This window comes from Magallana gigas, chromosome 4 (assembly GCF_963853765.1).
Source record: "Magallana gigas chromosome 4, xbMagGiga1.1, whole genome shotgun sequence".
NCBI classification, from domain to species: Eukaryota; Metazoa; Mollusca; class Bivalvia; order Ostreida; family Ostreidae; genus Magallana; species Magallana gigas.
Window position 1 is genome coordinate 6,449,741 of NC_088856.1, and position 63,210 is coordinate 6,512,950.

The 63,210-nt window shown below is 33.9% G+C and overlaps 7 protein-coding genes across 11 annotated transcripts; 3 read left to right on the forward strand and 4 right to left on the reverse strand.

The window, feature by feature from the left end:
* The first annotated feature begins 7,143 nt into the window (after positions 1 to 7,143).
* LOC105317626 (proline rich transmembrane protein 1B) lies at positions 7,144 to 15,461 on the forward strand. 2 transcript variants are annotated; one of them, XM_011414325.4, is made up of 5 exons: positions 7,144 to 7,294; positions 12,010 to 12,063; positions 13,136 to 13,323; positions 14,119 to 14,253; positions 14,676 to 15,461. In XM_011414325.4, exons 1-5 carry the CDS (start codon positions 7,264 to 7,266, stop codon positions 14,859 to 14,861), a joined length of 594 nt encoding a protein of 197 aa, XP_011412627.4. In that variant the 5' UTR covers positions 7,144 to 7,263; the 3' UTR covers positions 14,862 to 15,461. The 2 variants fall into 2 exon arrangements, with proteins under 2 accessions (XP_011412627.4, XP_065937138.1); XM_066081066.1 differs by lacking the exon at positions 7,144 to 7,294 and adding an exon at positions 10,100 to 10,259.
* Positions 15,462 to 18,342: 2,881 nt separating this feature from the next.
* LOC105317624 (galactose-3-O-sulfotransferase 2) lies at positions 18,343 to 22,171 on the forward strand. Of its 2 annotated transcripts, XM_066081067.1 has the most exons (3): positions 18,343 to 18,478; positions 18,865 to 19,018; positions 20,725 to 22,171. In XM_066081067.1, exons 2-3 carry the CDS (start codon positions 18,996 to 18,998, stop codon positions 21,794 to 21,796), a joined length of 1,095 nt encoding a protein of 364 aa, XP_065937139.1. In that variant the 5' UTR covers positions 18,343 to 18,478; positions 18,865 to 18,995; the 3' UTR covers positions 21,797 to 22,171. The 2 variants fall into 2 exon arrangements, with proteins under 2 accessions (XP_065937139.1, XP_011412623.3); XM_011414321.4 differs by lacking the exon at positions 18,343 to 18,478 and having other exon boundaries at positions 18,760 to 19,018.
* Positions 21,808 to 30,910, reverse strand: LOC105317625 (uncharacterized). Its single transcript, XM_011414324.4, has 4 exons — positions 30,713 to 30,910; positions 29,912 to 30,041; positions 25,468 to 25,616; positions 21,808 to 22,219 (listed from the first exon to the last, which is right to left on the reverse strand). Exons 2-4 carry the CDS (start codon positions 30,007 to 30,009, stop codon positions 21,990 to 21,992), a joined length of 477 nt encoding a protein of 158 aa, XP_011412626.3. The 5' UTR covers positions 30,010 to 30,041; positions 30,713 to 30,910; the 3' UTR covers positions 21,808 to 21,989.
* A 3,419-nt stretch (positions 30,911 to 34,329) lies between these two features.
* On the forward strand, positions 34,330 to 43,789 carry LOC105317623 (traB domain-containing protein). 3 transcript variants are annotated; one of them, XM_011414319.4, is made up of 9 exons: positions 34,330 to 34,487; positions 34,858 to 34,965; positions 35,696 to 35,907; positions 40,897 to 41,037; positions 41,301 to 41,411; positions 41,910 to 42,049; positions 42,548 to 42,720; positions 43,087 to 43,189; positions 43,468 to 43,789. In XM_011414319.4, exons 1-9 carry the CDS (start codon positions 34,373 to 34,375, stop codon positions 43,586 to 43,588), a joined length of 1,224 nt encoding a protein of 407 aa, XP_011412621.3. In that variant the 5' UTR covers positions 34,330 to 34,372; the 3' UTR covers positions 43,589 to 43,789. The 3 variants fall into 3 exon arrangements, with proteins under 3 accessions (XP_011412621.3, XP_019918513.3, XP_011412622.3); XM_020062954.3 differs by having other exon boundaries at positions 34,410 to 34,499; XM_011414320.4 differs by lacking the exon at positions 34,330 to 34,487 and adding an exon at positions 34,563 to 34,717.
* A 1,373-nt stretch (positions 43,790 to 45,162) lies between these two features.
* On the reverse strand, positions 45,163 to 46,802 carry LOC136274397 (uncharacterized). The gene has a single exon (XM_066081068.1). It carries the CDS (start codon positions 46,800 to 46,802, stop codon positions 45,573 to 45,575), a length of 1,230 nt encoding a protein of 409 aa, XP_065937140.1. The 3' UTR covers positions 45,163 to 45,572.
* A 1,058-nt stretch (positions 46,803 to 47,860) lies between these two features.
* LOC136274398 (uncharacterized) lies at positions 47,861 to 51,214 on the reverse strand. The gene has a single exon (XM_066081069.1). The coding sequence runs from the start codon at positions 48,728 to 48,730 to the stop codon at positions 47,861 to 47,863; it is 870 nt and encodes a 289-aa protein (XP_065937141.1). The 5' UTR covers positions 48,731 to 51,214.
* Positions 51,215 to 51,488: 274 nt separating this feature from the next.
* On the reverse strand, positions 51,489 to 54,646 carry LOC136274399 (uncharacterized). Its single transcript, XM_066081070.1, has one exon. The coding sequence runs from the start codon at positions 54,379 to 54,381 to the stop codon at positions 52,249 to 52,251; it is 2,133 nt and encodes a 710-aa protein (XP_065937142.1). The 5' UTR covers positions 54,382 to 54,646; the 3' UTR covers positions 51,489 to 52,248.
* Positions 54,647 to 63,210: the final 8,564 nt, after the last annotated feature.

A 63,210-nucleotide genomic window follows, 5' to 3' on the forward strand; every position in this document is an offset into this window, starting at 1 on the left:
TAATTTTTTCTACCCTAGATTTTTGAATGAATTTTTTTACAAGAATTTCTACTGATATAATTATTATTTTAAGATTAAAAAAAAAGACATTTACCACACCGTTTGTTTAAGGGGTCATCTCAAAGTTTGTTAATTTTTAACATAGGTCCCTATGGGATTTTGCTTGAAATGTACCAACATTGCACATTTTTTAAACGTCTGCCCTAGGGATTTCTTTTTTTGTTCTACATATTAAAGTTATTGCTAAAAGGCATCAAATTGTCAAATAAAAAAAACCTTTTACCTCCTGGTTTGTTCCAGGGGTCTTATCAAAGTTATTTTTTGTACGCCCAATTTCAAAGTTTGTCAGATAATGGCTATTTTTTATTTGACAAAGACGGAAATTGTGATCTTTATTGTGTTATTAAAACATTACGACATATTTAAGTAATAAATAAATATATAACCTCACATATTAATTGGGTAATTAATATAAAATACATTGTTAATGTCTTGAAATAAATGAATTAAGCGATATTTAGGCGGGTTAAGAAAACGTGACAGAGGGTTAGGCTTGCTGAACCCCCTTCACGTTTCGACCCGAGCCCAAATATAGCTTATACTTCGAGACATTTATGTTTATTCCACAATATAATATCAATTTTACACATCAAACGAGATATTTTCAACAAATTTCGCTGAATATCTGCAGTTGAAACTATCACGCCATGGCGTCAACAAAGCAAAAAGATGACGTCACAATACAAATGAAACGCTGCGCGAAAGCGTGCGTACTCGTTCTGTACTCGGCCTCGTTAAATTAAGCATAAAAAAGGCCTCGTTGTTGCTTTATGATTAATATCAAATTATTGGTGAGAAAAGAGTTATTATAAAAAGACTTAATAGCCCTTTTGGCCCCTAATTTGAGGGGTCAGCCCCTTTTTCTTGATATCAAATAAAAGGTCTCGCTAATTTAAACATATTTTGTTCTATAAATGTACACGAATGGTTAACCGTTATCGAGATATCTAAACAACTGTATTTTAGGGGCCGACCCTTTAACTCTTTACCGGGGCCACTAACAACAAAACTTATGGTATCATATTGTTCAGAACATTATTTTGAACAACTTCTGTTCTACATTGCTTTTAAAAATATGTCTCCTTTTTCAGATATTAATGATCAAATTTTTTAATTCCGGCCCCTTGAAACCCCTAATTACGTAACATATGACTTAGGTATGATACTGTATAGATAAACAGCTGTACAATGAGCATTTTTGCTTCTATAAATAATAACAAAATATTTTTCAGTAAAGAGTTATTATAAAAAGACTTTAGAGCCCCCTTGGCCCCTAATATGAGGGGCCAGCCCCTTTTTTGATATCAAATTAAAGGTCTTGCAAATATAAACATATTTTGTTCAACAAGTGTTCACGAATTGTTAACCTTTCTCAAGATATCTGTATAAATGTGTTTTAGGGGCCGACCCTTAAACTCCTTACCGGGGCCACCAACAACAACATTTTAGTTTCCGTATTGTTGAGAACATTATTTTAAACAACTTTTGTTCTACAGTGTTATTCAAAATATTTCTCTTTTTTCTGATATTAATGATCAATTTTTCAACTTCTGGCCCCTTGAAACCCCTAATTACGTAACATATGACTAAGGTATTGTACTGAATAGATAAACAGCTGTACAGTGAACATTTTTGCTTCTATAATTAATAACAAAATATTGTTCAGTAAAGAGTTATTGTAAGAAGACTTTAGAGCCATCTTGGCCCCTAATTTGAGGGGCCAGCCCCTTTTTCTTGATATCAAATTAAAGTTCTTGCAAAATTAAACAACTTTTGCATTACATGTGTTAACAAAATATTTATACATCAAAAGATATTACAGAAAATGTGCGAAAATTTCATGAAAAAATTTGGTGCTAATTTTCAGGTTCAGGCGAGCTTCGAGGCCTTGAGCAATTTTCATAATTGGAAGCAGGGGGGTACATCTACAGACATTCATCTACAATCCCTGAAAATTTCAAGCTTCTATCTCGATTAGTTATGGAGGAGATGCGTGGACAAAATGACCCTTAAAAAATTATAAAATCGTCAATATCTGAAACCGGAAGTGACGTCAACAAATTTTTTTACTAAAAACATTTATCCCCTCCGATGTCCTATAAGTCTGGAAAATTTCGTGCAAATCGGGCGATTAGTTTTTGAGAAATAAAGCTTTAAAGAAGGCAGAAAAAGAATGTTAAGAATAATAATAATAGAAAGAAACAGTAGAAAAACTAGAGCAAAGCTCGTTGCAAAGCAACGAGTGGGTCTTCCGGTAATGTCGAAAGTAAAGCTAGAAGTTCCTGTTAAAAGCAGGGTTCTTAAACCAACATAAGAAACTAAGACGAAAAAAATCGAATTATTCTTGGTACGAATTAACAAAATCCTAATGATTCCAAGTACGAATTAACAAAGCTTATCGATTTCAAGAACGACTTAGCAAATACAAATCCGAATGTGTAAAAAGTAGGATTCAACAATTATCGAATAATTTTAGGTACGAGTTAATTTAAGTCTGAACATAAAACTATTTTCTTAACCAAGAATGTGGAATGAAAATGTCCGGAAAAATCAATTTTTAAACCCCTATATCTCTGTATTGCATCGTCCGATTTTAGAACGGATTTCAGTTTTAAATTATGAATAATAAGCTCTTATTTTCTTTTATGATGATTTATAACAAATCATCGCAAAAAATAAGTTATTATGAAAAGTCTTCGTAGCCCCTTTGGCCCCTTATTTGTAGGTTACTCCTTTTTTTTGATATCAAATGAAAGGTCTTGTAAATATAAACATATTTTGTTCTACATGTATTCACGAATTGTTGACCGTTCTAGAGATATCCGAACAATTGTGTTTTAGGGGCCGACCCTTAAACTCCTTACCAGGGCCACCAACATAAATGTTTTAGATACCAAATCGTTAAGAACATTATTTTAAGCATTTTTTGTTCTATAATGCTTATCAAAATATTTCTCCTTTTCTAGATATTAATGATCAAAGTTTTGGACATATGGCCCCTTGAAACCCCTAATTACGTATCATATGACATATGTATGGTACCGCATAGATAAACAGATGTACAATGAACATTTTTGGTTCTATAATTGATAACAAATTATTTTTCAGTTAAGAGTTATTATAAAAAGAATTTACAGCCCTCTTGGCCCCTTATTTGAGGGGCCAGCCCCTTTTTCTTGATATCAAACAAAAGGTCTTGTAAATATAAACGCATTTTGTTCAACAAGTGTTCAGAAATTGTTGACCGTTCTAAAGATATCTGAACAAATGTGTTTTAGGGGCCGACCCTTAAAATCCTTACTGGGACCACCAACAAAAATTTTTTAGGAAGCATATTGTTAAGAACATTATTTTAAGCATTTTTTGTTCTATAATGCTTATCAAAATATTTCTCCTTTTCTAGATATTTAAGATCAAAATTTCGGACTTTTGGCCCCTTAAAGCCCCTAATGACGTAACATATTACTTAGACATGGTACTGTTTAGATAAACAGATGTACAATGAACACTTTTGGTTCTATAATTGATAACAAATTATTTTTCAGTAAAGAGTTATTGCAAAAATACTTTAGAGCCCTTTTGGCCCCTAATTTGAGGGGCCAGCCCCTTTTTTCTAAACTCAAACGAAAGATCTAGGTAATCTAAACAACTTTTGCATTACATGTCTTAACAAAATATTTACACATTAAAAGGTAGAGCAGAAAATGTGCGAAAATTTCATTTAAAAAATTGGTGCCAATTTTCGAGCTCGGGCGAGCTTCGCCGTCTTGCGCATTTTTCAAAGTATAAAATAAATAGGATCATCTACAAACATTCATCTACTATCCCTGAAAGTTTCATATTTCTATCGCAATTAGTTTTTGAGAAGTTACGTGGACAAAATGATCCTTAAAAATTTACTAAATCCTCAAAATCTCAAACCGGAAGTGACGTCATCAGCCAAAAATTTTATAATATCAAGTATGTTTGATGCTCAATATGTCCTGTAAATTTCATGCAAATCGGTCGAGTAGTTCATGAGAAATAGCGTTCGAAAAAAGTCAGAAAAAAAATAAAAAATAAAATAATAATAAGGAAAAGAAACAATAGAATAACAAGAGGGTCTTCCGTCGGAAACGGAAGACCCTAACAAGACCCTAATAAGAAATTTGAAATTTTTTTTCAGAATGATAGTAAGGTTTTCCGCTGAGAGCGGAAAACCTTAATAATTTATTTTCATATGCTTATGTTTATTCATTTCAGTTATTTTTGTCCTATAAGTTAGATAGCCAATTTCATTCCCGAACCACTATCTATCGAGTTTAAATCGATATTTCAATTTTTGTTACTTATTAACCTGCATTCAAATTCATTTCTGTACTCCGCAAAGGACAACTTTTTGACACATACCTTCATACCAGCATAAACTTCGAAAAAAGCATTTTACTGATAAAAATGATTATTATAAATGAAAAAACCTTTGAATTTTACATAATTTAAAATACAAAAAACCCCAATGTAAATAAGTAATTGGTTTTTTTTACACTCATACCCCTAAATAAAACATTCCTTTTTTATGAGTGCAAAACAAATGATATGAAAATTCATGCCAAATTGGACCATGTATATTCAATTTCAATATCTTCCTCTCCTTGAAACATCAACAAGAGATGAATATGTAAATTGTATATTTGTAGTCAATTTCCCTATTCTCCTCTTGGATCAATTCCATTATAAGGGTATGTAGTCCCTATGCGAAAGCTTGTAAATTTGAAAGGAATATTTATAAATTAAGGTGCATTGTACTACTTTATCCTTATATTGGAGATGAGCCGATTTATCTTAGTGTGTGTCAGTATATTAAACTTTTTGAAACAGTGTATAATCACCTTGCTCCTGTTTGGCTTGGTTACGATAAAGCATGTTCATAAAAGTATTGATTTGCCTTCCTATTTGCAATCTTTAAATGCTACATGAGTACTTGTACATAAACTTGTTAAACCTTTTTTGCCACTCATAGCAACCATATTGCGCGGTTGCTAATAAATGTGATGTTTAATGGCATGCATGGAATATGGTGCGATTAGGTTAAAAAAAGAAATATACAAATTAACTCAGCAGTTTGCAGAAGTATATTTTGTAAATATCCAATTTTCTTGCACGAAAAGAATAGTATTTCAGTGCATGCACATTACCTAAATGTACTCCTAGAAAACGCCAAGAACTGTATCTAACAATCAAAATGGATGATATGAATTTCAGCAAGCTCCTTTTTATAATTGTTTTCTATCACGTACAATAAGCTCAGTGTATACATAATGTATCTACGGTGTCATTAAAGCATTTAATATTTGTTTTTGGACGTCGTCGTTCCTGTACTACACCAAGCGGTGCAGACAAATTATCATATATGTATATTCATTGTCTATTTGTATGAAATATATGTGTATAGTCCCTTTAAACAAAAGTCATTACACACGCTCTCAGTCAGGGATATGAAAAATACATGGAACAGCCATATTAACAACATGTTATTAAGTTCGCTTCCGCGACTAAAAATATAGGGCCAGAAACTGTAGAGAAAAAATCTTTTTTATTACGGAGTAGATAGAATTTGATGATAAGTTTTCAAAAGTACCTAATTATTAAATTGGTTATGTAAGATTGAAAGTTCCATTTAATCTTACAATAAAATGTACTTAAAACACGTGAAGACATTTATATTTTTGCTAATGGCGCATGAATTGAACGTCGCTTATCTCCAAAGCAAACATTGTTGATATTGCGCGATAAACTTTTATTTGTGGATGTTTGGGCATACTAGTGTAGTATGCAAGAATAGATCAATACATAAGACGCAAAGGTTCTGAAATGAGTATTTTTGTGATATATGTTTGTATAAATTATGTTTTATTTCGTTTGGTGTTTCATTGTATTCCAAATAGGAGCGATTTCTGTCATTTATTTTAGGTTTCATTCATTTTTAAAGCACCTTTCTATAATTCTTTGCGTTCAATGTAACGTATTAGAAGGGAAGGAACATACATGAATCGTGAGCCTACCCCTATATTACACGTGTATAAGGATATAATATATTACAAATAGAAAGTATGACTTTAACCAACACCAAGTTAAAAATCATTGAAAAAATTTCGCTAAGCGATATTGATATCTATCAGGTCTATTGCAGCGTTGACTTTATTTATTATGGCCGTCATGTTAAGTTAGTGTCTGAAACAAAAATATAGATTTACAACAACAGCCAACGATTCAACTCCAAATATAATGTTAACGTGAAAGAATATATATGTATTGACGCATCCATATATTTTACCTTTCATGTAACCAGTTGAATTTGCACCGGTGAATTGTTTGAAACAGGCCAAAGCAACCCTCCCATCCCCTTGAGGTGTCGATATCAATGTGCATTAAAGTATATTGTAATTGAAATATTTTCACCGGTTTAGAATTTTCTTTCACAGTATTCAACAAAAAATACGGTTTAGAAAACATTGGAAAGTTAAAAAAATTATTGTTCTCAACGGGAATCAAACTCATGACATACAGGTTTGTAGTGAACCCATTAACCCACTGCGCTACGGTGTAACATATCGATGATTGGAAATAAACTATTTAAAAAATTATACTTGATTTTATTGTTTATTTTCATATATAATACCACACAACGTGAAGGTCTCACATACCACATTACTTGTAAGTAATGTATTTTCCAATTATCAAATTAAATCTATTCATTAAACAATTTTTTCAAAAGAGCGGTCCCCATACAATTCGCCTCAGTTTAAATCAGTCAGTACCGGAATTGCATGCTTCCAGAGTTACTTTTTTGCGTACTGCGTCATCAAAAAGTGGTGTATAGAGCCACCTTAAAAATTATAACTATAGTTTTTAGCAGGTTTGATAAATCTTAAAACCTCAACCTTTCAAAATCACGACAAAGCATGTTTTTAAGAAAATGGGATATTGGGTTTTAAAAATTAATTACAAAAAACTTTAGAGACCTGAGATATCGCATTACAGGATATTTCAAACAGATACGAGATTTATATTTTGGCAAAGAACATTTAAATGAACCACAGGTAAACCTTTATGCATAAAACTTCCGGGTGTTCATGCAGTAGACTGTAACAGAACATTGCGGCGTTCAGTAAAACTAGACGCATCCGGATTTTTATATAGAAAAAACAGGAAATCCTTGATAAAATGGCCAGTGGAAATAAGTACGAAGTTGACCGTAAGTGTTTTATTATGAAAGCTTGATCATTTGCCAACTAACAGTTATTCTGTGAGATTTTTCATCCGATTTTGGATTTTTTTTTTTTTTTTTGATTTTTTTTTTTTGCGTTGTTCAAATTTTCTAGAAAAATGATAAAATGAAACTCTGAATCTGTGCAGTTTTCATGTGATATATAGGATCTCCATTGTTAATATCTTAATTCGTGTAATTCATAATGGATTATACTATAGTGACTGTAATCGGCAATGTGTTACTTAGTTATTGGCTAATAATCAATATATTTATCAATCAAACAGATAACCCGTTAACCTAAGTAAGACTTCTACATGCATCTTTACATGCAGGTTTTCTGCCCGGGGGAAAAATCGATGACAAAAATCCTATCATAGTTAATGCAATGCATCAGTAAAGACGAGTTTTAGGTCAGGGATATGAAAAATACATGGAACAGCCATATTAACAACATGTTATTAAGTTCGCTTCCGCGACTAAAAATATAGGGCCAGAAACTGTAGAGAAAAAATCTTTTTTATTACGGAGTAGATAGAATTTGATGATAAGTTTTCAAAAGTACCTAATTATTAAATTGGTTATGTAAGATTGAAAGTTCCATTTAATCTTACAATAAAATGTACTTAAAACACGTGAAGACATTTATATTTTTGCTAATGGCGCATGAATTGAACGTCGCTTATCTCCAAAGCAAACATTGTTGATATTGCGCGATAAACTTTTATTTGTGGATGTTTGGGCATACTAGTGTAGTATGCAAGAATAGATCAATACATAAGACGCAAAGGTTCTGAAATGAGTATTTTTGTGATATATGTTTGTATAAATTATGTTTTATTTCGTTTGGTGTTTCATTGTATTCCAAATAGGAGCGATTTCTGTCATTTATTTTAGGTTTCATTCATTTTTAAAGCACCTTTCTATAATTCTTTGCGTTCAATGTAACGTATTAGAAGGAATGGAACATACATGAATAGTGAGCCTACCCCTATATTACACGTGTATAAGGATATAATATATTACAAAAAGAAAGTATGATTTTAACCAACATCAAGTTAAAAATCATTGAAAAAATTTCGCTAAGCGATATTGATATCTATCAGGTCTATTGCAGCGTTGACTTTATTTATTATGGCCGTCATGTTAAGTTAGTGTCTGAAACAAAAATATAGATTTACAACAACAGCCAACGATTCAACTCCAAATATAATGTTAACGTGAAAGAATATATATGTATTGACGCATCCATATATTTTACCTTTCATGTAACCAGTTGAATTTGCACCGGTGAATTGTTTGAAACAGGCCAAAGCAACCCTCCCATCCCCTTGAGGTGTCGATATTAATGTGCATTAAAGTATATTGTAATTGAAATATTTTCACCGGTTTAGAATTTTCTTTCCCAGTATTCAACAAAAAATACGGTTTAGAAAACATTGGAAAGTTAAAAAAATTATTGTTCTCAACGGGAATCGAACTCATGACACACAGGATTGTAGTGAACCCATTAACCCACTGCGCTACGGTGTAACATATCGATGATTGGAAATAAACTATTTTAAAAATTATACTTGATTTCATTGTTTATTTTCATATATAATACCACACAACGTGAAGGTCTCACATACCACATTACTTGTTAGTAATGTATTTTCCAATTATCAAATTAAATCTATTCATTAAACAATTTTTTCAAAAGAGCGGTCCCCATACAATTCGCCTCAGTTTAAATCAGTCAGTACCGGAATTGCATGCTTCCAGAGTTACTTTTTTGCGTACTGCGTCATCAAAAAGCGGTGTATAGATCCACCTTAAAAATTATAACTATAGTTTTTAGCAGGTTTGATAAATCTTTAAACCTCAACCTTTCAAAATCACGACATAGCATGTTTTTAAAAAATGGGATATTGTGTTTTAAATAGTATATTACAAAAAATATAGATAAAGAGATATCGCATTACAGGATATTTCAAACAGATAAGAGATTTATATTTTGGCAAAGAACAGGTAAAATGAACCACAGCACCCCTGCGAATGTGTTCGGAATGTTTTCTTTATCGTTGCTAAGTAAGTAATAAATCCAGAGGTGCTCGAATGAAAGTTCACGAGACTTCACCGATATGTGTTCACTTCCTGTGAAATTTCGAGCGGAAGTATAAGTGTTCGGATAATATTCTCAAAATACGTAAGTACTGGTCGTTTTTCATATCATATCCTACTGTGATTTATGTTAAAACGGGAAAAGCTTTCAAGATGTATGTCTTATTTCAAACACGTGTAGAGTGGTTGAAAATATAACCATTGGGTTGCTTAATAAAATCATAGCCATGTTTGATGCTCGTGGTGTGCAATACCATGTTTTAAAAAAAAATAATGGGTGTCTGTTTTGCATTAAAACTTAGTATATCGAGCCATTTTCAAGGAACATTCTGCATAAAATGGTATAGTCTGTTTCACTATTGATGTTATTACTAGGTCAGGCGCGGATCGAAAATTAATCCTCAGGAGGGATCTCTTTTAAGCATGTTAGTTGTTGCAACAGCAGACAAAAACTAACTTTTGTATAGTCGCATTTCTTTCTAGAACACATTTTATTCACCAATTAATGAAGATAAAGTTTAAAATCAATAAACCTCTAGATTTTATATTTGATTACTATATTAAGAACCTAGATACATGTACTGTGAAATAGACTTTATACACGAGGTACGATTTTTACTGCGAAACTTAAAGGGTCAAATAAAACCACGTGGTCTAAAATTTGAATGACAATAACATTCGCAGGGGTGCACAGGTAAACCTTTATGCATAAAACTTCCGGGTGTTCATGCAGTAGACTGTAACAAAACATTGCGGCGTTCAGTAAAACTAGACGCATCCGGATTTTTTTTATAGAAAAAACAGGAAATTCTTGATAAAATGGCCAGTGGAAATAAGTACGAAGTTGACCGTAAGTGTTTTATTATGAAAGCTTGATCATTTGCCAACTAACAGTTATTCTGTGAGATTTTTCATCCGATTTTGGATTTTTTTTTTTTTTTTTTTGTTTGCGTTGTTCAAATTTTCTAGAAAAATGATAAAATGAAACTCTGAATCTGTGCAGTTTTCATGTGATATATTTGATCTCCATTGTTAATATCTTAATTCGTGTAATTCATAATGGATTATACTATAGTGACTGTAATCGGCAATGTGTTACTTAGTTATTGGCTAATAATCAATATATTTATCAATCAAACAGATAACCCAACCTAAGTAAGACTTCTACATGCATTTTTTCATGCAGGTTTTCTGCCCGGGGGAAAAATCGATGACAAAAATCCTATCATAGTTAATGCAATGCATCAGTAAAGACGAGTTTTAGGTTTTCAATCGAAATGGTCCGCTGCACAATGTTTTTAAAAGTTTACCTAAATTCTACACAATTATGAAATATTTGAACTTGAGCCAAGTTTTATCAATCTGTAAAGCAATAATGTTTTGATGCAATAGAAGCTATGTAATTGAGTCGAAATTGACAAAACGCGAAAGAACAATGTCGACGGTTTTTTGTAACTCATTAATCCAGAGAAGAAGTCGTTTTTAAGTGTGTCAACCAATCCATTTAGCATATTTGAAAGACGTTTGAATTTTATATATATATATATATATATATATATATATATATATATATATATATATATATATATATATATATATATATATATATATATATATATATATATATATAAAAGCAATCTTGTTCTTGTCAATCTACAAAACAGTTATTATCTTTACTTATTGAATTAAATCTGGGTATGTCATTAATTGATTTATAACATTGCCTGTGCGCACGCAAGAACATTTACACCTGTTAACTATATGCATTAAATACCCGCAGCCCTTGGTCATTAAAGAATACCAGGAATATATAGATTGAATTTGGATTCGCTGAAAAATGTGACAAAAATAAACATTCACTTCCTGATGTTTTTTTTTTCAACTGAACTTGTAATATGATAAATCAGGAAAAAAAAACTGAGATCGGAAATAATGATTAAAATTACTAACATGGCGATAAAAATTTCATTCTTAAGTATATGTACGTAGTGATCAGTGCTTTATGATAATGGTCGCAAACTGGAAATTTAAAAAAGTGTTTAATATTGAAACTGTCTTAACACAGGTGTTTATACGAGCACGTTCATCAAACATTGTGAACATATTTTGTGAATAAAATCACAATATCATAAACACCTGTGATTCTATTTCTCAGTGATAAACATACTGAGAAAAGCTGCAAAACTAGCCAGTTTTAAAGCAACTGAATTTGACGTATGACTGTCAGAATTTTAAGGTACTTTATCAATTAAATTCATGTTTTATTTCCTTGTAGAAACGAATATGCTTTAAACATTCGGAATTTTCACTGTCTATGAATTTATAAACCATATAGTATTGAGGTAATAAACTACACTAAGATTGGATAGATTAAACATTGCCATTCAGTCAACTGGATTTTATTAACTGAGAGATCTGAAAAGATGACAAAATAGGAGAATCATGCAATCCAGTTTTTGTAGTTTTCAGATAACTTTTTCAACTTGACCAGATGGCATTAGTTCATCCTGTCAAGAATTTTGCAATATTGATAACCTTTACCAAAAATACTGCGTGCATATGAATATGCTGACTAAATTTTTGATATGTTGTTATTTCAGCTAGTAATGCAGGGTACGACCAGACCCCGAAGCAGACAGGTCCGAACCCAAATCGTAAGTTTAGCACTCCTATTAATCGAGTCAAATCAAAGTCTTCACTAATCGTAAGCGTATCATCTCTAGTAATATCAGTACTAGTCATTGAAGTCTTCATCGATCGTAGTTGTATCAGTCTTACCGACATCAATCATTGAGAGTCCTCACTAAACGCATATCAGTACTAATAATATCAGTCATTAAAAGTCTTCATCGATCGTAATTTTATTTGTCTTAGTGATATCGGTCTTTGGAAGTCCACTAAATTCGTAACTTTATCGTTTTTAATAATATCAGTCATTGGAAGTCTTCGTCGGCTTTTAATTTTATCACTTCTTAAAATATTAGTCAAGTACAACTCTTCACTAATCGTAAGTGTATCAGTTGTTATAACATCAGTCATTGAAAGTTTGCACCGATCGTAAACTTATCAGTCATAATGATATTGGTAATTAAAAGTCTTCCCAAATTTCAAAGTTCCCCAGTCCTTATAAATATTAGTCAATAGAAATATTTTACCGTTCGTAAATTGGTCAATTTAATGATATCGGACATTGAAAGTCTTCACAAAGCGTAAGTCTACCCGTCTTAATGATATCAGTTAATTGAAAATCTTCTCCAATCGTAATTTTACCAAATTACATAATGCTCTTAATCCTTTTGAAGTTCTTCCTTTCTTTGATATTGTGTAGTTTTAATATATAATTTTAACCTTTTTTTAAACAATGTATTATTTATTATTTCCCTTAAATGTAGTTGCTCGAATTAAAACAACGAAGGATAAAGTGATATTTTTTTTAATTTGCCATTTTAACATTAAGTATGAAAAGTAACATGTTTAGTGGACACAAAAAAGCCAAAAAAAAAATCGACAAAAATAAAAATAACATTTTCCATTTCATATGACTTACTATTTTTGTGTATATGGTTTGATTTCCGTTGAAATTATATTACATGTTGTTTAAAAATTTATAAAATGTTTATTCATAAATCATAAAATCCAGTACCTTTAACATTAGTATACAAATATTCCATGCTTCGTTTTTAAAATCATAGTTGAGATGCATCATAATGAGACTTTATCTTCTAGAATACAACGCAGGATACAACCAACCTCCTCCCTATGTCCAGCAGCCCGGTGGTTATGCCCAGCATCCTACCGGTTATGCCCAGCATCCTACCGGTTATGCCCAACAGCCTACCGGTTATGCCCAACAGCCTACCGGTTATGCCCAACAGCCTGCCGGTTATGGCCATCACACCAACAATACAGTTGTGGTAATTAAAGACGAAATCTTAATTATGCAGAACAGTTTCCCACAGTCACATCGAGAAAAACCTATTAGATAAATAAACAACTGCAAAACGACAAAATGGTTGTTTACATGGGTATATTTGGTTTTTAACGAAAGGTTTAACTGTGATTATTGCCCTCATATAAAAATGAGGGGGTTGAATTTTCATAACATTTTATGGAAGGAAAGGGCCAAAGAAATAATGTTCAAGAAATAAGGGCTGCCATGCACTTACAATCATTTACACGTGATTCGTGGTCCATGTCAATATCAGTTTAGGAAACACATGCTTTATCTATATTTCAAGTATATATACCACTTTTCCACATAATTTACAACCTGTATAAGTGATTTCAAAATTTGCTGAATTATGTAATAAAGTACGTATAAAAGTACATAGTTCAACTGTATACCTGTATTTCAAACGACCGTGTTTTGCGCAACCAGCACGCTAGATTTTGTTCGCCATCGAAAGCAAGAGTTTTTTGTGTTGCCTAGATGGCCGAGTTGTTAGGGCGGTGGCCGCTCATTGCTAGGAGATCGGGCTCTAAAGGTCGTGAGGTGGATCTCGAATATTTGGTTTACCCCGTGCTTTATGTGTATAATTTAAAAATATATGTGAATCCCACAGCATACTATTATTTAAGAAAATAAAAGTTGCAAATTATCACACTTCGAGAAAAGCAACAAATTACCAAGTGAATATATTAAAAGATTATAGTCTTGTTTCGAAACCTTTTTCAGTTTTATTTCAACCCTTTTTATCATTTGTATCTAGGTGACAAATAATGCACCGGGACCGGTGTTCATTGCTGCACCCCCCAGAGGAAGTGACTGGCTCGTTCCCGCCATTTTGAGCACATTTTTCTGCTGTCCAATAGTTGGGATCTGTGCCATAGTTGCTGCCGTCAACGTGAGTGTTACATAAAAAGATATTAAGGGGGGTCGATGGTCGTGGCTATTTGCAGACTGTCTTGATCTCCTTAAGAAGAAGAGTTCTATATAAAGATATAGAAAAATACTCAAATTTAAAAGCTAAATTTTATGGATTTTTCTTGACTAAATTACAGTTGATAGCTAAACAAATTATATGTTTAAATTTTCGATTGATCTGATGATTAATTTTGTTGACCATACAACCTCTTTAGATCGGCAAAAAATTGTCATATGATGCTAATGATGGTCAATGAAACATTGGATTTTTTGGTGATTCTAACGAGATGTAAAAATAGCAACCATCCATTAGTTAGAAATTTAATATTGTCAGCAATTATCGACTGTGTTGCAGGTTCATTATAGTTTATAATTAATTAATATCATAATTATATTCTTCAGGCGAGGAGTAATTATGATTGTGGGGATGTCAGCGGAGGCAGATCCAGCGCCGCCTGGGCGAAGGGATTGACCTTGACCTCCATCGGGATAGGAGTGGCCATTATCATTCTCTTGATCATTCTGTATGCCACAGTATGGAAGACCGAAGAAGACCTATGGCATAAAACATATAACGACGGTTACTGATCAACAAAAGAACCGAAATTGGAAAACAAAAAGATGGATTATATATATATATATATATATATATATATATATATATATATATATATATATATATATATATATATATATATATATATATATATATATATATATATATGTGTGTACCTTCACATATAAACCCATTTTTGCTCAACGTTTTTACAGTTTTGGACAAAATGCTGATCAAATGTATTATCCTGAATGAAAATGTCGCTTTTGTTGATAAGGAAGAAAACTTATGTCTGAACAATAAAAAATTGTGTGCTCTTTTAAAGTGATGATACAAAAATTTATGACAATTCACATCACGTTACTATGATAAATTTATTTTAAAACATTTTTGTAACAAAAAGGAACATTTTTTCAATAGGACTAAAATGCAGAATATATATACATGCTTGTACACATGATATCCGCAACTTCTGCATCTATACATGATAGTCTAGTACCCTATAGACACAGCTCATTTATTGTGTGTATATTTTTGTTATTAATTACTTTCATTCTACTCTTTATTATATATGATATCTTCTATGACATATGGGTTCATTTTTTTAAATAAATTCACTTATACAATCATAATTTATTTATTTCATCTTATCTTATATATATATATATATATATATATATATATATATATATATATATATATATATATATATATATATATATATATATATATAATGAGTTTGGTTTGGGTTTTTTTGGTAAAAAATCAGTAATATCAGCCACCAAATTGTTGTACATCAGATAAGACCATGTGTTTCCAGATAAATTGAATTAAAGGAGGGAACGTCAAGTGCCAAGAAAGTTTTTTTTATCATTTATTTATTGACAGGGTGCGTCTTTTTACCCCAATGAACCCCAATGATACCCCAATGAACCCCAATGATACCCCAATGATACCCCAATGAACTTTGAAATACCCCAATGAACTTTGAAATACCCAAATGATACTAAGTATGTTCATAATTGATACACTTAATGAATTTTATGTAACAACATGTTACACAAATGAAATTTCAACTACGTGCCGTTTTTTCACCGATTGGGCCATATCTTAATTGTAATCATAATGGGAAATGATTAGAATTTTTTAAGCAAAGACTGTTTGTGACCTGTAATTATGTCCTGATGTGAGCTTTCGTCATTTGTGCTAGTTCAACATAACTTTAAGAAAAATAGTCATATCTATTCTTTTCCATTAGAAGAAGACTTCAGTTTTCATATTTCCATTTGTGAGCTTGCTCGCAGTACCTCAGGTTTCGTAAAAAAAAAAACCCAAACATGATCAAAGTACATTGTATAGATGTATTAAATTATACAAAACATATCCCCAATTTTAATAACACAAGGCACCTTTAACGTGTCGGGTCTGATGTATAGATACTAAGCCAGTAACTTGAATATATAGAGCACTGAAAATGGCTAACAACGCGAATTTTCACAATTTCAATTTTTCGTGTACCTTGCCATTTTTAGTGCTTTTTATACGAGCGGACCCATAAACGAGGGTTTTTCAGTAATTATTGAGACATTTTCTCTTATTCGTTTAGGAACAAAGATTAACCCTTGAAATTTCATTGTATTTGGGTATCATTGGGGTAACATTGGGGTATCATTGGGGTTCCTTTTTACTATATGGCCATATTGACCCCACCCTAGAGCCAGAACCCCTGACCCAGGGGCCATGAATTTCACAATTTAGGTAGAGGGCTTCATGGACATCATAATCATGCATTTAGTATTTAACAAATATATATGAGAGTAGAGAAGAAGATTTTCTAAGATTTAATACATTTTTACTACATGGCCATATTGGCCCCACCCTAGAGCCAGAACCCCTGACCCAGGGGCCATGAATTTCACAATTTAGGTAGATGGCTTCATGGACATCATAATCATGCATTTAGTTTTTAACAAATATATATGATAGTAGAGAAGAAGATTTTCTAAGATTTAATACATTTTTACTATTTGGCCATATTGGCCCCACCCTAGAGCCAGAACCCCTGACCCAGGGGTCATGAATTTCACAATTAAGGTAGAGGGCTTCATGGACATCATAACCATGCATTTAGTTTTTAACAAATATATATGGGAGTAGAGAAGAAGATTTTCTAAGATTTAATACATTTCTAATATATGGCCATATTGGCCCCACCCTAGAGCCAGAACCCCTGACCCAGGGGCCATAAATTTCACAATTTTGGTAGAGGGCCTCATGGACATCATAACCATGCATTCAGTTTTTTCCTCACTTGTGTGGAAGTAGAGAAGAAGATTTTTAAAAATTTGGCTTTTTTTGCATATTTGGCCCCGCCCGTGGCAACCCAGGGGTGGTAGAGCCATAAATTTCACAATTTAGATTCTTCTTACCATAGAGATGCTTCACACCAAAAATGGTAACGATTGGCGTGGTAGTTTTCAAGAAGAAGTTAAAAATGTAAAATTGTTAACGCACGACGCACGACGCACAACGCACGACGACGGACGAAGACCAATTGCAATAGGTCACCTGAGTGACTCAAGTGACCTAAAAATTACTTTAAAGAGTATTTAGAGTTGTATAGATTCCACAGATAATGTTTGAGTGTAGTACACATGTATATACAAATAACATAGGTTCGTAAAGCAAGTAAAAAAATGGTGTACAAATAAGGCTTAATTAGCAATATATAGAGATTTAAATAAATGTACATGTAGTATCTTGCCTAACCCTGTAGACAACATTATCAATCACACAGTCTCCGGGTGTAGAGATACATAGGCAGACCCTATGTATCCATGGTATATAACAGTCTATTATATTACAATTGCACACTGAAGCATAAAAACAAGTGGATTTTTTAACATGATTATATATATTACATTCAGTTTGTGCCAAGAAAGTTATCAATAAAGCATTATTTATATCATATTTGCCTTTAACATCGTTGTCAGCAGTGTTACTTTGAAGGTACTGTACGCTTGAAAGAAAAGATAGTGTCTCCAATGTCAACAAAAAACAAAAAAAGCACAAATAATCGTGTCGAGTTTTTGCTCACTTGATAAGTTATTTTGGCAATAACATTGGATACAGTCAAAACCAGATAAAACAGAGTGTTCGCCAATGAAACACATAATGGTTTCAGCACAACAGAAGTCAGTGGCGTAACTCCAATGAAAGGAAGGAATGTAGTCAGAATTATCGGCAAATATGCTAAGTTGCATTGTTTGTCCTTGTGTACTAAAAGTTTGGCGATATTCCGTTTTGGGTTTCACAGGAATCGAGCTTACAAAAAGAGAACAGATGAAGAAAAAAAGTTCAAAGTTCAAAAGAAGCATGACGCGTTATTAAACTTTTAAAAATATTTTAAGATATTGCGCTAGCAAGTGTTTTAGTGGCATATTTAATCTTAGCAAAACTACTAAGTCCTAAAGAGTATTGCCTCGACTCTCTAACGGGTCAGTAACATTTTATCATCTTCAATACACTCCGCTGGATTTAACAATGCAGCATATTCTTTATAGAATGATAAGGAAAAAATAAGGATTCAGATGGGAGATTTATTTTACTCTTACTTTGGTACTGTGATGAAAACTGAAATATGAGACTGGTAAGCTAATTACGGCCACATTTATTTTTACCTTAAGAGATGATAGTTGATGAATAATTCGTATGTACGTGTGTCGATATAATAAAACGCTGTACCTATATTCTATGTAATGACTCTTACGTTTAATATAAGTAGTTTTTATTTTTAACGTGTACACAATGATGGAAGATGAAATTTTAAATACATCTCCAATGCAAGAGCTGGCGTATTTCTTTGAGACTAGAACTATTCATGAAACAAGTATATTGGATTTACAATAAAACAAATAGATACAAATTGTACTTTCAATGTCACCTGCGAATTGTACGCTTTGTTTGTCTATATCTAGACTTACACACACAGCTGCACCCTATGTCAGTACACAATTTATTATCTCCTCCACAAAGGTGATAACATCAGGAAATGCTGATTACCTAGGATTCTAGACCTGGGGTCACCTTTATTTTCACCTGCAAATCACCCGTGGATCACCAGTTCACCTGTTGGGTCAACCACAAGTCATCAGTTTCATACTACTATGCAATGGAAAAGCCGCGCAAGGTAAAATTGAAAAGAAAACTATATTTCACTATGATAACAACAAAAACATTATTGTTTAATTTCAATAAAGTACAGTTCTATTATTTTTAATATGTGCTATTTTCATCTATCTTTTTAATAATGGTATTGATATCAAAGCATATTGTAAAGCAGTTCCCTATGGGCTTGTCTTAAGGACGTTGTTTACTCAGGGTTTGAGTTCTCAAATCCGGATTGTTAAAAAGTTCAATTTAATGAGTAAAATTTGTTTTAAATACAAAAAGTATTTATGAAATGAATTATTATTGACATAACAATTGATATTTTTACTAAATTATGGAATTAGGCTCTGACAAATTTTGACTTTTAGCAAAACAGAGGAAATTCGGACAAATTTTTTTTTCAGATTTTGTTTTCCACTGAAATATTTTTGGTCGTACTGTAATATTTAAAGTTAAGATTTTATTTGTTAGTCAACATAATTTTACTTATTTTTTGTTGGTTTTATCTTGCTCTTTCGTTTAGATAATCGAATGGAACACACTACACAAATATTGAAAAACGCCTAAAAATGATAAAAGACACCATATCTCAAAATTTTGATCATTGACCTCATATAAATTTTATGCCAGCAGAGAAAGGTCAATATACCTAGTTTAATACTATAAATGTTTTAGCATTATCATCAATTAGTTTTTTGTTATATTGAATCAGTAGTAATTTGAAAATTCGGACTAGAATATCTATAAAAATTGTGAATGAAAACTTTATGCTTTGTATCTATTTAATGTCACTACCATTCATACACTGTATTTCATTTGTTAAAGAGTAAAGCAAATTGTATTATTTTCACAAGAAAATTTCAATCTTAGTGTAAAATTTTTATGGATTTTTCTTAAGTTTTCAAAAAATATTCAATGGCCATTAACTCAAAAAGTAGGCCATTTATCTACTTTTTTGAAAGTGAAGAATAACACTACCATGTTAGGTCTATAACACACAATAGTTGGTTTTTCATTATCATCAGTGGAATTTTTTTTTCATTCTGAGTAAACGTCATCCTTAAGTTGATTTTAATGTGTGGTTTTCCATGAAATCATATCCTCAGCGGGGTAATGTGTGTGATATAATAAACTTACAGTATAAGGATTGCAGTAACATTTTCCACTAGTTACAGGTGCACACCAAAATTCAAATTATATCAACCATTTTTTATCTATTTTAAACCATGAATCATTTTGCGCAAAAAAGGACAATATTAAATTAGAAATCTATTGTGCTTTTCTTCGGCTTCGTTTTCCCAATGATGTCGTTATCTCGTGAAACAACGATTGAATATCAGAAACGTTGAAAGGCGCAGTGTTCATTAGAATTCTTAAATAGTTCTCGAGAGTACAGTGTTTGAATAATGCTTTGTTTTGAACTAGATAGTTTTGATTCAGAGCAGTTTGTCGATACATGATGAGTAATGAATGAAACTTACCCTTTTACAATTTGTAAGTTATAATGAAATTGATCTTATATTTTGTCTCTATCTTTAACACTTATAATTTTTTTCAGAAAATAAAACGGGTTTTAATCAGTTATTTTTCGTGTTGCAATACAATTGAAAAATCATGTAATGAAATAGCAATTGCACGGTTTTTTTTCTTCAAAATAGTGTAAATATGTGTAGTATATGAGTAGATAGGGCTAGAAAAGTATTAATTAGGTTTTACTTTTTCCAGACGAATATTGTACCTATTCGTTTCCATTGCAACGCTTTTATCCTACCTATGGATGAAAGGAAATGACTTTTTGAACTTCCCCCATACTTACAAAAGGGCATACGATGCAATTGTGTTCCTGAAAACACACAAAACTGGCGGATCAACCATAACAAACGTGCTTCAGCGTTTTGCAGAGTACCATGACTTAAAGGTCGCATTACCAAATAAAACATTTGGACAACTACGTTATAACTATTTTGGTGACGTAGGCGAGGCCCTATTACGTGATCAGATTTATGATTCCCATGGAAACATGACGTTTGATATTCTGTGCAACCACGTGATATTCAGCGCTGCAGCTTTTCGGAAAGTATTCAAGAGGAAGACGTTTTATTTCACTATTATCCGGGACCCTGTGACCAATGTGTTGTCGGCAGTGAATTATTTTGGGTTGACAGACGGGTATATCCAAAGCCTGCTTATGAAAACGAACACTTCTGTCTTCAAGTATCTCCCAAGGTACGAGCCAAAGAATGTGTATTTGTCGTTTACGAACAACAGACAACTTTTTGATCTAGGGTTTCCACCATGGAAGAGTCCTAGGAATCTGATAAATGTCAGACAGTTTATCAGGGAACTGGAAAATAATTTGCAGTTTGTTATGATAATGGAATATTTTGACGAGTCTCTAATCATAGTTAAACGATTATTGAACTGGACGTTTAAAGATATTTTATACTTTCCCCAAAACAAGGGTAGGGAAAATTTGGTCGCAAATTTGACGGATGGGGACAAAGGCGACATCATTAATTGGAACAGAGGGGATGGCGTGTTGTATTCTCATTTTTTACAAAGATTATTGAAAGAAATAAATAAAAATGGGCCTGGTTTGAAAGACGAGGTGTCTGTGTTTCGGCAGATTTTACGCAAAGTCTGGGATTTTTGTGATCTTGACGAGCAAGATGTGAGCCTGGCGATTGATCGAACGCTTTGGGACCCAGGATTCATGTATCGGTACGACGAGTGCGGCTTGCTTCGTCTTAATGAACTACAATATCTAGAAAGATTGTACAAATACGCAAACAGATAAAAAAAAATCCATTATAAAAGTCTTACTTTCGTTTTATAGGTCGAAGAATTAAGGTCATATTATGCGTTATTGCTTTATCACTGGCCTTCTAGTCAGTTACAAATAAGCAAACGTAGCTATGCAAAGGATTTGACAATGATACATGTAAGTGAATTGGTGTCCGAGAACAAAAAATGACAAAATAGTCCATGGTTTACAGTATTCCCATTCGTTTTAAGCCGACAATTGTGTCACTTTCCGTGGGCTTTTCCTGATGTATAAAACAGTCTGTCTCCGTGCTGGGCTCGGGTAACACGTTTGGCGGGAGGGAGTACATGTTGTGTTCGCGTGGTATTTCCAGCGTATCCAGGGTCGGCCTGCTTTTATCATCAGAAGTGCTTTCACTCTTCATATCTACAGGAACAGCAATGCCGGTAATGGCATCTGGAAAATTAATTCGAGAAAAAAATAACAACCAACATGTCAATTAGGGTAACTTGCACGAATCAGTTAGTAGCATAAACAATACCATATCTGACCTTGGGAGTATAAGTTATATATTTGTATTAGGGGTACTTCGTTCTAATCAATTTTACCTTTACGTTATCATTCTTTTCTTTGTTTATGAAATGAGGTTTGTTGAGAGCACTGACAATGAGGTTTTTTTTCTCATTTTATACCTAAGTACTGCATTCTCTAACACGTAGATATTTAGGGTGGCTGGGTGGTCAACAAGCTAACCATCAGATCTACCTTACACTTTGACATGTTATAGTAATGGTCATAAACTAACCCAAATATAATAGCTGTGAAACTTGGTCGTTTTCCTACATCTTTATACAAAGCTCTTCTTCTTAAGAAGATTAAAATAGTCTAAAAATGACCAAGACCATCGAGCCTTCTTAATTTAAGATAATACATATGCACCTACATGTGCCTGGTTGTGAAATGTTAGGATCTGTCCCATCGTCGGAACCCCCGGGTTTTCTATCCGTTATACTGCTTTTGAAAGCAGTGTAACGCATAGAAAACCCGTGGGTTTCGACGATAGATGAACATCATTGCTGGGCATATTTATTTTTCCTTTTTTAAATGTATATATAAGCATTCGAAGTTTATATTACATATTAAGTATTTTAATTGTTGTCACCTTTTTTCTAATCATTTTTTTTCTCTTAGACAATGTCATATGGAATATGTTTTATAAATGAGTCATTCAAGCTATTGGTGATGTAACAATCAAACGTGCTTTTTCCCGGAAAACTGCATTTGTACCAAATCACTCACAAAAAGAACTATTCTGTCCAACATAATTACAAAAATGAATTCAAGATTGAGTGCTTTTATCTTTTTGTCATATTCATCTTCGGGGGCAACATCTAAGAGAGTAAAACATTTTTTTAGAATTGCATAATGAAAATAATTGTTTTGCGGTGTCAATGTAATAACATTCTTGGGCTTTTCGATTAAGATTAATCATAGAGTGACAGTCAGGTCGCCAAGCTTGGCACACCTAGTACACAATGCACCAGACTCCTGAACAATGCAAATCATTAACGTATTCCTCTGGTAGTGTCTTTTTGTCTTCTGCTATTTGACTGGATATCAATTTAGAAGTTGGTGACGCGATTCCATCTTCTGGTGACACGGGCGCGTGAAATAATCTATCGATGAGAATGTTGTCAGGGAGTTCTTGTTGAATCTCGCGAGACTTGCCCTTAAACAGTAGTCAATTTATAAATTTACAATAACGAGAACGGAAAATTTGTGGTACATTTATGTGTTAGATATTTGATTAACCTTTTAAGAAAACTCGGCTTTGTATATGTTCAAGTATTGTCTAGAAATCAAATATTGTTCTGAAGTTTCTCGGTAAAACATTTAAAGAATTGTAATAATACATGTTTTACCATAATATACTAGTACTCAAAACGCTTTTCAGTGAGAGTTATATACTTATATAGAATATGTCGATTAGTATTTTTCTTTACTTTTCGAGAGCAATAACGTCGCAATTGTTTGAATTTATGCAATTTTTTCTCTTTTCTTTCATAAATTCTGATTATATACTTAAATTGTTTGTTGTTTTTTGTGATATAAAGAAAAAAAGATTAAATATCTTTTATTTAATCATATTTGTCTATATCGTATGCTCATAACGGCTTTTTCAAAGAATTGAAATGACAAAAAACACGAGATTTCTCCAAAGATATGATACGATATTTACAGTAAAACACATTTTAAGCGAACACGCTTATAATGAATTGACTCTTACAGCGAAGTGAATATCATTCCCCGTGTTATTACATGTTGTCAACATGACAGATATAACAAATAACGCTTATAACGAAGTAAAATCGCCCATCCCAGGGACTTCGTTATGATAAATGTGTTTTACTGTATTCTCCGGGAGACACGGCGTTTTGTTCGCCTTGTCACCTGACTTTCTAGAGCAATCAGATTACGCATAATAAAGAATAATCATATTGATGTATTCTTTTACTAATAACTTTTGCCCTCTAAACGTTAACTTTATTGCACCAAAACTTGGAACTGCGTGTATAAAGAATACCTTTTTACACCTAAATATAAGAGCAATTATCGTTAGAGTTACATGTACATTAATTGATACTTCAGTCTTTCACCACTTCAAAGGATGAAAGGATTGACAACGATCTTACAAACGTCTGTTGCTTTTTTGTACTCAATATCCAACAAATTACGTGATACCTTAAAGAGACAGTACACCACATCTTATTAAAAAAAACTCACTTGAAAAAAACTTCCGATCGGGTTCGTTATTTTTGTACTACTCGTAAATGTATATTTAACTTTCAAAAAAATTACAAATTTCTTTATGAAATCAATTTAATTGTTTCATTAAAATTAATAATTGTGTATAGCCAATAAATATATACATCACAACGTGTTACAGGGTTCCGCCTTCTATGCTATTACGCATGCGTATTTACGATTATAAACAAAACACATGCAGGGTTCGCGAAGATTCGCCTTTACAGGTTTGGTGATAGAAATATGTATTTTCTACTTCTCACAGGTGATAATTGTTTTCTAAATTAACCAGAATTATTATTTTGTAAGCATGTATTTTGCGTTTTTATACACAGGAGTTGCTACAATCTAAATTCATTTTGTAAGTGAGGCCCCTTGAGGGGTTATTTGGCATATTTATGTCTTTTCATTTTGAAATGAACTGAAATTGGTAAACCATTTATAAATTATCGAGGAAGTGATGATATGTTCCGTTTAGAGGGCCTATTTTATCTCGTATTCCATGATGACCGTAATCGGGCAAAGATCTTGTAGTTTTCAGCCAATGTTAATTACTGTCAATCAAAATCCACATGGTACAAATAAATGATATAAGATTAATGTGGTTTGTACGACCCTTAAAATTCCGGAAGCTCATAATTACGTTTATTAGGTATGTGAAAGGGACTTTTATTTACTTCAGCTGTCACAATCAAAGTTGTTTCTTATTTCCTAACGATACAATAGGTAAATCTGAAGTTAAACACACATTGTCGGGTGTTTTAGCTGTACTGTCTCTTTAACAATTCATATGTAAAAAATGTAATCGTGTTTTTACAAATACCATCCAATAAACTACGAGAACACTTAAAAATACATTTATACAACATGCATTCGTGGATGTAATGTGAATGTATTACCATCCTCAAAGTAGGTTATTTTGATTTCTGCGGAGGGAGTTCTCCCACTCCCGTAACAGCCGGACGCCCTTGTAATGCAGTAGATCACCAAGGTAACGCCAAGGACACAAAAGAAGACACCGACTCCCAGCCCTACCACGTCGACTTCACTGAAAGAAAGCAGACGACAAGTGACGTATTACCTCTGTCCATTACGTTATCTATCACCTCTGTCCATTACGTTATCTGCTGGATCGGGTCAGGGGACCCTAATGCAGTGATGACGAGGATGATGATGACAAAGATAGAGATTATGAGCGGAGGAATATTTACGGCTTTTCGAGATCCGGTCCTCTTCTCAACGTCCGTTATCATAAAAAAGGCCTTTTTTGTAAAGTATTTGTCATGGAAATTGAAAGATTTGTTACGTTTTTATGACAAAAGTGAAGTACTTTTGTCCAAAGCAAAACCAATAATGCACGAGAACCCTTTCTTATCATTTTTTGTATTTTGTTTTGGTTTCTATAGTAGTCTTTGTGTTTTGTTTGAATGGCTGTATCTTTAGTGTTATACAAGTGTTACAGTGGTGCCATATACCGCTGTGGCATTGAAATAAAGCTATATGATGAAAAGGTCGTGTTTAAAAAAAAAGGAAGAAAACAAAAGAACTGACAATCAGTGATATCTAAATTATGTAAATTTTATGACTCCCTAGACCATATTTTTTTTTTGCTGTGAAATATTGTTATGTTATATATTTTGTAAATTTCTATATGGAAGATAATCTTTCTATGTCCAGTAAATATCATAATGAAAATGGTATGTAATAAAATATTAAAACATTACATGTTATTATATCGTCATTAGATATAATAGAACATTGCATTGAATATCTAACATCTAATGTCTACACGCCACTACTGTTTTCAATGTTGCCATAGAAGAAAATTATATATTTCATGTAATTGCTGTTTGAGGGAATATGTTTATCAACAGACTAGGAAAATTCAAATTTAATTACATAAGACTACAGTTGAAAGAATAGTCAGCAAATTGCACGACGAGGCAGATGGCTATTAACTTTCTATCGAAAAGAAAATCATGGTTTGAAGATTTTTTTATTTTGAGTTTGGGGATAATATTGATTTTTACTTGGGACTTCAGACTCATATTTCTCATTACATACATTTGCACAAATTAAGGCAACAGAAAAGTAGGATATTTTTGCGTAATTTATCCAAAACCAAATATTTATAATGATGCATTCGTCAAATCATTAAACTTAACAATTAAACTAACATGAAAAAAATTAATCTGATTCTTATAAATCTTTTCGCTTCAATTTTGGGTTCGTTTTTATGTTTTGGGTTGTTTATTTGTTTGTTTGTTTTACTATTTTTGGTATTCATAGGGTTTCGTTTCGTTTTATCGGGAATCATTTTGTCTCGATTTCATCCAGCTATTTACAGGTGCTTAGGAGAAGGACATAAACATTCTTTGAGTCCATATTCTGTAGATTTGTTAAATACTGGTGAATCTACATTGACTCTAGTTTAAAGCAATAGTGATGGATTTCTTCACGATACTATCTATCATAAATGAATTATAATTTCATACCCAGTCGAGGCACTGATATCGTCCTTGCAGTATGCTATTTTAATTATAATAGCTGTTTGTTGAAAATAAAATAGTTTTTGTTTAATTTCACAAAGTATGTTGTCCTGGATTTAATTTGCAAATTATAAATCAAAATTTAATTATAGAGTAACAACTGTAGAATTCCTTTAATATACAATTAGACAAAGTTAAACATAGTCTTAAACATGCAGTAAAGAGGATGTTAACGTGATGTTGCCGTGATAATTCCATATAATGATCTAACATCTAATGAGACTAAATACAGATAAACTGATTGTGTATAATTCACCATCATAACTATGCAAAATTATTTTAATAAATCCTTTGTGGCTTTTTTCTCAGCGAACTAATTCCATAGATACGGGCAAATCACGCGATTATATCCTTCATTCCCTGTATAATTCAGTAGTTGCAGGAAAGTTTCAAATAGTCCTAGATGTCATGAAATTAAATTAAACCAGTTTACACTTCCTACATGTAGCTAGAGTATCCGTACCTAGATACCAAATCAATTATGATACCCGTGCCTAGATGGATGTTGCCAGATCACTGTATCATGCTATTGCACACTTATTTAATGGCTATATCACCAGTTCACTGTACCTAGCTATAGTATTTGTACTTAGATACCAAGAACTAGCTGGTTTGAAAATGATATTTTATTGAAATCAATTAAACAGATCGGAAACTTCTAATCGGTAGTTCTAACAACTTACGAGTTCCTCATTGTTAACATAACCTGTTCAGTGTATTACCTAGCTATAGTTCCCGTACATAGATGGCTATTACCAGGTTAGTGCATCTTGGTACAGTACATACATGTCGCAGAAAGTACGACCTAATTAAGGAACTGACAATGTAGGCTTTTGCAAAGCACGTGCTATTAATTTACTTGCGCATAATAGTTTGGCAGAGTAATTATTCATGTCCATATCTTTCAGAATACAAATTAACAAATATATGTAACTTTGTGGCTTATAATAATTTTCAATATGAACTATTACTTAAGCAATAAAATAATTTCTTTGGTGATTCATGTGGGTTATGAAGGCAGCGACATTGCAGAAAAAAAATACGTAACCCACGTTAGCGGGTAAATTCGTTCTCATTCTCAAATGATCGATGTAAATATATAATATACCTCACTATTAACATTGTGTCATAAGGTGAAACACTTTATGCATACGAAACTTAATACGGTGCGATTAACCAGACTTGTACTTTTTTTTATTGCACTGAGCAGTTTTTTTAAGGTTTGTTCAAACATAAATAACAACAAACAACGTCACGGGAAACGTTGACTACTCTCTGGAAGAGAAAAAACGTACTCACCTTCAAAGTGTCATTGTCCGTTCTTACACAAATTTTGTAAAAGAAGAAATGGAATCAAGCTTAACGAGGCCGAGTACAGAACGAGTACGCACGCTTTCGCGCAGCGTTTCATTTGTATTGTGACGTCATCTTTTTGCTTGGTTGACGCCATGGCGTGATAGTTTCAACTGCAGATATTCAGCGAAAATTGTTGAAAAAATCTCGTTTGATGCGTTAAAAGAATGTTATATTGTGGAATAAACATAAATGTCTCGAAGTATAAGCTATATTTGGGCTCGGGTCGAAAACATGAAGATGGTTCAGCAAGCCTAGCCCTCTGTCACGTTTTCTTAACCCGCCTAAATATAGCCTAATTCATATATTTCAAGACAGTAACCATGTATTTTATATTAATGACCCTTAATATGTGATGTTATATATTTTTTTAATACTTAAATATTTCTGAATGTTTTAATAATACTATATAGATCACCTTTTCCACCTTTGTCAAATAAAAAATAGCCATTATCTGACGAATCAGGGAAATTGGGCATACAAAAATCAACTTTGATAAGACCCCTGGAACAAACCAGAAGGTAAAAGGTTTTTTTTATTTGACCATTTGATGCCTTTTAGCAATAACTTTAATATGTAGAACAGAAAAAGAAATCCCTAGGGCAAAAATTTTGAAAAAATGTAAAAAATATGCAAAATTGATACATTTCAAGCAAAATCCCATAGGGTCCTATGTTAAAGATTAACAAACTTTGAGATGACCCCCTAAACAAACGGTGTGGTAAATTTCTTATTTTTTTTTATCTTAAAATAATAATTATATCAGTAGAAATTCATGTAAAAAGGTTCATCCAAAAATCTAGGGCAAAACAAATTAGACCCGGCCTCGTTAAATAACATATTGAAATGGGATTTTTTGACATATGAATTCAAATAACCCACTTTGAAGTTAAATGTAGAACAATAAGTCTTTTGAATGAGGAAGGACTGGAATTAAATGCAAGTACAGAATATTGTTGGGCTTCTGAAAGTTCGACAAAAAAGGATGGAATTCGGATTGTCAGGAGTTCTACAGACCTCGACATACATTTCCGGGAGTAAATCCTCTGACGACACATTAAGACGTCACGCTTCCGGAGCGTAATAGAATGACGCTGGATACAGGCCATTTCTATGGGGTTTTTTATTCGCAGTAAAATCATTTTGCAGAGTATCCCGAGAAATGATGATAAGGTCTTAATGGTATCAATGAATATTTATGAGATAATCTACTCTACTGAAATCTCTCTCTCTCTCTCTCTCTCTCTCTCTCTCTCTCTCTCTCTCTCTCTCTCTCTCTCATAATAATTCAATATTTAATAAAAGTTTAATTACAAATGCTACGTTTTATTCCGAAGATATTTATGAGATGAAAGAACAACACTGTTGAAATGAAATGAACATAAAAAAAACATACTGCACTGCGAAACGTTAACACAAAACAAATTTATTTAGTACTCACTTTTTCTTTGGTAGTGAGAAAGAGTTGTATAATAGATATGGAGTCGTCACTCGTTCTGAATGAAATTCTGTTTCCGGTTCCGCCGTCGTGAAATTCATCTGTTCTCGATAGAAATCCAAACCGTCATCTTCTAGAAATAAAATGCGACTTTTTTATTAGAAATCGGCTGTCGTTGTGTTGAGTGCGACAAATGAAAATTGAGCAATAATACTTAGCATTAAGTAAAACAATAGAAAAAAATCAGGTAAGCGCGTGAGTGCATGCTTTATCCATCTGTTCACTATTGACAGAGTCCACAAACCGTTTTGTGAAATCGGTATTATGTGTTTATTCTGTTCGACTATTATGTAAGCTGGGAGGAGTGTGGAGCAGACCGTTGTGTTTGCTATAAACTACAATCAGTTTTCTTCGATCAGTTTACAGTTAAATTGAATCCCCTCAGTGGATTTAAAACAATAACCAAGACATTAGGGAAAATTTTTGCATGAACAAAAAACATATGAATTAAGAATTTATTATGAATTGACTCAAAATGATGAACACCAAAAAAAAGAAGTTTTTATGCCATTATTTAGATAATTTTGAAATTTATGGTTTCCATAATCTTTTTCTGAAAAATCTCAATAATTCGATTACAAGTGCAATGAATTTTTTCGCATTGCAGAAATCATCACAATTTTCCTTTCTTTAAATATTTATCGTCAAAGAAATTTGAATCAGGTGCTTTTTAAGATCGATGAAAGATTTCTAAAATGAACTTTACAAAATTTTGCAGTGAGAAATAAATAATTGTCTACCTACCTTTCTCGGAGTCTTTAATGAAAGTGTCACACAGCAGACATTTGGCTCGAGTTTTATGGAGGCTGTAAAAATCACTTTGCCTGAGAGGTTGTATCGATTTTTTTCCCTCTGCATTTAGAGGTTTGCTACCTATAAATTTCTGTGTCGTTTTCCGAAGAAACCGTCACATACTTCGTGCTCAAGTTTGGCTTTGAAAAGATTCAATTGGCCCAAGGCTCCAAATTATATAATCTGTTGAAAGTGTCGGTCGTGAGAGCATCTTGGAATGAGCTTTAAAATGAACTAATTCATTTTTTCCCCAGATTTGTGCCTCTTTAAGATATGAACTTTTTGTTCGTAATGCCTTTAAATAATGCCAAAATCTCATTTTTTTCCTGTAAAAATTGATTGATATAACACTTCCATTATTTACTTGGTGCACTATTGCAGCTACACGTATGTAAATAACCAAGCATCCAGACTCAAAGACATATCAATATAGGAATAATCTGATTGGTGATAAATGATGAAAGCACAATGACAAAATCAGTTATCAGCTTAAAATTGCAGGACTCATCCACTTCAAGTAATGGCATCTGCCATTTTTACAAGTAATACACAGTCATATCCCTAATATAATACACATGCCGTATATAAATTCCTGAAAAGCCGATTATATGTGTTAGCTTCGAGGCAAAATAAAGAATACACATGTCATCTACCAGTACATGTAACTCTAGACGTGGTTAATTGATCTGTTCAAGATTATTTGTAAATCATGCGATAGGAAGACTAATTCATTGAACAAAGTTATAAATCTATTATATTAAATCGTAGCTTCAGTGATGAGGAGGACTGAGGAGTAGGTGTATTACCAATGATTCGGTCAAGGGAACTCTGCTTGGATACAATGCATATACAGTGTTATTTTACCTTAGTTAGCAGTGACATGTACACAAATATTGAATTATGTAATCGCATCTCAGGCAGTTATCTACAGAAGTAGGAAATGCACGGCAGGTGCACCTGACGTTATATATTTTTCTCATAATAAAAATATTAGTAGATATATTTTTATCATGAGAAAAAGATAAAATCTCAGGTGTCTGGTGTGGTACGTGGATCAAATTTCACAAGTTGCAAATCATCAGTGATTGTGACGTGTGACTTTAAAGCATTTCTCTCGTGCTTTCAGCTGTTCAACATTCAGATGGTAATGATCTACATGATCTGTGATGTATCTGTCATTCCCAGAAGGGAATTGACCCCTAGGATAAGTTATAATAGTGATTGGTATTTTTACTTTATCTTGTTCTGTATAGAATTCTGGTAACTCGAGGCATTGCTTTGTGTTTCTGGTAAGAGACAGACTACATGTTTGTCGTCTTTTGAGAATGAGATCGACAGTTGACTAAATCGGACGAAGGTTTGCGTCAATGGACTGGAGTATATTTCTTACACGACAAACTGTGCTTTACGTAAATGTCACTTCCTTGAAATTCTCACCTGAATAACACATGATTTTATTTATGTGTCATCCATGTGTGTGTGTGCTCGTTTCGCCTGAATTTTAAACTATTTGAAAAAAAATTCTGGAGAATAAATTACAAGTTATATTCATATAATCACGATTGCAGGTAGACGCCTTGTGAATAGTCATAATATGTTGTCAAGTGATGAATAATGATGCATATATAATTATAAACATGTATAAAGATAGAAACTGAAATCTCAAATGAATAGTTCATGTACATTGATGATATGACGTCAGTGCAGCTAGAACGTGAACGGTCAATCACAGATTTTTTTTTACAGAAAATGTATGATATCAAAGGCGTCCACTAAAATCTGGGTATTCCTTAAACACATTCTTAAATTCAAACCACGGTTTTATATCAATTTCTCCTTTCGTTTTACATCTTCCTACACAATCAACATATACCAGAGTGACCTCTGATTATTAAAAGAAGGTTATGGGCTACATATAGGCTACATATAGGCTATCTGACATACTCATATAACCTTTTAAAACTTAAACTCACTTCTAGCTTGCCGTAATGTACAATAAGCTTTAATAAAACTTCAAGTTTCATTTTTTTTTTTGGGGGGGGGGGGGGGGGGGGGTAAAGAGGTCTGAAAATTCAGTCGAAATTAGATTTGTGTTTAATCCTTTTAACTTTAAAGAAAAGCCATTTGGATGTTTAGTCTAGATGTGTACGAGTATATATGCACGTATACATGAAACTTCAGAGAAGAGAGATCAATCTATTTGGTATATGTATAGCCACACACAAGCAGCTTCGAAACATCTCATGATAAATCGCTCTTATGAAGTAATTGTAGTGATGCAACTTTCCCCTATATATTTAGATATTATGTGTGCTGTACATATACGCTTTAGAGATATTACCCGCCTTGTTCGTTAGACTGTGTTTATTGTGATTGTTGACCAAGTTTGACATGATTTGGACTAATACCAAGCATTAGATATTGATTCGCCTTCGAATGCAGTATTATAAGTTACATAAAGATGATACACTTCATTCATTCAGAGATTTATAATTCCGTCTAATTACTACAAAAACTTCCAGACTCGCCGCCCAATTTAAGACCATTGCAATTGTCTTGTTTGAAATGATAGGCAGGGTCGCCTTTAAAAGGTAGAAAATGTGAGATTTTTGAAAATTTTCTTATCCAGAGGCAGGTAAGGAATAATTATAACAAGATTTCGATGTGTACTTATATCATTGTAAATTCAATATTCATAACCTCCCCATGAGTCACGATCGAAGGAATCGACATTAAGACCTGTAAAGAACATATATAGAGGTTCCAACATAAGATAACTGATAATGTGGCATCAAATTCATAAATGGAAATTTCGGTTTGTATCAATAGTAAAGGGGTTAGAGAAAGGGGTGGGATGGGGGGGGTTAAGTTATTAAAAAATGCGAGCTATCCTTTATAACTGAAAATACGCACGCGCTATCTGGAGTTGGTCATTTTTAATATTAGTCAAACATAAATTACTGTTAGTATCGGATTATTTTATGATTATAATGATAGTTTTTTTAAACAAGCTATACGTGAACATGTGGTTGGAAGGATTTCAAGTTTGTAGTCACCGTATACCAGACACCATAATACATGGTATCAAATGGAGGTGGTATTATATAAATATATATCAGTAAAAAAAAAAAATTCTAATTGAAGGAAAAATAGAAGCTGCAATTGGTATCATAATTAAATGAAAGTTGTCAAAGTTAAATTGAAAGTTCAAATATTTGTTATAACTCCTGGAGTTAGAGGGAGTAATTGCTACCGTAACGATGAGCGATGTAGCCCATAGGCCTTATGTAACATATTTGCTGTGCCGTTAAATCAAACATCCCCAAATCCAAATTTGTTGTAAAATGCAGTTAATGCCCAGAATATATTATAATAATACAAATATTTATTCATTCCAATATTTCAGAAGAACACATTGCCATGTATCATACAGCTGCAGCAGTTAACACCTGTTCATCATGCACTAAACCCACGAATGGTAACATCCAAATATTAAATTCAGAATGATTACATCTAAATATATAATTCAAATGAACAACACATTATTAATCTTAGCAATTTTTATATTTTTTTTTTCATTTTACACGAGACACAAGAAAATGAAAGTCCAAAATGAAAGTAAAAGTAGAGGGCACTCCTTTTACACCGACCCTACGTAATCAATCAGCGTGTACACTAAACACACTTCACATGATGAACGAAGAGTCGCAAGAAAACCCGACAACGCGTGAGAATAAACGTCATTTTTACACATTTACTTTCAATCAATATACTTTGCATGCAATGTTATCGTCAAATTAATGTGTACACATTGCCAAAACACAGTGTCATCACCCCATATTGTAAAGTTATTAAACTGCACCTTGCATCATGCTCTCAAAATAAAAAAAAGTTAATGATTGAAACAGATGTTGAGTGAGCGAGCTGCCACGATGGCGCATGTTTATGTTATGTCAGGTCGGTTGACTGTTGTCCTTTTAGGATTTTCTGGATCAATTTTGTCGCTTGATCTGTAAACTATTGTCAATGACACGTTGATTTGTTCAATAAGGGTTGAATAATAATCTTACAAATGACGCAGAGGATTCTATTTTCAGTCAAAGATGGCACAAAGAGAGATGAACAGACTGAAGAGGATGGAGGAAACCTTGCATCTGTTGAACAGAAAGATGCCTTTAAAGAAGATCCATTGTCAGAAATAGAGGGTACTTGACTTTATATATGAGGAATTATCAAATAGAAACTTTTCACATTGATGATTCACATTTTTTCTCAATTTATGAACATTTTCTATTTAAAAATATGAGGCTAACCCATATGTTAGTTATGTGCTTTGATTTTAGCCTAAGTTGTATGGTTAACATGCATGCAATGTATTAACATGACATTGCCAACCTGTCAATCTTTTAAAGTTATTTTCAACGAACATGAAGAAAAAAAACCGCAATACATGGAATGTCATACCGACAATATATTTTTTTATATGATAAATGTCATATAATTTTTTTATGAAATACAGGCACGTAGCATCACTTCTCACAGCCACATTTTTCTTTAATTTACATAATATATATATAATATTGCATCATAGGGGAGTTGCCCCCCCCCCCCCCATTTTTTTCTAGAGTATGTATGAAATGGAAGAGAAAATGAGGAAATCAAGTCTTAGAGTGAAATCAAAGGTAAAGGAATACTAAAAAACTGTGTCCCCCCCCCCCCCACCCCACACACGGATTAGGATTTTGAAGATTTTATTTTTTTTTTGGGATGAGGTTGCCCCCCCCCCCCCACTTTCAAAAACAATTCTATGTGCCTGAAATAACTGTAAAAAAATTAAAGATGAAGAAGTTCTGTGATGTGTTATATTGTGCTAATAATGTAAATTTCTAGAATTGATCTTACTTGACTGCAAGGGTTTTATACATATTTTTGAAGATGAATGGAGTGTACACAATGAAACGTTTGAAACAATCAGTGGTGAGGAATCTGACGTGGAGGATAATGTGGAACCCTACCCTGTCCGTCAGCGGGAGGAGAATCCTGACCTCCCGGAGACCTGCACGGTGCTGGAGACGCCCCAGGGCAGCAAAGTGTATGTTGTGGGGACCGCCCACTTTAGTACTGAGAGTCTGAACGATGTCACTAGAGTAAGTGTGTTTTTAAAATATGTCAACATGCAGCTTGTAGATCGGATGTAAATTAATAAAATACCAGTGTGTTACTTGTACATGGAGGGAATTTAGCCCTGCAGTGAAGGCTTAGCTGTATACTGTAAACGTCTTTAAATTAATTTCACATGTCTAAAATTTCACGATTTCCTGTGTAAGTACCTCTAATGGTGTTTTTAATTTCACGGATAATCGATTTCTTATCCAAGAAAGGTAAATCCTGATTGTAAAAAAATCTGATGAGTGATGAACCTGCATCATGTATATACATTATCTTCTTTTGAATAACGTAAAAATAAAGCCTTATTCACATTAAGTGCTTTATGCAAATAATAAAACAAGATTGTGTTGAATGTTATAAGAACTGGTGTATAAAGCACATTTTATATTTTGCACCTGAAAATTAGGGGGAAAACTTAAAAGTAATAATCAAAAGAAGTACACCTTTATAATCAATCAATCTTAAAATGAACTGCTCATTATGAATGCCGATCGCAGACAACGTCATGGTTGTAAAGGAGTTTTTGAAGAGATGTCCGGATAATAAGTGACAATTAGCCCCCGTGTTCATAATGGCTTCGATTAGGCAGCAGAGATAAAGGTGAAACGAATCTTCTGTTATAAATATTGTTTAATTATGATATTATTTGTAATAAATTAACTTAATACTCATGCTTGGTATATTTAATGAATTTTAAATATACTATGATTGCAATAAACAAGTGGTAACTTCGGCCGCTCAAGCACACTTGCATCTGTAATGGCAGCCTACACGGAGATGGTGAATGCACAGTTCGATATTCACGGGGGCTTAATGTTCACGGAAAATTGTCTGACTGTGAACATAGTGAAATTAAAAACACTGTAAAGTTTTCCATGTCTACAGTAGTACAGTATATCCTGAATATTATAATTTATCATCTTTACTGAATAACTATTTTACTAAAATTCTTAATTGAAAGTACTTGTAGTTGAAAGAACTAACAGGAGAGATCCAATATCAGCTTTATTATATAATTCATTAAGTTATATTACATGTATATGATAGCAAACCTAAACAATCTTCGATGCTCAGTCATGTCCAATAACTTTAAATTAGCCAGATTTTTTTTAGGTCACCTGAGTCACTCAGGTGACCTATTGCAATTGGTCTTCTTCCGTCGTCGTGCGTTGTGCGTCGTGCGTCGTGCGTTAACAATTTTACATTTTTAACTTCTTCCTGAAAACTACCAGGCCAATCGTTACCATTTTTGGTGTGAAGCATCTCTATGGTAAGAAGAATCTAAATTGTGAAATTTATGGCTCTACCACCCCTGGGGTGCCACGGGCGGGGCCAAATATGCAAAAAAAAGCCAAATTTTCAAAAATCTTCTTCTCTACTTCCACACATGTGAGGAAAAAACTGAATGCATGGTTATGATGTCCATGAGGCCCTCTACCAAAATTGTGAAATTTATGGCCCCTGGGTCAGGGGTTCTGGCTCTAGGGTTGGGCCAATATGGCCATATAGTAAAAATGTATTAAATCTTAGAAAATCTTCTTCTCTACTCCCATATATATTTGTTAAAAACTAAATGCATGGTTATGATGTCCATGAAGCCCTCTACCTTAATTGTGAAATTCATAACCCCTGGGTCAGGGGTTCAGGCTCTAGGGTGGGGCCAATATGGCCATATAGTAAAAATGTATTAAATCTTAGAAAATCTTCTTCTCTACTATCATATATATTTGTTAAAAACTAAATGCATGATAATGATGTCCATGAAGCCCTCAACCTAAATTGTGAAATTCATGACCCCTGGGTCAGGGGTTCAGGCTCTAGGGTGGGGCCAATATGGCCATATAGTAAAAATGTATTAAATCTTAGAAAATCTTTTTCTCTACTCTCATATATATTTGTTAAATACTAAATGCATGATAATGATGTCCATGAAGCCCTCAACCTAAATTGTGAAATTCATGACCCCTGGGTCAGGGGTTCAGGCTCTAGGGTGGGGCCAATATGGCCAAATAGTAAAAATATATTAAATCTTAGAAAATCTTCTTCTCTACTCCCATATATATTTGTTAAAAACTAAATGCATGTTTATGATGTCCATGAAGCCCTCTACCTTAATTGTGAAATTCACGACCCCTCGGTCAGGGGTTCAGGCTCTAGGGTGGGGCCGATATGGCCAAATAGTAAAAATGTATTAAATCTTAGAAAATCTTCTTCTCTACTCCTATATATATTTGTTAAAAACTAAATGCATGATTATGATGTCCATGAGGCTCTCTACTAAAATTGTGAAATTCATGACCCCTTTGTTAGGTGTTCATGCTCTAGGGTGGGGCCAATATGGCCATATAGTAAAAATGATTTAAATCTTAAAAAATCTTCTTCTCTACTCCCACACATGTGGGCAAAAAACTGAATACATGGTTATGATATCCACAATCTCCTTTACCTAAATTGTGAAATTCATGGCCCCTGGGTCAGGGGTTCAGGACATGAGGGGGGGGGGGGGCAATATGGCAATAAAGTGTTAATGCATATAATTTTTAAAAATTTTCTTCGCTATTCTCACACATCTGTATAAAAAAAAACGACTAATAATTATGTTTACCAGGAAGTCCTCTACTGAAATTTTAATTTTCATGTCCCCTGGGGTATGGGTTTTGACACTAGGGCAGGGCCAAAATGGATGTATAGATGTTAATGCATATAACGTTAAAAAATTATCTTCTTTACTCCCACACACCTGAAAGGAAAACTAAATTCATTATTCTGTAGACCAGATCTTTTAGTTTTTCACCAAAATTATAGGTTTCACAGTTCTTTTTGAATTAAATGTGGTTGTCATTACAAATTTATAATTTTTCTACTCCAGTATGAAACCTAATTAATTAGATGCATATATGAGACTCCATGACAAGTTTGTGTATTGGATATATGCTACTCAGGTGACCGTTAAGGCCAATTGGCCTCTTGTTTATTTATACCATAAATCTGCCTTCACAGGGAAATTTGATAAGTCTTCTAGTGTAATACGAACAGGTATTCAACGAAATGTTTAGCTTAGTGGGTCCACAGAGATCTACTGTAGGTTCAAAAGGTAAAGGGGCCTAAGCCACTGATAAACTGGTACAACCTTCTTCTTTTTTTAAACTAAATTGATTTTAACTTGACGTATATATATAATTTATTTCATTATATCTATTGGGGGCATATTTGCAATAACTTTATAAAATGCATGGATACCATCAATAAATTTCTTTTTATTTCATTCATAAAATTTGAAGGGCAAATAACATTTTTATGATGAAATAAATATTTTGAGGCTGAGGGTTGAAAAACCTTAATAAATATAAAAAAAAAAAAAAAAAGGAATTAGTTTTTATTACCAAGGGGGGCAATTATTTTTTTCAGCAATTTACCTAACATGAAAGAATCCGGAATTTTGTATATCATAGAATAAAATCGCTTTTTCTGTTCAAGTTCTTTATTTCAATTAAATATCAAATTTATTGGCAATGAGCTACTATATAAACAAAATAACTCATATTACGAATAGACACACACAGAAACACTAAAAAATTCATAATACACAATTTGCATTTAATTCAAAATATGACATCAACGAACCTCCAATTTATGGCGGCGGTGCCACACACAGTCAATTAGTAGACTAGCGCACTCACTTGCAACAGGATGACTGTATATAATGCAAGGTACTAGTATCACTCACACGTTTCACCCGTTTCACACCTGAAGACTCTCAAGGGTGTCAGCGAAGTGAGACTCCGTATTAACTTGTTAAACTAGTTTAAATCTCAAATATTATAATAAGTTAATAAATAATTTCACAAATTAGTCTCACTTTGCTGATTGTCGTAATAGAATACAAAACAACTAGATAAATGTTCAAAAGATATTTTTAATACGTTTAAAGAAACATAATCTCTAAAAAAAAGAATTTGCGCTGAACAGAAACTCTATAAATAGAATAAGCACAGGTAAAATATACGGTACGCGATTCGCGCAAATACCACGTGTAATTTTAACCATTACATATCAATGAAAGTGTTGTTTGTTTATATCCCTTTGCTGAAACAGTTATAGTAATAATTGTTTAATTTATTTACCTAGATATATTAAGATTAGAATATAACTCGCTGACTTTGATATGTTGAATATATTTGAGGATAAAAATAAATGAAGAAATTATGCATATTCATAATATTGAATGCATAACAGAATAATGTTTGTTACATAAATTGAAATTTTCTTTACACTGCATTGAATTAGCTAAGGGATTTATTTTGCAACTTTTTTCTAAATTTTGTTTTTTCTCGCTGTTGAATTCATGTTTCATGAGTGCTGTTCTTTTTTTGTCACAAAGACATGCCTAGGCATTTTCTCTCTTCAATAATAGTTGTCACCACTGCCAAAGATGCCAGCTAGAAGGGAATGAATTGCCTTAAAGATTGATTAGCATTTTTGAACACTATTATAGCTGCTGATCGAGATTTACATTTTATATTAATTAACTTTGTACTGATCTTTTAAATATTTTTATCATTCGTCAGTGTTCATAACAAAAATGTATCAGCTTGGAAAGCAGTTTTGTGTAAAGTATTCCAGAAAAAATAGTGTGCTCGTTTTTATAAAGGAGGCTTAATTGTCAACAAACATATAACCATCAGTTCTGCATGAAATTTTAAGATATGATTTAATGTCTACCTGTAAGCTGTTATTTAGTTTAGAAAAATCCATATATTTTAACTTTAAAATTCAGACATTTTTCTATAGCTTTATATATATATAGAGCTCTTTTTCAAAGGTGATCAATAAAGTCTAAAAATGGCCACAACCATTGAGCTGTCTTAAGAATCATATTATACCCCTGGTAATAAGTATATGTATTTTGTTATCATAATATGAGATCTTTAATCAGAATTCCTATGCATTTTTTTTTGCATTTCCAGGTAATACAAGTGACACAGCCAGACATAGTATCAGTGGAATTATGCATGGACAGAATCAAAATACTCCAACTGGACGAGGACACGGTGCTAAGAGAAGCCAAAGACATGAACTTTCAAAAAGTTAAAGCAAACATTGCTCAGGTATACAGCGTAAATGTACATGTAATGTCTATTTAAACTTTCTATTCAGGTCAATGTGAAATTCAGAAAAACATAGAAAATTGAAGAAGAAAAAAAATGATTGAGAAAATTTAGTCAATTAAAACTTATCTTACAAGCCTTACAACTAATTAAATTTTTTTCTCTATAAATGAAGAAAAAAAATTGTCATATCAAATAATTATTTTAAGTCAACTAATTGCATTTGATTGCGTCATATGAATGAAGTTTGTTTTTGATTACAGAACGGACTGGTCCAAGGCTTATTCAATGTAATGTTGTTGAATATTTCGGCCCGCCTAACCAAAGAGCTAGGGATGGCCCCAGGTGGAGAGTTCAGACAAGCTTACAAGGAGGTTAGTCAAACTCAGTAAATATCTACTAGTCAGTGTAGATATAATACTGAAATATTACTACCGAGTCACCATAGTGCTCAAATTAACATATAGGTCACAAACATTGTGTTAACATGGGTCAGAGAAAGAAGAATTGTTAATAGTTTACATGGACAAAGAGGACAGTCAAACACAGTGATTACATAGGGGTCAAGTTAACATGGTGGTGATGACCTAGAGGTCATTTAAATCATATGATAACGTAGAGGTCAGTTTAACTTGGTGATAATACAGGGGTTGGATAATGGACAGTGCTGGGATAAGCATTATGAGAACAAATGTGATATTATTAAAAATATGGTGAAGATAGGTAATGATAACATAGCATAAAATTATGTAATATAACATATGCAAATGGTTTTTTTTTGGTTAGTTTTATTTGTAATGGGAAGGTTGAAATATTCATGACTGTTAGATATGTAAAGTCTAAATGTATTTTTCATTTTGATATTTCACCAGGCCAAGAAGATCCCCCGCTGTAAGCTACACCTGGGTGACCGCCCCATACACATCACCCTACAGAGAGCGTTCGCCCTTCTCTCCTGTTGGCAGCTCGTCAAATTTATCTGGCATGCGTGGAACTTTGATGAACCAATCAGGTAGATTCCTTGTAGAAATCTTATTGCTTCATATTAAAGTGAGTTAGAAAAGACTAGAGCTTTGTTTACAAAACAACAACTTCTGAGGCTTGTATCATGTTTATTGTGTTCCTAGAACCAATGATATTCATATTTTGATGAAAATGCCCATGTCAATTATTCTTGATAATAAAAACAGAGAAATAAAATTGGAAATTTTGAGCTCAAATCATGTCTAGATCCTTATAACATACACTCTGTATAATTTTGCATTTAATTCATATGTTATAAAATCTATCTACTATTGAAGCAATCTTTTAAAATGCCAAAACTATGGATAAATTTGTCATACAGAAAGATTTACCCCTATACATTATTATGAAGGTCAAAGGACTTTTTTTTGGCGTATCTTATTTTGAGAGCATTCCAACCATGCCTTTCTTTCAATTAAAGCATGTGAAATTGAATATAAAAGATAAATAGTAACAAAATCAAGTTGTGAATTGGCCTGTATTGTAGTAAAGAAGATGTTGAAAAATTCAAAGGCAAAGACCTGCTGGAACAACTCCTGGCTGAGATGACGACTGAGTTTCCAGGCCTCAGTCAGGTTGTGATTGAGGAACGAGACACTTTTCTAGCTCACTCACTTAAAATGGCAGCTGAGCCAATCCATGCTCCAAATGAACCAAAAGGTAACCAATCAAATCACTCTGTTCATGTTGTATTATTTGTGGATTTCAAATTGCATTAACCAATCAATCATGCTGGTACTTTTACATTATGAATTGCAGATACAATATATACAGTTACTTAAATATCACGTCTTGTATGTTAAGATTTGTTTTCTTTTGACCTGAGAAAAAAAAATACAGTTGTATATTGTATACTTACTTGAAGAAAAAGTAAAAAGACTTGTACATGCCAGACTTACTCTCTTTATATACTTTATGGTTGTTAATGCAACATCAAGGCTAGTTATTTAAATGTATGGGATGCTTATGATACATTTATCTATGTATGTCAGTAACTGACTGACTGATCCCCGCCTCATGTTACAGGTTACATCCCCACGGTGGTGGTTGGGGTGGTGGGGATCGGTCACGTGTCCGGAATCAAGGCCAACTGGGAGAAAGAGAAATACAACATTGACCAGATCATGGTGTAAGGCATCACACTTCCTTAATACAAACAAATGTATACATACTGCATGTGTTCATAACAATGCAGATGAAAATATGACTTTTTAAAAGCATGTGTTGCAGATAGATTAAAGGAGTTTGAAGAAAGGTGAATTATGAAATTCAAATTTTAGCTTTTCAAGTATAACTTCATCACCTTATTTCAAAACTATTAATAATAAAACAGAATTGAAGTCATTATTGTTTTCTTGAATTGAACAGTAATAATGTTATTTACTTTTACTCTTATCTCGTCCACAGGATTCCAGAAGTGTCCAGAGGCAGAAAAGTGATGAAGTACCTTTTTCGACTATCATTCTATGGAGCTGTTTGTTTTGGTTGTTATAAATTTTACCGTGTTGTTGTACCTCTGCTGACATGACCACGCCCTTTACAGGTCACCAATGATTCTATAGCAATGATCAACCAATGGCAGTTAAACCCAGTCAGCCAAAAGCCACGGCAGAGATCTCTGGTGTAGGGATATATGGCTGTTCCCGTAATCTCTCCACTGTTTAATGGTTACTGTAACCTAAATTCTTTTCTTTTTTTACACATAGATTTACGCAAGTACCTGTACATATATAATTAAAGTTTATATTCGGGCCATCTTTCTAGTCAAGTGCATATATGCACTTAATTACATTCATGCAATATTCAATTTTCCTGTGGATTTTGGAGAGAACTGGATTTTTTGTTCCTTTATTATTTAAATTTACAGCTTGTTGTTGTGTTTTATATTTATACCTGTATATTTGTATATTTGCTGTTGTTTTTCTCCTTTTATGTGAAATTGGTTATATGGTTTAAAATCAAATATATATCCTATATACATGTCTTTATAGATATACAGGAATATGATACAAGTGATTCAAGAAAAATCTGTTTTTTAATTTGTATTTTTTTCCTGATGATGTTCATCTGATTTAATCAAATCCTTTGAGCCTCTTACAATGATTGCTACACCTCATTTGATCAGATGTTATGAATGAATGTAGGTCAAATTCTATGTAATAATCATTCTACGTCACAAGCATGTTCAGCAGAGCGGGTGCTTGCTTGGCTCGCAAGATTCTTTGTTACAAATACAATGTATAGGTAATTTTGGCATGGGCTTGCAAGCACCCTCTCTGCTAAACACGGCTCTGGTCTTCCTTGAATCCCGCGGTTCTTCTGTTTTTGTATCAACAAAACTCAATTTCCACCTTTTGGTACCCTTGAGACACTATGGTATATATTAGGAGTCCGAGGGAATGCATTTTAAAACCATAAGATGCATATATATTTAAAAGGCAGGTTAATGCAGTAGTTACACATCACACCATCCTAAAGATGGGCAGTTGGTGTTACAAGCAGTTGACTGAGAGATCTATCAGACGCTACAGCATGTCTCATGCTACTGTCTTCCTATAACTGTATATTGAAAAATAAAATTTGGGGTCATGGTCACCAAAATACTTTCTGGAAGACTACATTTTTAAGCAACACAAAATTTAGCTACATATTTTATAAGGTAGATCAAAATTAAACTTATTACTAAAAAATTGGAACGTTCTGACTGAGGAGAAAACTATAAGAAATTGTTCCCCAAAACAGTATGTACCTTGACATTATGATAATTACACTATCAATTGATAACACAAACGAAATATGTTAATTAACTATATCTTTCCCTCGGTGCAATTACATGCATTCCAGGTAATGGCCAGAGACTAGTACTGTTTAATTCGTTGGATTAACTAAAGGTGACTGCAGTTTCCGGAATCAACATGTTTTTAAAATATATTCGTGGAGCATACTCTTTAGAATTACTTTTTGTTAATAATTGTTACATTAAAAGCAGTCATGCCCATTGTCCACAGGAACTTATCATACACACTCAAACTCGATAAACTCTCACAACTTTATCATCGACAAAGATATAACCACACGTGTTGATTAAATGAACAAACTATTACTATTGAAACACGCGTATAAAAAGATATTTATTGCTACAATATAATTACATGTGCATAGTTCACAAATGTTACGATAGGGTGCGGTCTATTTTTACTAGGGCGGAGAAAAATCTATATATGGGAATTTAGATTAGTGGGTCAAACAACCTGTATGTGTAATATTGATACACATTGCTAGTTATCCAAGTGACCAGATTTGAAGTTTTGCTAGATAAAGTTTAATGAAATAGCCAACTGTATTTACCAGATCAAGTAAACAAAGATTGTTAGCTTGGAATTTGGCAAACCTGGTGCAATTTAATTGGCCAAACCCTGCAATACGGAAGTCTGTATCAACATGTTATATGCGATACCGTTGCAATTTGATTTCTGTATATTTTGGAAACCATGTGATACAAAAGCAGTACATCACATCAGGAGTCTAAGCTGTATTGCAACGTACAACAGCGCGGACTGGACGGAGTCCCACTCGTCACAGCTACTTTCCCGCCATGTCAACTTCTTCTTGTGCCAGTATGCGTGATAAAAATTTAGCAATGCTTCGTTATGTTGATCTAACTTAACGTCACACACGCCCAACATTAGATACACAAGATGAGCAGATTTGTGGCCAGAGAAAAGAAAATCCGAAAGTTCCATCTTCAGAAGCTTTACTTGGCAAACGTTGTACATTTGGGCGAAACACATTGCCTTCAGAAAGATGGCGTATGGGGGTGGCGGGATAGACACTCTTGCCGAGTTATTTTTCACAAGCAGTATTTCCAGTCCTATTTCTTTTGGATATACTGGCATCGCTCGAAGTATCTCAAAATCGTAGGAGACACCCATTGATGCCTTTTCCACTTTCGTCAAATTTCCATTACAGAAATTTTTCTTGTATACTTTCTCAGTATGATGCACATAGCGCGAACTGATATAAAGAACACCTTGATCGTTCTCAATTGTGCTTTCGTATTGTCGGATGAATTTTAGAGCTTTACTGTAGTCTCCCATGCAGTAATACGCCGTCGCTAGAGATAACCTTCCTCTGCTGATATCGGCAGAGCAGGTTTCTTCCAATAAACCCTGGGCTCGTCTGATTTGTCGGTACCGAAAACGAGCGCACCTGCGAGGGTCATTCAGACCTTTGTATAGGACGATTAAAGCAATGTGTTGTAACACTCTGTACTGATACAAGGTCACCGTATCGTGCATGAAATGGTCGAGCTGCGACTCCTCACTTGTTAACAAAGTCGCTGTATTGTTCAATTCTGTTTCTAGACTCTCGATGTTTGGATTTACAGCTTCAATCGATTCTAATTCAGTGAAAAAAGCATTATCTTCTGTATCCTCTGATAGCGAATTAAATTCATTTTTATATTTTACTCTTAAGGTTTTGAATTCTTCGTTCGAATCGAAAGCGCTTAATGGACAATCAAGTATTTGAGTTCTGGCTCCTGTAAGAGCTTCTTTGAGATGTTTGAGGGATGGACACCTCAGTAGACCCCTCCAGCCTTCTCCGTACATCTCCGACAGATTTATGAACATCGACTCGCGTGCCTCTTCGTCCAACTTTCCATGGAACATGTTATTTTCCCTTACAAAATAGTTGGGACAGAAGCCATTGTCCACCCACGCAATTAGTCGCTTGAGACACATTTCAATACAGGATACCAAGCGATCTTTTCTCCAGTCACGCAGTACAGTTAAGGCGGTCAATAAAAATATGGGCAAATTTTTGTGATGAAAACACGTATACTTTAGTTAAACTGGCATGTCCTTTTTAAAATCAATAACAGTCACTCAAATGCAATATATTTCTAAAATATATATATAACAGTACAATATTTTATGTTCATAGTGGTCACGTGATATGGCAGTCGCATGGTACAAGCAGATGTATTTGTGGTTTTGAGGTCATTTAAAAAATTCAATATTGCAAGGTCATAATCATGTCAAAATTCACAACTGAATTATGAAATAACTTGATGTTATATCGTAGATTTTGAAAAACGGTGCGAACTTTTTAAGATAAAAGTATTTGTTAGTAGAAACCGTAATTTATAATGCATATGTTGAATAATTTTGAAGGTCACAGGCTTAATTTCATTAAAAAATAATTAATTTGTAAGATTTTACAAGGATCGTAGAAGTTTTTAAGTTACATAGCATATTTCAAATTCACATGTCTAGTTAAAGTTTGTCGGGATCAGGTAAGTGTATGCCCTTGCAATTAAGTGATTTATTTAGGTACTCGGATTTTAGATATACGATATTTATACAAAACTGAGGTGACTTCTTTATACGATGCATACTTTTAACAAAATGAAAATAAGACTATATAGGTAGCATTCTACTAATAATAATTTTAAACAAAATATTCATTTATACTTTTCCGTTAATGTATGACATTTATTTTTCTTCGCTATAAAACTGCACGATAGCCTTCAATGATTTAACTTAATGCGTCATTTTGAAGCATATGACGTCATATTTGTAGTACAGCGAGAACGACATCTCGCTTATTTTTCAGTGTGTACGATATAACGGACATCAAAATTGTAAGTAATAGCATTTGTTGTTTTTAATTAAAAGATTAGTATAAGTTAATTTTACTAATAAATAGATTAATAAGTACTTTCGAGGTTTGTAATATACTGTGATGTCATAATGCACATTTCCCGTACTTTTTGTCTGAACGGAGTTTATTGACAGCCTTAACTGTGCTGCGCATGTCTTGGGGTCTCTTCGATGGTCCAGAACATCAACGTTTTCATAAAATATGAGCACATTATCCCTCGGTCATCACGAAAAGCTTCTTTTGCCAACAGTTTGAAAATCCCGTACACGAGGAATTGGGTGTCATTAAAGGTATAAACCAGTCTTTTCTCGGCAACTGAAAACGACAATCTCCATACCATAGGATCAAATGTCCAGTATCCGTGTTGATCAACGATTTTCGGACCAATTGCTACCACGTGACACCCCTTTTTGTATATGTCTTCTATGAGGCAACGGTCCGGCCAGCCATGGGGTCTTTTTCTATGGTACCATTCCATGGCGTCTGACGGCCAGTGCGAACATTTCAGACAATGCGCGTCATCCTGTTCTGTACCCTGCGCTGCCACTCTCTTGACACAAGGCCCATGAGTTTCTTCGTTGTCTTGTAAGAAAGAGGATATGTAAGCTGAACTAGAAAGGTATAATTTTCCGCCATCTTTTACTACAGCTGCATCCAAGTTCTGTCCCGATATATTTGGATTCACCAGTACAAGTTTCACATACCCTTTTGGATTTGATAAAGACGCCTCCATCTTCACAGCACAAAATCTGCGCGGAATATCTTCTGGATGTTCCGAAGCAAGTGTTCTTTTATCGACATACATTCTATCAACATCAGTACCATTCATACGGAAACCTTCGGAGGAACTCCCTGTTGGAATAACTTCAACATGTGGCCCGTAGTCAGTAATCTTTGAAAGAATATCGTTCACTCGTCTGATCAGTCTCTGAACTGGTAGATATCCAACAGCATTGATTAAGCTGCCCGCTAAAAGATCACATAAGTCTTTATCGTCGCTCCACATCTTTATCAATGACAAAGGTCTTCGAATCACTTTTTAAACAGCTCTATGTCACAGGCTCAATCAATCTCGGAGTGAGGACGATAGAATAGCATTGCTGATCTAAATAAATCTGAATTTCATTCGAAAATATAATTTATTTCCTGTCATAAAATACTAGTAATTATAAGAGGATTTCCTTCCGCAATCATAATAGAGTTAGATTATTCACGCTTCCATATTTTTGATAATGTGATGCTTTGAGAATATATATTATCACTGAATATGGTGTCCCGAAGCGATCTTTCTTAAAAGTATTAAAATTACGAATTAAAGTCGATTAATTTTTCTAGCTTAAGGTGGCACGGGACAGTTTTTTTGATACATTTCATTGTAGCCAGATGATGTGTGTTTTCGGAACTCTGTAACTATAATTTCCTCAGTTCCAATTCAGCACAAATACCTTTAATTCACTCTTTATAAGGCTAATCACCAATTTCTGAAGAAAATTACTAGTCCAAACCTGTAAAATTTTCTACATACTGGTTTTTATGAGATTTTGACCCTTTCATATTTTGCTAATTTTTCATGATTTTTCAGTATTTTAGACCAGCCAATTCCTTGCAAAGGGTTGACCTTCCGTACCGTGTGCATGTTGCACCATCACATATCAGAAACTTACCGGTGTATAGTTTACAATGTCCCATCCACCCACTTTTCGTGTTATTTACCCTCCCGTCTGTAACTTGCAATTTCACTGTGTAAAGTCAACACCACAGTCATAGCCGCAAGTTTCGCATTTTACTTCTGATTCTCATGTACCTAACATATGGGGCCTACACATTGCATATTAATTTCAACAAGAGACATTCCTCTAACTAATGATAATCATTAAAAATCATTTCATGAATTTTAGCAACACTCATTAGCCTTCAAGTACAACAATTCTCAATTTTACAAAAATATACTACACATGAGTTTGAAATGATGTCTTTCAGTTGTCCTTCACTTAAATTTTGTGAAAAATGAACACTAACGCGCACATGATCTCATCCGGTTGTAGTAACACAATAACGATACGGATAGAGACACGACAAGTCTTTAGAGATCTTTCAGTTATATGTGGTGAAGATGGAAGGAACAAGAAAATTAAGAGGATCAGCAAGACGAAGACATGGTCATCTACTTAAATATCAAGAAGAAAAATTAACTAGTAAATACAGGATGAAAAACAAATCATTAATGTTGTTTTACACTTGAAATCTTGTTTTACACAACTTATCAGTCGTTCTAGACAGGAAGTTTGCCTTGTCAACACAGTAGAAACATTCTGCGACCAGACATATCGTTGTTGTCCAAACAAGCTAAGGCAACAGTAGCCAGAGAGCTGAGTGCACCATTGGAGGAAAACTCCGAAGATCCTGAAGTGTTGGACTTGATCGTAGATTGCATAGAGAAGGAACGAATGCTTGCTGTTTTCTGTCGAAATTTGGTGTAAAGGTTTCCTTAAAATGGTTTTAACAGTACGGAGAACCACAACACGACAACTAGCAAAGACGTCATTCTGCCGTGTATAGCACAAACAAGATGCTAAAATGCCTAAAACCAACAAGTTGTGGTTTGCCAAAACTTCTTAAACCACCAATTAGAGAAAAAAAACAGTCGAAAGTTCGTAACAGTTTTTGACAAAACAGATGCTAAGTTTTAACCTATGCTTATGTGTTGCTCTCTCTCTCTCTCTCTCTCTCTCTCTCTCTCCAAAGTAACATATTAAACATTCTCTGAGATATCTGTGCATTTCTGTCCTTTTTTTCGTACAGAAAACGTATTACAGAAAATAAAAATCAACCATGAATAGTTATAAAATCTGAAGACTCGATTTTATACTGTATGCGAATGTCTTTTTTAATGTGAAAAGGTGAATGGATTGATAGGAATTAAGATCTGCGTGACGTGTACTCCTAACATCCTATTTTATCTGTGTGAAAAGAAAAAGTCCAAACAATCTGAAAACGTGTTTCAAAGTGCCAAATACTTCAAATTTGAAGAAATACATGCATGGGTCATCGACGTTCTTTATAGAAGTGTTTGCAATACTAATATTAATGCAATCTCTTTTGAAACATGTAGAATCTCAAAATGAATTGTGTGCCTCTATGGTGTAACTCTTCATATCCAAATTTTCGTTTGATTTCGGTTACTTTTTACTGTACATTAGCAGGACTGAGGATATGTACACATGATATACGCATAAAATGTATATATTATATGTATGTATTATAACCAAACCGGTTTTAGAATTTCTAAAATACCAAACGATTGTAAACTCACAATGATGTACATAAAGGAAAACCTCTACTGTTTCTTACTTTATAATAAAATTAATGCAGGTATTTTAATCAATTTAATATGAAAATGATATTGTGTGTGTGTGTGTGTGTGTGTGTGTGTGTGTGTGTGTGTGTGTGTGTGTGTGTGTGTGAGAGAGAGAGAGAGAGAGAGAGAGAGAGAGATCATTGGCATCTCACAAAATTATTTTCTCAGTGTCTGGTAATAAATGGGATAAAAAGAAAAAACGCTTTCGTTTTGCAATTAGTGTTGCTGTCTTTTTCATATATATATATATATATATATATATATATATATATATATATATATATATATATATATATATATATATATATATATATATATATATATATATATATTTGAGCTGTTTCATTTTCAGCTAGTGTTATATGGCTATATCATTATGTAGAAAATATGTATATAATCCCGGCATTGGTATTTGGCAATGCTGGCTCTAATACGTGATTTCAATTTCCGTCATCAACTTCCGTTTTTAACTAATATATCGTAGAAACAGGGACATGTAATAAATCCTCCAATTAGTTTCGTTATAACTGATCACATAAAACAATCTAGCCTTTGTATGTATATAGCAATATGTATTCACACAACCAAATTCTCACAACATACATGAATGAAATTTTTAAAAAAGCGCCACATAAACCCGAGCAACGTATTTTATCTCCCTAAAATAGGTAGAACAATTATGAATGGAAAAACAATATTATAGCTCAGTCCACTCACTAGTATAAACATTCTGTTATTATACTCAATGAGTGCGCTGCATCGCTATTACAAATAAAAGGATAACATTAGAAGATTGCTTAAATGGACTACTAGTAAGCCGGTTGAAACGGATGCTTTTGAAATTGAGTCTAATATGTATTTGGAACAATTTATGACACATACGCAAAGGCGCTCACAACAAAAAAAAGTAACCTCAATGAGATGTTTTTGAAATGTTTTTGAAGTAAGAAGCTTATGTTGACTAATCCAAGTCCATGTACTACAACAATTGTGTTCACACATTAAGTAGACCTGCATGTGGCTTTGATCACGACCACTCATCAAATCTCAACGATTCATATTTTTCACCATAGTGTCTTTTACTAATTAACAATTTTTAATTGTCAATGATCATAGGTCATTGACAATTAAAAATTGTTAATTAGTAAAAGACAATAGTAAGGACATCACATCAGGAGTCTTAACTGCATAGCAACGTATAACAGAGGCGCTTGGACCGAGTCCCACTCGTCACAGCGACTATGCCGCCATGTCAAAATCTTCTTGTGCCTGTAGGCATGATAAAAATGACGCAGTGCTTCGTTATGTTGGTCCAATTTTACGTCACACACACCCAACATTAAATATATAAGGTGAAGAGCAGACTTGTGAGCAAATGAAAGACAATCTGAAAGTTCTATTTCCAAAATTTTCACTTTGTTGAAATCGTATTTTTGGGCGAAACACATTGCCTTCAGAAAGATGGCGTATGGGGGTGGCGGGATAGACACTCTTGCCGAAGTACTTTTCACAAGCAGTATTTCCAGTCCTATTTCTTTTGGATATACTGGCATCGCTCGAAATATCTCAAAATCGTAGGAGATACCCATGGACGCCTTTTCCATTTTCGTCAAATTTCCATTACAGAAGTTTTTCTTGTATGCTTCCTCTGTATCATTCGGATAGCGCGAACTGATGTAAAGAATACCCTGATCGTTCTCAATTGTGCTTTCGTATTGTTGGATGAATTTTAGAGCTTTGGTGTAGTCTCCCATGCAATAGTACGCCGTCGCTAGCGATAGCCTTCCTCTGCTGATATCGGCAGAGCAGGTTACTTCCAATAAACCCAGGGCTCGTCTGATTTGACGGTACCGAAAACGAGCGCACCTGCCATGGTCATTCAGACCTTTGTAGAGGAAGATTAAAGCAATGTGTTGTAAGACTTTCTTCTGGTACAATGTCACCGTATCGTGCATCAAATAATCGAGATGCGACTCTTCTCCTAGTAATAACGCAACAGTGTTGAAAAATTCTTTCTCGAGGCTTCTAAAATTTGGATGAGCGTTTACAACTGATTCCAATTGAGTAAAGAACGCATTGTCCTCTACGTCCTCCGGGAAAGAACTAGAATCATTTTTATATTGCATACTCAATGTTTTAAATTCTTTGTTCGGATCGATAGCGCTTGATGGACTATCAAGTATTCTATGTCTTGCTCCTTCAAGGGCCTGTCGGAGATTTTCAAGGGACGGACACCTCAGTAGACCCCTCCAGCCTTCTCCGTATAACTCCGACAGAGTCAAGAACATCGACTCGCGGGCATCTTCCTCCAACTTTCCATGGAACATATTGTTTTCCCTCACAAAATAGTTGGGACAGAAACCATTGTCCACCCACGCAATTAGTCGCTTGAAACAGATCTCAATACAGGACACCAAACGCTCTTTTCTCCAAAAATCTTTTGGAGTCTCTTCGATGGTCCAGAACATCAAAGTTTTCATGAAATAAGAACACATAACTTCCCATTTATCACGAAATGCTTCCTTTACCAAAAGCTTAAAAATCCCATACACAATAAACTGGGTATCATTAAAAGTATAAACCAGTCTTTTCTCGGCAACTGAAAAAGACAATCTCCATACCATAGGATCAAATGTCCAGTGTCCGTGAATGTCGACCATCTTGGAACCAATTGCTACCAAATGACATCCCTTTTTGTATATGTCATTGATAAGGTGACGATCCGGCCAGCCATGAGGTCTTTTTCTATGGTACCATTCCATTGCGTCTGACGGCCAATGAGAACATTTCAGACAATGCGCGTCATCTTGCTCCGTTCCAAGTTGTGACACTCTTCTGACACAAGGCCCGTGGGGCTCCTGATCCTCCTGAACAAAAGTCAATATGTAAGCGGAGCTGGATACGTAGAATTTCCCGCCAACTGGTACCACTGCTGCATCTAAATTCTGTCCCGATTTATTTGGAGTCACCAGTACAAGTTTCACATACCCTTTTGGAATTGATGAAGACTTTTCCATTTTTACAGCACAAAATCTGCTCGGAATATCTTCTGGATGTTCCGATGCAAGTGTTTTCTTGTCGACGTACATTCTATCAACATCAGTACCATTCATTCGGAAACCCTCAGACCAACTTCCGGTCAAAATAACTTCTACATTTCTTCCAAAGTGATGAATTTTTGACAGAATATCATCTATCCGTCTGTTCAGTCTCTGAACTGGTAGATATCCAACAGCATTGATTAAGCTGCCCGCTAAAAGATCACACAAGTCTCTATCGTCGCTCCACATAGTTATCATTGAAGCGAGGATCTTCTAAAACAAATACATGTCATTGATGCAGACATCAACTTGGAAATAAGGACATAAACTGTGATTACAAATATAGTTTTTAAATTCTTCCTGTTTTTGAATATGATCGTGGTGATGGCAATAGGATGAAACCATTCTTCCTTGTTGAAAAATGATGTTAACTAATTAAGAAGTTAATTAACGTTTATTTTAGCACATAATTCCGCAAAGCAGGAATTGTTGCTAAAGAAACAGTAAATAATACTGCCGTGTTTTTAAAATACCATTTGTTCTCCAATTGCTTTATTTATACATGTATAAGTTAAAATTACTTTTGTTGTGAAGTAAATCTCAAACTTACAACCAATCAACCGATTCCCCTTAGGCATTCAACAAGCATTCAATTGCTAGCAACCCATCTATATATATTTTTATCTTATCTATATTAAAGGGACTTTAATTTGATTTGAGATCAAAAATGTTCATTCTATTTTTAGCTCACCTAGGCCAAAGGCTCAAGTGAGCTTTTCTGATCACAATTTGTCCGTTGTCTGTCGTCGTTGTCGTTGTTGTCGTCGTCGTTGTTGTAAACTTTTCACATTTTCATCTTCTTCTCAAGAACCACTGGGCAGATTTCAACCAAATTTGGCACAAAGCACAACTAGGTGAAGGGGATTCAAGTTTATTTTTCAAATGAAGTGCCACGCCCTCTTTAAAGGGGAGATAATTGAGAATTATTGAAAATTTGATGGTATTTTTCAAAAATCTTCCTCTCAAAAACTATTCGGCCTGAAAAGCTTAAGTTTGTTCAAATCATGGTCCCCGGGGGTAAGGAGGGGCCACAAAAGGGGGATAAATTTTTATTTAGGAATATATGGAGAAAATCTTTTTAAAAATTTCTTTTAAAAACTATTTGGCCAAGAAATCTCAAATTGGCGTGTAACCATCCTCAGATAATGTAGATTCAAGTTTGTTCAAATCATGGTCCCTGGGGGTAGGGCGGGGCCACAGTGGGGGATATTTTTTTTATATAGAGAGAAAAACTTTTCAAGTCTTCTTTAAAAATATTCTGGGAAAGTTTTCGGTCCAAAACTCAGTACTTAGTGTGAAAGCACAGGTTATGCAGATTTAAGTTTGATGAAACCATGATTCCCTAGAGAAAAGTGGGGCCACGAAATGGGGGGGATATAAGAATAGAGAAAAATCTTCTTACAGGTACAACAACAAAAGGGGCTTGGTATTTACCAAAACATAAGAGGTGGATAAAAATTGGCAGCTTTTCAATTTTTTTTAGCAAGATGTACTCAGTTGTCAAGATATTTCGATACTGTAATGCTAATTTGATCAGAATTAAGGCAATTGTTCCTCAGGTGAGCGATGTGGCCCCCGGTTCTCTTGTTTATGTATAAAATGGTTTATTGGTTCATTTTGAATGATTGGCCAAAATGCTGAATGTTAAAGTCAAGTTACAAGCGAGATACAGAGGTATTAAATCATTGTATTGTAAACATAACTCGAGTCTTATGTTTGTTTACAAATAATGTAATGTAGAGAATTACCATTTCTTTGACAAAATGACTCGTGTAAAAAATTTTTTAAATAAATTCAATGTGTTCATAAATACTATTACTAACAAAAAGAGCAATATTTCATTGAAACTTACCAATACAACATATATTTAAGCAATAACAAAACTAGAGCTTTGTTTACAAAACAAAGAATCTTTCTTGTAACTCAATATTTGGCATTCAAATTTTGACATAGCATTATGAATTCCTATGTTTATCATTCTAAACATTAAAAATGGAAAAACAAAATTTGAAAATGTTAATCTAATATCGTGTCTAGGTCCCTTTATACAATTAATCAATATACCAGTAAATCGACCAATTATTCAATAAAACATTTCATCAGGTGGTATGAGACACCTTAATGTTGTGACCTAATATAAATTAAAATGAATAATAAAATAAAGTATGATTTCATAAATAGTTTCTTTTCCAAAATTGCTACCTAACAACATAGAGCAATGGGTTATTGGGTTCCAACAAATCTTTGAGTTATTGGGGAATATGTGGGGATTAAATTTGTTTACCTTTCGGCAATGCTGGCTCTAATACGTGATTTCAATTTCCGACATGAACTTCCGTTTTTAACTAATATATTATGGAAACAGGGACATGTAATAAATCCTCAAATTAGTTTCGTTATAACTGATCATAAAGCAATCTGAATTTGCACATATATATATAGCAATATGTATTTACACAACCAAATTCTCACAACATACATATATGAATTTTTTTAAAAAGCGCCACATATACCCGAGCAACGTATTTTATCTCCCTAAAATAGGTGGAACAACTATCAATGGAAAAAATACTATAGCTCAGTTCACTCACTATAAATAAACATTCTGTAAAGCTTATTATATTCAATGAGTGCGATGCATCGCTATTACGAATAATAAGATAACATTAGAATGTTGCCTAAATAAACTTAGCCGGTTGAAACGGATGCTTTTGAAATCGAGTTTAATATGTATTGGGAACAATTTATGACACATACGCAAAGGCGCTCACAACAACAAAAAAGGGAAAAGTAACCTCAATGAGATGATTTTGAAATGGTCAAAGTTAGAAGCTTATGTTGACTAATCCAAGTCCATGTACTACAACAAGTGTGTGCACACATCGAGTAGACCTGCATGTGGCTTCGATCACGACCAGTCATCAAATCTCAACGATTCATATTTTTCACCATAGTGTCTTTTACTAATTAACAATTTTTAATTGTCAATGATTATGGGTCATTGACGATTAAAAATTGTTAATTAGTAAAAGACAATAGTAAGGACATCACATCAGGAGTCTTAACTGCATAGCAACGTATAACAGAGGCGCTTGGGCCGAGTCCCACTCGTCACAGCGACTATGCCGCCATGTCAAAATCTTCTTGTGCTGGTAGGCATGATAAAGATGACGCAGTGCTTCGTTATGTTGGTCCAATTTTACGTCACACACACCCAACATTAAATATATAAGGTGAAGAGCAGACTTGTGAGCAAATGAAAGACAATCTGAAAGTTCTATTTCCAACATTTTCACTTGAAATCGTATTTTTGGGCGAAACACATTGCCTTCAGAAAGATGGAGTATGGGGGTGGCGGGATAGACACTCTTGCCGAAGTACTTTTCACAAGCAGTATTTCCAGTCCTATTTCTTTTGGATATACTGGCATCGCTCGAAATATCTCAAAATCGTAGGAGATACCCATGGACGCCTTTTTCATGTTCGTCAAATTTCCATTACAGAAGTTTTCCTTGTATGCTTCCTCTGTATCATTCGGATAGCGCGAACTGATGTAAAGAATACCCTGATCGTTCTCAATTGTGCTTTCGTATTGTCGGATGAATTTTAGAGCTTTAGTGTAGTCTCCCATACCATAGTACGCAGTCGCTAGCGATAGCCTTCCTCTGCTGATATCGGCAGGGCAGTTTACTTCCAATAAACCCAGGGCCCGTCTAATTTGTCGATACCATAAACAAGCGCACCTGCTATGGTCATTCAGACCTTTGTAGAGGAAGATTAAAGCAATGTGTTGTAAGACTCTGTACTGATACATTGTCACCGTATCGTGCATCAAATAATCGAGATGCTACTCTTTTCCTAGTAATAGAGCAATAGTGTTGAAAAATTCTTTCTCAAGGATTCTAAAGTTTGGGTGGGTCTTTTCGATTGATTCCAGTTGAGAAAAAAACACTCTGTCTTCTACGTCCTCCGGGAAAGAACGAGAATCATTTTTATATTGCATACTCAATGATTTAAATTCTTCGTTCGGATCGATAGCGCTTGATGGACTATCAAGTATACTATGTCTTGCTTCTTCAGGGGCCTGTCGGAGATTTTCAAGGGACGGACACCTCAGTAGACCCCTCCAGCCTTCTCCGTACAACTCCGACAGATTCATAAATATCGACTCGCGTGCCTTTTCGTGCAACTTGCCATGGAACATATTGTTTTCCCTTACAAAATAGTTGGGACAGAAGCCATTGTCCACCCACGCAATTAGTCGCTTGAAACAGATCTCAATACAGGACACCAAACGCTCTTTTCTCCAAAGATCTTTTGGAGTCTCTTCGATGGTCCAGAACATCAAAGTTTTCATGAAATAAGAACACATAACTTCCCATTTATCACGAAATCCTTCCTTTACCAAAAGCTTAAAAATCCCATAAACAATAAACTGGGTATCATTAAAAGTATAAACCAGTCTTTTCTCGGCAACTGAAAAAGACAACCTCCATACCATAGGATCAAATGTCCAGCTTCCATTGTACATGTCGACCAACTTGGAACTAATTGCTACCAAATGACATCCCTTTTTGTATATGTCTTTTATAAGGTGACGATCCGGCCAGCCATGGGGTCTTTTTCTATGGTACCATTCCATGGCGTCTGACGGCCAATGAGAACATTTCAGACAATGCGCGTCATCTTGCTCCGTTCCAAGTTGCGACTTTCTCCTGACACAAGGCCCGTGGGGCTCCTGATCCTCCTGAACAAAAGTCGATATGTAAGCGGAGCTGGATACATACAATTTCCCGCCAACTGGTACCACTGCTGCATCTAAATTCTGTCCCGATTTATTTGGAGTCACCAGTACAAGTTTCACATACCCTTTTGGAATTGATGAAGACTTTTCCATTTTTACAGCACAAAATCTGCTCGGAATATCTTCTGGATGTTCCGATGCAAGTGTTTTCTTGTCGACGTACATTCTATCAACATCAGTACCATTCATTCGGAAACCCTCAGACCAACTTCCGGTCAAAAAACTTCTACAATTCTCCCGTAGTGATGAATTTTTGACATAATATCGTCTATTCGTCTGTTCAGTCTCTGAACTGGTAGATATCCAACAGCATTGATTAAGCTGCCCGCTAAAACATCACATAAGTCTCTATACATCGTCGCTCCACATCGTTATCACTGAAGCGACGATCTCCTAAAACAAATACATGTCATTGATGCAGACATCCACTTCAAAATAAAGACACAAGCTGTGATTACAAATATACCTTTTAAATTCTTCCTGTTTTTTTTAATATGCTCGTGGTGATGGCAAGAGGATGAAACCATTCTTCCTTGTTGAAAAATGATGTTAACTAATTAAGAAGTTAATTAACGTTTATTTTAGCACATAATTCCGCAAAACAGGAACTGTCGCTAAAGAAATAGTGAATAATCATGCCGTGTTTTTAAAATACCATTTGTTCTCCATTTGCTTTATTTACACATGTTTAAGTTAAGTGTTTAAAATTACTTTCGTTGTGAAGAAAATCTCCGTCTTACAACCAATCAACCGATTCCCCTTAGTCATTCAACAAGCATTCAATTGCTAGCAACCCATCTATATATTTTTTTTATCTTATCTATATCAAAGGGACTTTAATTTGATTTGAGATCAAACATTTTAATTTTATTTTTAGGTATAAAATGGTTTACTGGTGTATTTTGAATGATTGACCAAAATGTTGATTGTTAAAGTTAAGTTACAAGCGAAATACAGAGGTATTAAATCATTGTATTGTAAACAAAGCTCGAGTCTTATGTTTGTTTACAAATAATGTAATGTAGAGAATTACCATTACTTTGACAAAATGACTCGTGAAAAACAATATAAAATAATTCAATGTGTTCATAAATACTATTATTAACAAAAAAAGCAATATTTGATTGAAACTTATACCAATACAACCTATGTAACAAAACTCGAGCTTTGTTTACAAAACAAAGAATTCTGAATACTGTATCTTGCTTGTAACTCAATATTTGACATTCATTATGAATTCCTATACATTGTATTTATCATTCTTAACATTATAAATGGAAAAACAAAATTTGAAAATGTTAATCTAAAATCGTGTCTAGGTCCCTTTGAACAATTAATCAATATACCTGTAAATCGACCAATTATCCAATAAAACATTTTATCAGGTGGTATGAGACACCTCAATGTTGTGACCTGATATTAATTAAAATGAATAATAAAGTATGATTTCATAAATAGTTTCTTTCCCAAAATTGTTACCTAACAACATAGCGCAATGTGTTATTGGGTTCAAACAAATCTGTAAAGTGTTGGGGGAAATGTGGGGAATAATTTTTTTTTTACCTTTCGGCAATGCTGGCTCTAAAGCGTGATTTCAATTTCCGACATCAACTTCCGGTTTTAACAAATATATTATAGAAACAGAGACATGTAATAAATTCTCCAAGTAGTTTCGTTATTACTGACCACATAAAACAATCTAGCCTTTGTACATATATATATATATATATATATATATATATATATATATATATATAGCAATATGTATTTACACAATCAAATTCTCACAACATACATGAATGAAATTTTTAAAAAGCGCCACATATACCCAAGTAACGTATTTTATCTCCCTTAAAATAGGTAAAACAATTATCAATGGAAAAAATACTATAGCTCAGTCCACTCATTATAAATGAACATTCTGTTAAGCATATTATACTTAATGAGTGCGCTGCGTCGCTATTACGAATAATAAGATAACATTAAAAGATTGCCTAAATGGACTACTAGTAAGCCGGTTAAACGGATGCTTTTGAAATGGAGTCTAATATGTATTGGGAACAATTGACAACACATATGTAAAGGCACTCACAACAACAACAAAAAAGGGAAAAGTAACCTCAATCAGATGATTTAGAAATGGCCAAAGTTAGAAGCTTATGTTAACTAATCCAAGTCCATGTACTACAACAATTTTGTGCACACATCAAGTAGACCTGCATGTGGCTTCGATCACGACCATCATCAAATTTCAACGATTCATATTTTTCACCATAGTGTCTTTTACTTATTAACAATTTTTAATTGTCAATGATTATGGGTCATTGACGATTAAAAATTGTTAATTAGTAAAAGACAATAGTAAGGACATCACATCAGGAGTCTTAACTGCAAAGCAAAGTATAACAGAGGCGCTTGGGCCGAGTCCCACTCGTCACAGCGACTATGCCGCCATGTCAACATTTTCTTGTGCCAGTAGGCATAATAAAAATGACGCAGTGCTTCGTTATGTTGGTCCAATTTTACGTCACACACACCCAACATTAAATATATAAGGTGAAGAGCAGACTTGTGTGCAAAGGAAAGACAATCTGAAAGTTCTATTTCCAAAATTTTCACTTTGTTGAAATCGTATTTTTGGGCGAAACACATTGCCTTCAGAAAGATGGTGTATGGGGGTGGCGGGATAGACACTCTTGCCGAAGTACTTTTCACAAGCAGTATTTCCAGTCCTATTTCTTTTGGATATACTGGCATCGCTCGAAATATCTCAAAATCGTAGGAGATACCCATGGACGCCTTTTCCATTTTCGTCAAATTTCCATTACAGAAGTTTTCCTTGTATACTTCCTCTGTATCATTCGGATAGCGTGAACTGATGTAAAGAATACCTTGATCGTTCTCAATTGTGCTTTCGTATTGTCGGATGAATTTTAGAGCTTTAGTGTAGTCTCCCATGCAATAGTGCGCCGTTGCTAGCGATAGCCTTCCTCTGCTGATATCGGCAGAGCAGGTTTCTTCCAATAAACCCAGGGCTCGTCTGATTTGTCGATACCGAAAACGAGCGCACCTGCTAGGGTCATTCAGACCTTTGCATAGGAAGATTAAAGCAATGTGCTGTAAGACTCTGTACTGATACAATGTCACCGTATCGTGCATCAAATAATCGACATGCGACTCTTTTCCTAGTAATAGAGCAATAGTGTTGAAAAATTCTCTCTCAAGGCTTCTAAAGTTTGGATGGGCGTTTTCGATTGATTCCAGTTGAGAAAAAAATGCTTTGTCTTCTACGTCCTCCGAGAAAGAACGAGAATCATTTTTATTTTGTATACTCAATGTTTTAAATTCTGCGTTCGGATCGATAGCGCTTGATGGACTATCAAGTATTCTATGTCTTGCTCTTTCAAGGGCCTGTCGGAGATTTTCAAGGGACGGACACCTAAGTAGACCCCTCCAGCCTTCTCCGTACAACTCCGACAGATTCATAAATATCGACTCGCGTGCCTTTTCGTGCAACTTGCCATGGAACATATTGTTTTCCCTTACAAAATAGTTGGGACAGAAGCCATTGTCCACCCACGCAATTAGTCGCTTGAAACAGATCTCAATACAGGACACCAAACGCTCTTTTCTCCAAAGATCTTTTGGAGTCTCTTCGATGGTCCAGAACATCAAAGTTTTCATGAAATAAGAACACATAACTTCCCATTTATCACGAAATCCTTCCTTTACCAAAAGCTTAAAAATCCCATAAACAATAAACTGGGTATCATTAAAAGTATAAACCAGTCTTTTCTCGGCAACTGAGAAAGACAATCTCCATACCATAGGATCAAATGTCCAGCTTCCATTGTCGACCATCTTGGAACCAATTGCTACCAAATGACATCCCTTTTTGTATATGTCTTTTATAAGGTGACGATCCGGCCAGCCATGGGGTCTTTTTCTATGGTACCATTCCATGGCGTCTGACGGCCAATGAGAACATTTCATGCAATGCGCGTCATCTTGCTCCGTTCCAAGTTGCGACTTTCTCCTGACACAAGGCCCGTGGGGTTCCTCATCCTCCTGAACAAAAGTCGATATGTAAGCGGAGCTGGATACATACAATTTCCCGCCAACTGGTACCACTGCTGCATCTAAATTCTGTCCCGATTTATTTGGAGTCACCAATACAAGTTTAACATACCCTTTTGGAATTGATGAAGACTTTTCCATTTTTA

Coding starts and splice junctions, on each gene's coding strand:
- LOC105317626 (XM_011414325.4), top strand. CDS start 7,264: ATGGCCAGTGGAAATAAGTACGAAGTTGACC. Junction 7,295..12,009: donor AAATAAGTACGAAGTTGACC/GTAAGTGTTTTA, acceptor TTGTTATTTCAG/CTAGTAATGCAGGGTACGAC. Junction 12,064..13,135: donor GACAGGTCCGAACCCAAATC/GTAAGTTTAGCA, acceptor TTTATCTTCTAG/AATACAACGCAGGATACAAC.
- LOC105317624 (XM_066081067.1), top strand. CDS start 18,996: ATGCAATGGAAAAGCCGCGCAAG. Junction 19,019..20,724: donor CAATGGAAAAGCCGCGCAAG/GTAAAATTGAAA, acceptor TACTTTTTCCAG/ACGAATATTGTACCTATTCG.
- LOC105317625 (XM_011414324.4), bottom strand. CDS start 30,009: ATGAATTTCACGACGGCGGAACCGGAAACAGAATTTCATTCAGAACGA. Junction 25,617..29,911: donor TTCTCACTACCAAAGAAAAA/GTGAGTACTAAA, acceptor GCTTTCTTTCAG/TGAAGTCGACGTGGTAGGGC. Junction 22,220..25,467: donor AATAACCTACTTTGAGGATG/GTAATACATTCA, acceptor TTAATTTTCCAG/ATGCCATTACCGGCATTGCT.
- LOC105317623 (XM_011414319.4), top strand. CDS start 34,373: ATGAAAGTAAAAGTAGAGGGCACTCCTTTTACACCGACCCTACGTAAT. Junction 35,908..40,896: donor GTCTGAACGATGTCACTAGA/GTAAGTGTGTTT, acceptor TTGCATTTCCAG/GTAATACAAGTGACACAGCC. Junction 42,050..42,547: donor AACTTTGATGAACCAATCAG/GTAGATTCCTTG, acceptor CCTGTATTGTAG/TAAAGAAGATGTTGAAAAAT.
- LOC136274397 (XM_066081068.1), bottom strand. CDS start 46,802: ATGTGTCTCAAGCGACTAATTGCGTGGGTGGACAATGGCTTCTGTCCC.
- LOC136274398 (XM_066081069.1), bottom strand. CDS start 48,730: ATGTGGAGCGACGATAAAGACTTATGTGATCTTTTAGCGGGCAGCTTA.
- LOC136274399 (XM_066081070.1), bottom strand. CDS start 54,381: ATGATAACTATGTGGAGCGACGATAGAGACTTGTGTGATCTTTTAGCG.